Genomic DNA, 70917 nt, shown 5'->3' on the forward strand with positions numbered 1-70917 from the left:
GCAGCACAAGCTACGCAGCCGACGTTGGATCTCTGCCGGGGTTCTGTATGGATTCGTGAAGTTACATTGCAGTTGGAGACCTCCTGGGGGCGCTCGCCTGCTTTCGTGCATGTTGTCGTAGGGCTTAAAGCTGCGTTAGTGAACGAAGAAGTATTCGAAGTTTTACTTACCACCTCACAAGAAACGGTTTCAACTACTCCGAAGTCTCTGCTCTCGTCGTCCTAATTCCTAGCGACCCCAGCATTCAAACCCGGCGGCGAGTTCTACCTTGCTGTGCTGTCGGTGTTACAACTAGGCCAATGACACCTTGCCACAGTCGCATTCTATTAGATCGAAGACCACTTAATGTGAGCCATCTGGGTCTTGAATATTCTCGCAACGGGGATTTCGTGACTGCTGAGCTTTACATGGGCTACGGTGACAATAAAATAGCACGGCTGCAACGAAGGGAAGTAACGAGAAGCTTGTTCTGGGTTACGTCGAGCGCTTCCTGCTGCATGTACCTAGGATTCCTCGCACCGCGGTGAATGTTGATGTGGTCTCGAAGAACTTTAGGATTAAGGTATTCTTAAGGACATCGGTGTCTCGAACTTCAGACAGGCACATATAGAGAAGTTCTTAAAGACAGTGAAGTCCAAACCTACAGTAAACCACGTGGAACCCCATCCATAAATGACGCGGCCAAACGCTGACGAAGTACTGCAAGGCGCATGACCTCCTCCTCGAAGCGCACATGCCGTTAGTCAGAGCCCGCAAGATGGAAGACCGACGTTGCGTCAGATCGCGAACGACATCGGGGATGCTCCTTCTCAAACGGTGTGGCTTTCAGTCTGGCCAATGTAGTCATTTCACGTTGGTGGTCGCTAGAAGACCAAAACCAAATGTCGATAGCGTAGGTGTAGCTATTACCTTGTAAAAGAGTACAGTTAAGCATGTAACAAATTCTAGATATTGCAAGATAGGCTATTTTTGATGTCCACAAAATTCGATCTTGTTTCTAGTGCACCTATGTATTGTATTGCAAGAATAATGCAGCTCCAATGTCTATTTATGGATTTTTGGCGGTTAAAATTCGCCAATCCGTTTTGTTTTGCGAGAAGAAAAAAACAGATTTGATTACCGGCGCACGACCGAGGGAGTACTCCAAGCAAGGGCATTTTTTGCTTAAATCGCGGGAATTGCAATTGAGCGAAAGCAGCACTGCATGGTTGTACATACACTCAGCGGTTAAGTCATATGATGTGTGCTTTGAAGAGTAAGTCTGCTGCTCAGATTTGAGGTACGTATTGTATCAGTTATACTGAGGCATGAATCAGACAGTTGTATGAAAGGTTTTGAGACATAATAGGAGCTCGGGAAACCTTCTACATATAAATTAATTTAGGTTCATACTTCTTTCGTTATGATCAAGCTATCTCCTGGTGCGAGTGTAAGTCACAATAGGGTTCTACGACCCGAGACGGGTAGCATATTCGGCTGCACCGAAGCCTACATACCCGCTTAATTAGACCGATGACGGGGTTCCGACGAACTGGGACAAGAAGGCCTTGTACACATACAACTGATCCATGGAAGCCGTCTTTAGCGAGAACGGCAATATTAGCATTGCGGAGGATTCGCTGCTGTGAAGTACACCTACAACAGCAGTAGGCGAGGCGGGCAAGCCCAGATCACACGCAAGGTTGGTACGTCCATTCCTTCGGAAATTCTACGAGAAGAAGACCGTGCAGAAATCAGGGCGGCTTTAGTGGATCTGTTAAAAAAACGTATACAGCTAATGCAACCGTGAAACTCATCGATGCGTTTGGTGAATAGAATGTGGGGCTACATTCTCCCCCTGTACGATGTTGACTCGCGAAACACCCTCAGCGACGTCCGCCTATCCAAGGCGTTGATATAAAGGGCCTTTTTAAGCCCCCTAATTCGACTTACACGTTAGTGTACATGTATGAGGAAGCCTAAGTTGAATTTTACTTACATTGACTATACTTTCGTCCGAAAGTATTGATTTACTTAAATAGGAAAGCAAAGCCCATTTCCGGTAAAAGTGACAACTGTTTATTTGTTTGTTTGGCTTTTCCTCTTAATCTAATATTTAAATGAAAGGAACTTATGAACGAATGGTTGACAGAATCCTATTTTTCTAATTGGTTGAAAATATTGACTTTCGGCCAATGAATGCCTTGAATGCATGCAAACCAACGGTCTGCTAAATGTAGTCATTGGTGTATCTCACCCCAATGTGGAAACCTTTTTTCGTAACCAAGTGGCTTTGTGTAGCCACTTGCGTGTTACCCAGTTACTGTTGATGGACACTTCACCCCCCCCTCCCAACCCCGTTCCAAAGGACGGTAGTTCAGTAAGCGCATTGTTAAATCGCAACGTTGATGCCCAAACCCCTGCACAGACCCACGACCACGTTGCTTTCTCTAATCCATGGAGCACAACGCTTCATTCACCGCGTGACACTTCACCGGCGCGCTGCACCCCACTCATTAAAGCGATTCCAGATCCACAGCCGCGCCAAGCGCCAGCGCCAGGAGCTTCTTGAGTTCTCAGCAGAATACATCCGTGCTCTCTTCTAGTACCCTCCTGAGCACCATCGCCATACGATCCTCATACTACGGACAGCCAAGTTGCTCAGAGCAAGCCTTCCGTATGTCTTAGTGGTCGAGCACTCAACCTACACGCGGAAGCCCGGCGCTTCGAAACCACCTTCACAGGCACGACCCACGCTATCGGTGATCACAGCTCCAGAGACATGGGATGATCATCGTAGCTGCGTGATTGATCACTCGCTTCTTAAGCGGTAGGTCGGTGGTTCGATCCCACTCGGGCACAGCTCTCGCATACTATGGGCAGGGATCCGTAAACGGTCAAGCTTAAGAAGATCATCTTTAAATCGCAATGGTAGATCGCTGGCTTCGAAAGTGACATGTCAGTGGTTCAATCCCACTCGAGTCCACAAAGTATAACCACCGTACGCAGTGAGAGAGCTCACTGATAAAGCATTGGGTTTGGAGGCCAAAGGTATGCGGCTCGATCCCGGCTGGGACAAACCACATGCTCTGCTAGAGCGCCCCTTCTCCCGTTCTGAGCAAGTTTCTCCGAAACAAACACACGTTTATCGAGTCGCTTGGACCGTGCCCAGCAAAAGCAAAGCGTCAGCCTCCTGTGGGTTTACGTCCCCACCACCGCGAGCACCTACTGCCTCCTACTTCCACTGCGAGCACTGCTGGTCTCAGTCCGGCTGCTCCAGGCATTTACCAGAGTCGGATATCAGCAATCAACGTTTAGCCACCTTGCATTACTGACAACTTCACAAGCCATGATGACGAGTCGATAGTGGATGGCCAGGCCATATGCGTCAAAGACTTCAGGGCAATCCTCACGAAGGGTTTCTTCAACCCAAATAAGTTCTGTAAATGATGATAGCATCTCTACCTCACAAGGTGCTGAGCACGACTCTAACGGATATGCCGCACCAAAAACGCATTCCAGGTAATAGTGAAGCTCATTGAGTAGCGTTGGCGACGCCTAGACTTAGCTAATTACTCGCGCTACGCATCGCCATGCGCTGGAACACTGTCTCGACACATGAGTCCACGATGCGAATGTTCCCGTTCACCGCTAAGAGGCCGCTGTCGACGCGATACATCAGTGGGTAGACTCGCTCGAGTCCCCCCACACGTTTTACAATAACTTGCAGACCTGGAGCGTATCGTCACTCAGCTGCACATTCATTGATTTGTTTCTGCATTCCAAGCACTTTGTTCCGCAATATATGTGGCCCGGCCCCTTCAGTCCCGGGGCAAACGCCTCCGCACTTAGCCTAAACAGTGGCCTGTTGTGGCTAGAGCAAGGTCACATAGAAAACCTTTTTTTCGGAAGGTTGAGCGTGTACGCCAGCCCTTCTTGCTCACGACCACGAGGGTCGCTCATTACCACTGCCACGCGTACCATAGAAATTAAGTCGTGGCACGGTGTGGTTAAGAATAGAATCGCCCTGTCATTGTGCCATTATAAATATCTGCAGAGTATACCTTAATGGAGATATTAGCGTGGCGCATAGCAATTGCATTTTTGCCCTGGCACTTGCAGATGTCATCTGTGGCACTTCCTGTCAATTCATTCACTTCAAACTCCCCTAGCACTCGTTTATTCAATTATACCACAGCATTTCGTGGTTAGACCCTGGTTCAGGTGGAAGAATGTGGTCTGTGATAGAATTTATGGCATATTATTGGCTAACATAAAGTGAGTGGGGTGTTCATAGACAGTACTTTTGATTTGGTTTGTGTTCTGAATGACTTGTTACCATAATACCTACATAAGGTGCTCTTGGGGCAAAAAAAGAAAACACCCATGGTAATCACGAAAAATCTACCCAATCGCTGATTTTACTGCAATATTGTTTTACAAAGCATACTGCCAGGCCTTAAATATGACCCAGATCTTGTGTTAAATTGCTACAAAGCTTAATGAGAGAGAGGGTTAAAAATATCCAAAAACGGGTGTAGCAGTAGACTGTATTAAAAACTACTGTTCTTAGTACTTTCTGCTATTAATAAATGGGAAGAAGCTCTTTCCATTTTACTGTATTTTGTATTAATATTAATATTAATACAGCTGTACCATCTCCATTGTACCATGGTGGTCCTTGATGATTGGTGATGATTACAAAATACCAGGTCGTTCGTAATCAATTAACAGTAATCCCCGCCTATTTAATAATCCGGAAAGGTGGAACCATTGATTCGCACAGATACATGTACAATTGTATCACAACAGGAACAGGGATACAGTACAGTAATGTGCCTCAACAGCGAGCACCGCACATTCACTAAAAGGTAAAGGTATATTGGATACAATGGGTTCATACGTTTATAAGTACAGATCCGAGTTGACCACTTTCCTGAGCATATTAAATGTCGAGTGTTCGCTTTTGAGGCACATAACTGTATTACATTGGTTAAAAACGTGTTTCGAAGGTGGGGCAGAACTGTATTCACATAATAAAAGGTCCATCTTATTAAGGCGCGAATGGATGGCGTGCCACTGGCACTTCGTCCATTATTCGCCCTTTTGCGCTGCCACTTGTCCACTTCGACTTTTACCGTGGACGCAAGACCATCACCAAGCAACCTAGCGTGACCATGAGCAAGCTGTTCTACGCGTTTGCCGTGCTCGCAGTACATGTACTTACTAGTAGCCCGACAACTGCAGCATCTAACCTACCCGTTAATCTGGTAACCGGCCCTGCATTCACGACACCGGCTGGTGCTGCCCATAGAAGATTTCTTCGATCCATCCACGAGGGAGAGGACAGCTTGAAGCCATCAGCGTTTTCTGAAGAACGCACAGCACTGAGAGCAATGGCTTATCTCTTGAAACCGAAGCAGAAGAAGCTCGCTGCGGCTCTAAAAAAATCGACCTCGAAACACAAACTCAGTGTTGCTCCGGAGAAAATGAAATCAATTCAGGTTCTAGGAGATCCAAAGAATCCGGAAAGAGAGTGGTTCAAGCGGCTTTATAACAGCAAAAGGGGGGACCCACAAACGTTGAGGAAACTTGGACAGTTCAAGACCGAAGCGCAGCTTTCGCGGTATATCAAATTCTACGATGACATGTTAGCGAAAGCCAAGAATGTCCGAGTTCAGACGAAATAACTCGCCAACGAAGTATGGTTGCAGGAGGTCGTTGGTCGTTGTCTAGCTACGAATACAATTGTCGAGCAATAATCGCTAAATACATTCCGTATTAGTCGTTTCACCACCGTCATGTTCTGTCACACCAGCATTCGATGCTTAGGGCAGGCGATTGGATCTCAACACTCCACGGCCACTTACAGTAGCACTCACAATGGTATTAGAGGTCGTGGACTGTCACCAGAGGTCGGAAAATGCTTAAGTGGATCAGGGCCACATAATGCCGTTGTAAATACTCCAATATAAGCCATTCTTATAATAAATTTTGCCGCAATTTAAATATATTGAAACATTTTGAAACTAGCTATTGCTCTGCTAGCACCGGCAGTACTGGGAATCGGTGCGTCCATATTTTCGTAGGGTGAAGCAGCTTAAGCTGCTACCAATCTTCCGCAACTCTGGCTCGCTGGCGCAGAAAGTGAAGGAAATAGTCTAGCGCTTGCTTTGGTAATCTAGTGAGTCTTCGCGGCACAAAAACTGAATTGCGGATCTGCACCACGAACAGAGATCTACCTTGCCAAGCTCAAGAAACTTGAATACGTGTAGCACGCGTCCAAGTACCACGATATCACCCATTTTGCTACTTTTACCATCGAGCGACCAAGTTGCAATGGCAAATATTTGATTTTGTTTATAATAATAGCTGCCGCCCCCGAGGTAGAAACCAGAGACGTCTCAAAACTCCGCCTTAGCTGGATGTGCATTCCATGCAAGTCGGTAGGGGCCATACTCTACCATCAGTGGCGGCAATATGATGCTATCCGAGCTCGTAGCCAGTGAGTCGGTGTAGGCTATAAAATAAAAATCTGAAAAGTACTGATTTAATCTGTATGATTAATATTCGATAAATGCTTCATTGCTTTTAAAAAATGTTACGATAGATGTTTCATTGCTGTTCTCTAAAAATTTGTTTTTAGAGCTAAGATCCGAGTTAGCTCCCATTCTTCCCATCTTCGATACCCTGATTTAAGTATTTACCAATACGAGCATGTTCTGCAAGAAAAATACGGACGTCAGGAGCCCAAAAATGCCCATAATCTAGTACCCGTTGTCGCTTTATAAGGAATAAATGCTACCTGTGTCGTCGTCGTATCCGATACGTCCGCGGATTTTAGTGTAGAATGTTGCGCCAGTAATTCGTAAAATGTTATACCTGATTAAGGTGTTAAAAAGGAGTTGGATTGACGCGTCCAAGCAGTATCGTCATGAAAGCCTGCTACCGCAGAATCCTCGCTGGGATTGTGCTACAGATCATGATCGTGAGCAAGGCCTCCTAGATTTAAATATCACCGACAATTGAACAAATTGAACGACTATTGGTAAAGAAATCGCTTTCTATTTAGATTGACGAAGAAGATGGCAGCTGGCGTTCTGGGTGTTGCCTTCCACTTCTAAGCGCAAAATTACTAGCATGTGCATGACCGATAAGCCTCATCGGTTCGAGCACGGAGGCCTCGCAGAGAAGCAAATACACGTACGGAAGTGTACCCAATGGCTGCGTTTACTAACGCTGAAGTTGAAGAACATCGCGCTCGGAACGGCGCACTGCCCAGAGGCGGCAGTGCGAACACGCAGTTTTAGGTGGCCTTGCACAGGGGATTCCCGCTTCCATAGCGTCAATATGGAGGCGATCGACTAGATGCCGTTTCAAAAAGGTCTCGAAGCGCTGGCGAGCCGCGATAATACGCTCGCAGTAGCCTTTCGCATTAAGCAAATTGAACCGCCAGTGGTAAAAGAAATCGCTTTTTAGTTAGCCTAACGAAGAAGAGGTCAGCTCGCGTTTTGGGTGCTGCCTTCCATTGATAGGCGCACAACATCTCCCATGTTCATGCCCGATAAGCCTCATCGGTACGGGTCAAAAACTTTATAATCTGAGTGATTCAAGAAGCGCCTACTGCCACAGGCTCATTTGATTGTTTTGCTAATGTCGTAAATGACGGATTTGGAAATAAAATATGTCGTCACTTATTATATTTGAGATGTATGCTGGAAAACTCAACGCGGGAGAAGGCAGATACCCTTCCATTAATCACAAGATAGGAGCTGCAGCAATTGTCCGAAACATGAAGATGGTTCTGGAGTAAAACCAGCGTCACCCGTGACATCTAGTAATTGTGGGTCGGTTCCATTCTTCGATTCTACACGCCGCCGAGTTGCTGAGTATGAATGTTTACGTAATTGGGACTATTATGTCTGATAGATGTGGATTTGGCAAACAAGTCAGATCGCTACGGAAAAATAGACCGGCGGCTATTCCTCGAGGCTCCTTCCTGCTCGCCCGCTCGACGGCGGTTCCAAGTATGGCTGCGTTCTTTTGGTGGAAATTGCAAAGCGACGCACTACTTGTGCAACGGCCCCGCTATGACAATCTCCTCGATCCATAGAAATTTAAAGAGGGTTGGGCGGAAAACGGTCCATGTCCGGCAGCCGTCAATGATTATCAGCGCTGGATGGACGTCCATGACCACCTTCGCCTCCAGAGATTTGCATTGCAGACATATATGAGGTTCATTAGGTATTACAAGTGTTTGCTTTTGGGGTTTGTGGATTTAGCGCTAGTGAATGCGTATATATCGCACAAGGAAACGGCACGATTGGCTGACACAACTGCGATGTCTCGTAATGACTTGTTTTGTACCCTGCAGAACCAACTGCTTCAGTAGAAATCAGCAGACTTTATCGGTGTGGATGTGACAACGCCTGTCAACCCCAGAAGCACAGACGGATACCCGTTAGGATGTCACATGCACTCGAAAAACAAGAAGATTTGGTGATGGTTAGTGGAGTACAGAAGCGCCGCTAGTGATCCTGTAAGGTGTGCGCGCTGTTGCGAGGCAACGCGAAGAAGAAGTCGTATGCAACCACGTTTTACTGTCATCGCCGCTTTGTTGACTCGGTGAAATGCTGGCTCTGCAACAAAATCCGCCATAAATCAAAATGTGTCGCCGAAACGTGCTTCGCGATCTGACACGAAGACTTTAAGTGTGGTCAAAGCATTCCAGTAACATTGTGCAAAAACGATGTACTTCGCCGACCTGGAGAAGTGGCTGGAGAGCGGAAGAAAACGCGCCGAGAACTGGAGCTCCAAGAGGACGATGCAGAAGGTGAGGGATGCGAAACTGATGAGGTATAATTAGTGTGCGTGCGCATCTGTAATGGTGTAATGAGCATCGTCCAGAATGTCTGATTGCTCTATACAGGCCATAATGTATAGCTCTTGCATTGATGCGCATTCTTTGTTTGTATGGTAGGATGCATTGTACAGCTGTGTAGGTCTTTCTTTTCTTGATCGGGGGGGGGGCAAGTTACGACATTGAGAGCAGAAGAAGCTTATTTATGCTGCATAAGTGACGACATTGCTGAAAAACCTGTTGAAAACTTATACATCTTCATTATGAAAAGAAGTACAAAGCTTTGAAGTATGTTGCGACATTGAATTACCGTTTATAACGTGTTCGGTGTCCCGAAATTCGGGAGTGAAGGGGTAACCGACCGAAACGTGCCAGGGTATTACGGTTAAAAAGGTGGTTGTCGGCCGCTACGACATCGCACCCGTCGTCAGCCTCACGATCTTCCTTTTACGTGACTGAAACCAGAGTCAAGTTATCGGCCGCTACGACATCGCACCCGTCGTCAGCCTCACGATCTTCCTTTTACGTGACTGAAACCAGAGTCAAGTTATCGGCCGCTACGATATCTTACCCGTCGTCAGCCTCACGATCTTCCTTTTACGTGACTGAAACCAGAGTCAAGTCAATGCGATGCATGCTCCTCGTCGAGCCACTTACGCCTTATTTTTTACAGGATCATAGCCTTCGTAGGCCGCGCTAAGGGAAACAGAACGTCTTAGCTGCCTGGAAGCAGAATGTGACCAACTCCACGCTTATCCAGCCCTCTCAATCACAAATTTATGCTTTTTATATAGCAGAGCTTCTTCGTGCAAGGCACGATTTTGCTTCAAATATTAGATACGATAGATGTTTCACTGATGTTTTAAAAGCGAAGGACCATCTAAAGTTTCTATTATTAATCACAAAATCAACGTTCAAAAATATTTAAAAAAACATACCGCTACTTTATTGGTCGAAATAAAAAGTATAATATAAAGAACTGGGACGAGCTCGTTCAGTGCAGCCGTAGGAACCGATCGTCGACGGTATCCACTGAAGCACCGTCAGTTGTTATGGAAGAGCGAAGACATCAGCTATGCAACCCGAAGGCGATCGAAAAAAGCATGATAGACAGATACTTGCTTGACTGTCAAGGTCAAGCGACGCACAGCAATCAGCTGTGAGAGCGCGATCCACAATCTTTGGGTTCGCCCAAAGCTTTAGCACTCGTCCAGAGTTGTCAGCATTTTTATTCATTTTTTTAGATTTAAAGTAAGTACTTTATGGTGCTGTAAGCAGAAACGTCGGAAACGTTTTATCAGGACCGCGCGCTGAGAACTACGAATTCCTCAATAAATATACTTCCGATTTTTTGCTTCACAAAGATTGTCATCGTGTTAATGATCCCCCAACCAGTTAAATGCGTTCTTTTCAAGAAAATACCCTAGAGGATACGCCAGAGTAGATTATCATCAGTACAGTACGACACATATTTTTTTTGATCCACGCAAAATTGACATCTCTATTTTTAACAGAAACCCCCTTTTTTTACTGATTTGGCCTGCTTATTCTACTTTGGTATTTTTTCAAATTTCGATCATTAAACTAAATCAAGTGTTTCTTAAAGTTTTTTGTTGGTTCTTTTGTGGTGCACTTGCCATTGCAACTTGGTCGCTCGATGGTAAAAGTAGCAAAATGGGTGATATCGTGGTACTTGGACGCGTGCTACACGTATTCAAGTTTCTTGAGCTCGGCAAGGTAGATCTCTGTTCGTGGTGCAGATCCGCAATTCAGTTTTTGTGCCGCGAAGACTCACTAGATTACCAAAGCAAGCGCTAGACTATTTCCTTCACTTTCTGCGCCAGCGAGCCAGAGTTGCGGAAGATTGGTAGCAGCTTAAGCTGCTTCACCCTACGAAAATATGGACGCACCGATTCCCAGTACTGCCGGTGCTAGCAGAGCAATAGCTAGTTTCAAAATGTTTCAATATATTTAAATTACGGCAAAATTTATTATAAGAATGGCTTATATTGGAGTATTTACAACGGCATTATGTGGCCCTGATCCACTTTAGCATTTTCCGACCTCTGGTGACAGTCCACGACCTCTAATACCATTGTGAGTGCTACTGTAAGTGGCCGTGGAGTGTTGAGATCCAATCGCCTGCCCTAAGCATCGAATGCTGGTGTGACAGAACATGACGGTGGTGAAACGACTAATACGGAATGTATTTAGCGATTATTGCTCGACAATTGTATTCGTAGCTAGACAACGACCAACGACCTCCTGCAACCATACTTCGTTGGCGAGTTATTTCGTCTGAACTCGGACATTCTTGGCTTTCGCTAACATGTCATCGTAGAATTTGATATACCGCGAAAGCTGCGCTTCGGTCTTGAACTGTCCAAGTTTCCTCAACGTTTGTGGGTCCCCCCTTTTGCTGTTATAAAGCCGCTTGAACCACTCTCTTTCCGGATTCTTTGGATCTCCTAGAACCTGAATTGATTTCATTTTCTCCGGAGCAACACTGAGTTTGTGTTTCGAGGTCGATTTTTTTAGAGCCGCAGCGAGCTTCTTCTGCTTCGGTTTCAAGAGATAAGCCATTGCTCTCAGTGCTGTGCGTTCTTCAGAAAACGCTGATGGCTTCAAGCTGTCCTCTCCCTCGTGGATGGATCGAAGAAATCTTCTATGGGCAGCACCAGCCGGTGTCGTGAATGCAGGGCCGGTTACCAGATTAACGGGTAGGTTAGATGCTGCAGTTGTCGGGCTACTAGTAAGTACATGTACTGCGAGCACGGCAAACGCGTAGAACAGCTTGCTCATGGTCACGCTAGGTTGCTTGGTGATGGTCTTGCGTCCACGGTAAAAGTCGAAGTGGACAAGTGGCAGCGCAAAAGGGCGAATAAGGGACGAAGTGCCAGTGGCACGCCATCCATTCGCGCCTTAATAAGATGGACCTTTTATTATGTGAATACAGTTCTGCCCCCTGAATATGCACCTTCGAAACACGTTTTTAACCAATGTAATACAGTTATGTGCCTCAAAAGCGAACACTCGACATTTAATATGCTCAGGAAAGTGGTCAACTCGGATCTGTACTTATAAACGTATGAACCCATTGTATCCAATATACCTTTACCTTTTAGTGAATGTGCGGTGCTCGCTGTTGAGGCACATTACTGTACTGTATCCCTGTTCCTGTTGTGATACAATTGTACATGTATCTGTGCGAATCAATGGTTCCACCTTTCCGGATTATTAAATAGGCGGGGATTACTGTTAATTGATTACGAACGACCTGGTATTTTGTAATCATCACCAATCATCAAGGACCACCATGGGTACCACAGGTACATTGGAGATGGTACAGCTGTATTAATATTAATATTAATACAAAATACAGTAAAATGGAAAGAGCTTCTTCCCATTTATTAATAGCAGAAAGTACTAAGAACAGTAGATTTTAATACAGTCTACTGCTACACCCGTTTTTGGATATTTTTAACCCTCTCTCTCATTAAGCTTTGTAGCAATTTAACACAAGATCTGGGTCATATTTAAGGCCTGGCAGTATGCTTTGTAAAACAATATTGCAGTAAAATCAGCGATTGGGTAGATTTTTCGTGATTACCATGGGTGTTTTTTTTTTTTTGCCCCAAGAGCACCTCCTGTAGGTATTGTGGTAACAAGTCATTCAGAACACAAACCAAATCAAAAGTACTGTCTATGAACACCCCACTCACTTTATGTTGGCCAATAATATGCCATAAATTCTATCACAGACCACATTCTTCCACCTCAACCAGGGTCTAACCACGAAATGCTGTGGTTTAATTGAATAAACGAGTGCTAGGGGAGTTTGAAGTGAATGAATTGACAGGAAGTGCCACAGATGACATCTGCAAGTGCCAGGGCAAAAATGCAATTGCTATGCGCCACGCTAATATCTCCATTAAGGTATACTCTGCAGATATTTATAATGGCACAATGACAGGGCGATTCTATTCTTAACCACACCGTGCCACGACTTAATTTCTATGGTACGCGTGGCAGTGGTAATGAGCGACCCTCGTGGTCGTGAGCAAGAAGGGCTGGCGTACACGCTCAACCTTCCGGAAAAAAGGTTTTCTATGTGACCTTGCTCTAGCCACAACAGGCCACTGTTTAGGCTAAGTGCGGAGGCGTTTGCCCCGAGACTGAAGGGGCCGGGCCACATATATTGCGGAACAAAGTGCTCGGAATGCAGAAACAAATCAATGAATGTGCAGCTGAGTGACGATACGCTCCAGGTCTGCAAGTTATTGTAAAACGTGTGGGGGGACTCGAGCGAGTCTACCCACTGATGTATCGCGTCGACAGCGGCCTCTTAGCGGTGAACGGGAACATTCGCATCGTGGACTCATGTGTCGAGACAGTGTTCCAGCGCATGGCGATGCGTAGCGCGAGTAATTACCTAAGTCTAGGCGTCGCCAACGCTACTCATTAAGCTTCACTATTACCTGGAATGCGTTTTTGGTGCGGCATATCCGTTAGAGTCGTGCTCAGCACCTTGTGAGGTAGAGATGCTATCATCATTTACAGAACTTATTTGGGTTGAAGAAATTCTTCGTGAGGATTGCCCTGAAGTCTTTGTTGAGGTGGAACCAGCACGTATCGGTAAGCGTAGGGCTAAGCCAGGACCCTAGCCGAAACATAACGAATACAAGCGCGAACTGCTCTGACGTAGGAAGCTGAAAGAATCTAGCCTTTTCTTGCAGAAATTAAGCCACACTTGCATAACTTTCATCTAAAAATATGTCGGCTCACCCTGATTAAAAATGAGTCTGGATTGGTTTAATTTCACTTCATCTTTTCTAACTGTTTATTTGTAAAATAGAATGCACATTCACCGATTAGCATTTTTATATTAACGATGGATTTGTGGAGATGTATCTCCTTCTTCAGCGTTACGCTTTCACGTATCCTCAATCGGCTGCAGCTTGACAGCGTATCGGTCAAAAGAACTACTGGGTTAGAGTTTTTGTTATTTCTTAATATGAGCCTGCCGAAAAGGACAGAAACATTGTCCAATCTTCTGCTATAACATGTAATTTATAAAAGAAAATCGGAAAAGGAAAATGAGTGTTACCCGCTAATAAGAGGAAGAAACATGTCAGTAATATAAAGCGCAGGCTCGACGGCCGGATCCATAAGCTCGAATATTCGCTTAGGATACGGAACCATCCACGGACGCAGAGTGAAGATTTTCCACTGCTGCTCCACCCCATCCCCACGTCTCGCCAACTTTCTACCGGCTCACTATCAATCCCAACTTTACGAACCGCTCACCAAGCACCGAAGAAGACAGAAATTTGATCAATTTGATGCGCAGCGGCGGTGGCCTATTGCCAGTAACCGAGCAAGAAGAGGTAGAGAAGAACGATAGTTTGACGTCGAAAAGTGTACGCAAAACACTAGGTGAATGCTTTTAATTTGTTTCCTATCCAATCTGTTGACTGTCACGAACTCACCTGGAAACCTGCTCACAACCTCGCCTGGAAGCTGAAGGTGATTTTCAAAAAGGAGACTATCAACTTCGTCTGGCTGTATCAGTCTACCAGAGGACGAAACCGCCATACGCGAAAGAAGACAAATCCTAGTCGACGTAGCGCGCGGATTAACAGCCTTCAGCCGTAGATAGTGAATCTTAAGTTCGCAGCGCACTTAATATGTACTGCTAACAGTACTTAAATTTTATTTATTTTTACAGAACCTATGTACTGTATTATGGAAATTCTGCTGAGATTGCGACAATGTATTGTATGGATAGTTCTGCCGAGCTGAAGTTGTGAATGCGGGAAAGTGTCGCATCATTAAAAAAAATGGATGGGGTCTAGATTAATACAATACACTTCGCAATCACATTGTGATACAGTACTACACCCCGTTTTCGCGGGGTGGAACATATGGGATTTGCAAATAAATCAGATTTTAGCTGACAAACTAAAGTTCATTTGGAATCAGACTCCATTACATCCGAACGTTTATTAAATGTCTAAGGGCGCGAAAACGGGGTGCTGTACTGTACAGTTCATGTACCTGTGCAAATCATCCAACCTCGCAGGCCCCACCTTTCAGGATTAGACGGGGATTACTGTACAGGTACTAATCGATTACGAACTTCTGGTACAGTACTTTGTTATCATCACTGATCATCACGGTCCACCAGACAAAATTGCAAAAACACCGTTTGAAACGGTGTGCAGCACGCTCAAAAGCCCCATACATTTGGTGGCAGAACAAGGGGGCTCCCCGCGCGGGTTTGCGGGGAGCCCCCTTGTTCTGCCACCAAATGTATGCAGCATCCGCCAGCTCACCATTACCCATGAGTTGTTTAGCCAGATTTTTGGCATCTGCTTTATTCGTCAACGCAGCCACCTTAAACATCTCCTCACTAAAATTCGCCAAATTGAAATTGGGGCTCGCTCCTCAGATGTTTCTTTGTTCTCTCCGTTCTTGCGAAGAAGTCTTCTGCCGGCAGAATCGTGTATGTAGTGAGCTGGAGTCCCATACATTAGGACCTTGGTTTGGTCTATTGCACTGCAGGTTGCAAAAGAAATGGCGACAGCCGTAGCAGACAGAATAATTGCCAGACGCATGATGTGAATCCCTTAGGCCCTGGTCTAAGTTGAAATTCCGAAACTCGTTCCAAGAAATTCTGCTCGGTCATTGGCTGAAAATAGAAACAGATTTCGGAACGCGTTTTCAAATTATACCGTTCTGTATGGCGTTCTCAGAATACCTCCGCGACCTATTCCGAAGTGGGAACGAGTTTGGCGTCTCTGCCGATGTATACCCGTGCCGACTTTAGGAATAGCTCATTTTTCTGTTTGCCTCCGGTAGACCTCAGCACTAATCCCCTGTCAAGTCACGTCGCTTCGTAATGGGCACCAAAGCTAAACTCGCCGTTCTCTGCATGTTGCAGTGCGTTTGTACAGCCGTGTCCGCTCTGTGTAGCGATCGTCGTCGTCTCGGTGGAGAGACCCGTTCCAGTGTCAACACGTTTGCAGCTACAGCTTTTGATAGAGCAATGCAGACTAAGAAAACAAAATGGTTTCACTCGAAGATGCGTTGTGACAAGCGAACATTTCTTGCGGTTGTGGCTCTTGTCAGGATCAACTGGAGAGAGCGTATCCATCACAATGTCAAGTTTGACATCACCAAACGTGTTGCTGTGACGATCATTTATCTATCTACCGGTGGAACGATTGACAGTGCTGGTACTGTCATGGGGATGTCAAAAACCAGTGCTGTCGTATACATTTGCCAAGTGCTGTCGTATACATTTGCCAAGTGCTGTCGGTTTTGACGAAAATGGCAAAGGAAGAAATCACAATGCCCAACAAAATCAAGAAAGTTACCGATGGATTTGAGCGAATCGCAGGCTTTCCTGACGTCATTGGTGCAGTGGATGGCTGCTTGATGCGAATTAGCCGACCTGTGGAGCACGAAGGCTGGTATTGTAGAAAAAATTTCCTGCGGTGAATATGCAGACCGTAGTGGATCATGAGACTCGATTTCGTTCTTATTGTATTCGGGCTGGGTCTATCAACGATCAAGCTTTGTGGAATCAGTCGGGTCTGCGCAATAAAATTTCTGTGCCTAGTGGAATGCATCTTCTCGGCGATGCTGGATACAAGATATTTCGGCATCTTCTTACTCCTTTTGACGAAGAAGAGGCATCGTCCAGTGCCCTGAGCCGGCGCTACAGCTACAAGCTATCCCATACCCGAATTATGTCAAACGAGCATTTAGCATCATCAAGAATCGCTACCGCATACTTCTGGGCAAGATATCCCAAAAATCCCCAGCTCGTGTCACGAATGTTATTGTAAGCTGCTTAGTTTTACATAATTTGATGATTGGTCTTAAAGACAGCTACACGGTGGTAGGAGATGACCCCGATCGAGCTCCACCAAGTATGTTGTCCTCTCTTTCTGGAGAAGATGAAGTGAGCCATGAGCAGGGTCTAGCGAAACAGAAAAATATTATGGAGGATCTTGGTACTTTTTAGGAAGTATGCAATTTACAGTTACATTGCCAATGTCTATCCTCAATGACCCACTATCATTTAATGCAATGTAGAACGCTAGGCTGAAGCTAAAGCTATTCCTCGACTACAATTTAATTGGGTGGGGACATCTCGGAGACAAGATGTTCAAGCAGTGTCAACTGGCGCGCCTGTAAATCCGGGAGGCTTCTTGAGCGGCCCGGACATCACGGAGCACTTCAACGAGCTTATCGTCAGTCCCCATCGATGCGGCGATAGCTGTCATGCCGTCTTTCATGGCAGCAGCCAGACGTGCAATGGATGTAGCCGCTTTTTGGCGGCTGTCCGAGGATGAGAAAGACTTTTCTTTTTTCAACACAATCCGAATCGTTATCTGCGTCCGCCAGAGTTGCTCCACCAATTCCAGTACGACCAGCGAAAGCGCTGTTCAGAATACCCCAGATCTCACTCTCATCTTCATTTCCATTGTTGCCAGTGTCTGTTCTAGCCTCCTTTCCTTGTCTGTACTCGCACTTGAGTATTTTGTACTTGTTCGCAACCTAGAATTGCAAAAAATGTTAGGAACTGGAGAAAAAAAATAGTTTGTAAAGTACCTGATCACTTGAGAGCACCACCTCCAGTTTCTCCGATAATCGATTGGCAAAAAATTGCCATGCGAGAGCTTTTTTTCGGTTAGTATCGGCATTTTGGACACGAAGCCTAGCGTCATCGTCTTTGAAGCGCATGTCGAGGAGCTCTTCGATCATCTTATTCGTCCAGACGAAGCGCTTGGATGGCGTTGTTCCCTTTTTGGAGGAATTCTTCTTTTTTCCTTGTTGCCCAGCGCTGGATTTGGCGCCTGCTTTGCGTTTTCCGTTCACGGTAATATATACCGGAGTCGACGGGTTAGCTGTAGCTGTAGATACTGGAATTGTTTGAATCCATTCAGTAGAGTTCGGAGCGGAATCGGGTGTTGCAGACGGACGAGGTGGCTGGGCCAGTATGTAAAAGATGGCATCGCTGGATGTTACTCCCCGGCCAGATGCGATGGCAGCACCGGCAGCTGAACGATGCCGTCAAAGTACGGACGCTGGTAAATACTTGGTAGATCTGACCCATGAGCGTCCATTGTGTCCACTGGAGAAGGGTGATTGGAAAGAGAAAAGTGAATGCCTTCTTGTGCTGCACAACGATCTTCACCTTCCTCGGATTCTTACACGAAGCAAAACTCAGAGCGAGTTCTGACCTGGTTGTTGCATCAGAATGACTTCAGTATTGGTTTACTTGATGGTTTGGGAGATGTCTGGCCATTATGTCGTCGTCCAAGTGGTCACATGTTTCGTACCATATCCCAATTCCGACGCCCCCTGTTCAGAATTGTATTTCGGGTCTAAGGCTTGCTACCGAGTAGATTGTCTGTATCTTCAAGAGCCCCGCTCCCCTAAAATTTTGGATAGAGTAGGAACCAAGCTCGCATTTACAAATAGAGTTTGCTGATTGGCTACTTCAAGTGAGCCGATATTGGGCTCGGCTCATTCCGCGCGGGTCGAAGCTGTTCAGCCAATCACCACTACTGTTAGTCATGCTACAAGTGAACCACCTATCAGTTGTTGGGTCCGTTCTCGAACGGAAGTCTTCTTTCGCTGAATTAGTCATGGGATCACGCCTCACAGTTGTGACCCTCATCCTGCGGTACAAGCTTCCAACAAGCGCCCCGGGCGTCGTTGCGCAGATCTCCTTTATATAGATACATAAATGGCTCAAGCATGCACCTTCAAGGCCGTCGAAGTCCGAATATACTCTGCCAAGAGCGATCAGTGGACTGTTGCGAGACCTCTCCAATGCGAGCCTCGATATTCTCGATGACAGTTTAGTCTAGCTTTGCTACAAGCTGTACGTCGAGAAGATCACCCAGCGATAAAGTGGGTGGTGGCTCACTTTCCAGGACGCCTCCTGAGTTATCAAGTCTTGGAGGAAATTAAATTACGTGGTTGGCTTTGGTTGCTACCCCTTCTGGACACGAAATCGGTCGCTGGTCTCGTCCTTCCGAGTGACGGGTCTTGAACGAGACATTAAGACGTGGTCACTGGGATATGATCCATTGGTTATTTGCGATCTCAGCAATGCACAGAGCTGTTCCTCTAGTCTTGTGAAAAAACTGTTGAAACTAATAACCTGACAGAATTCGACCGGCTAATTGCCAGAGGCTACACGCTTTTTAGCAAGCTCCCAACCTGCAAAGAGGATGAATGGTCAGTTCGACAGGAGATATCCCGCTGCATATTGTCACAAACGAGCTGGAAGCGCGTTGTGTGAAGCAGCGCAACACAATGACGTTCAATTCGCAGAGTGGACGATAAATCCCTTCTTTATTAACCATTGCAGGCTTCTTTACAGTACACAGGCTGCTAGTGAGTATGGTGGTCTCGCTGCCTTGAAATGCCTACTGAAATACCTCTTAAGACTTGGCAAGTGCGATGATTAATCTCAAGTCCTGTTCATAGCGGCACTGAATGACAATCTAGAAGTAGTTAAATGGCTATTTCGTACGTACGCACACCCGTCATCTGTCGCTCTATTTCGAACCCAGTCGAACCAGTCTGCTGGTTTCTCGAATGCCATGGATGTAGCGGCAAGCCGAGGTCATCTTGACGTGCTCAAGTATCTGAACAAAGAATTGGTGCAACACCTACACCAGAACCGTCACTAAAGGCCAACTGTATGGCACCCTCCATGCACTCGTTGGGCAATGGATTCAGCGGCTCATGCGGGTCATTTAGCAGTAGTACAATGGCTACCTTTGAATCGGACTGAGAGTTGCACGACGTCTGGGATGGATAAAGCTGCCGCTTACGGGTATAAAGAAGTAGTGAAATGGCTACGTCCGCTTAGAGGGCTGCAGCTCCTGGGCGATAGATATGGTGGCTTTAAAAAGTAAACATGAGAAATGTGGGCATTCTGGGAGAGCTTAATGCTCACTAAAAACGACATCAAGTGTGTTCTACGCAAAGCAACTCGATATTCTTTAATGGATGCTTCGTGATAACGCAACAAGCTGTGTGAGTGCAGCAATGGATGGTGCGAGGAATCTGTTGATGCTAGAGTGGCTTCATGCCAATACAGAAGCAAGAAACACACAGAAGGCGATGGATAAAGCTGCGGAGAGGGGTGACCTCGACATCATCCAGGGCTGCTGGAACAGAAGAATCCCACCATTTCTACGAAAGGAACAGTGGACCTTGCAGCAGCGAACGGCCACGTAGAAGTGGGAGAATGGTTGATTGAGAATAGCCTAGTGTATTTTTCGACGGAAGCAATGGACAGAGCTGCAGCTAGCGGACACTTGGAAGTAGTCACGTGGTTGAGCCTGAATCGATCTGAAAGATGTACGAAAGCAGCGATGGATGGCGCTGCAGCTGGAGGTCACTTGGAGGAGGTGAAATGGTTCAGCGCTTACTGTGAAGCAGGTGGCAGCTTCGTTACAACCGAGAAGGTATCTATCAATGGCCATGTGGATGTTGTAAAGAGGTTTTAAAGAAACTAGCATACATTAATGTACATATATTGGCCCCATTATGTATAGGAGCTACTGTGATTTTGGACATGCATAATGTATGGCAAAACGTTTTACAAAAGCATTATTAATGCGTAAAAATAAGGATTGTAATTACCAAATCGGCACACTAATAGCTCTGGAGACTTGGTACCTGCTCTACCACCCAACTTGAAGACGTTGGCGTTGCAAAAGAATGGACTCAGCCAACTACCTAAAATCTTCGGGAGCGATACCGCCTCCACGGCTGCGTGGTCTCCTTCTTCCCTCGACCAACCGTTTTGCCCGTTAATCCTTTTCAATCCGAAGTCCCAGTTTCGAATTTGTCAGCCATGGCAGACGTCGCCCTTACAGATCCGCCCCCCGTATCTCACTTTTCGCTCAGTTTTTTTTTCACTTTTCGCCGTGTTTGGACAGCAACGGGGAAGTAACTGACTACTACAAGTGCAAAGTATGTCCTACACTCCACAAACAACCAAGTGGAAGAGGCACTACAAACGTGAATCAGCACATACGACTTAAGCACCCCAACTTTGAGGTAGAAACGCTGGCAGCTGGGCCAGGAAGGACGAACTCACTCTTGCCGTGAATCAGCAAGAAAGCGCAAAATCGATTTAATGGCTTGAGTGGACCATTTTCGGGAACCTGCCGTTCTCTTTCTGCGAGCAAAAGAGGACAAGGCGGCAATTAATAAATGCAGCTGAATTATATTGTAATTTGGGGCTAAATTTTTGTATGCTGCTGTATTTTTTATGTAGATACACGAATCTATCGGACATTTGCTTTGAAACACTAACGAGGGACATGCTCAAAGTGACCATTGCAGCTGAAGGGAACATAGCGGCGGAGATTTTAAAGTTCTTTGGCATCATATTCGACGGATGAATGCACGATTCTGAGCTTTTTATAGCTGTCTTTGCGTGCTACGATGCTGACGGGGTACCCTGTCGACCGCTACTTGCCATGGCACCCGTCCTGGAGCCACCAGAGGGCGGTGCTAATGACGCCATGATACAGCACAATGCTGAAGAAGCACACCGGGAGCCATGGTCCTCATACTACGCGTCATTGGTAAGAACATTAAGCAGGTGCCTTTTCTGGTTAGTGACAGCTGTCCTCTGAATAAGCACCTTGCCCGTCCACTGAAAGTACCGCTAATCGGATGTGCGAGTCACCGGCTGAACCTCGCGGCGTCACTTGTGACAGCAAGCTCGGAAAGTGTGCTAGCCAACATCCAAAAACGGATGGTCAGGCTTCATACTCTGATACAATCGGCCAAGCTACGGTAAACCTTTTTTTTTTAATATTTTTCAATATTTTTTTAAAAATATATATTGTTTTTGTCATAGATTCAAAACAAAACTCCGCCCGCCAAGACACCAGATGGGGGTTTACCTTCAAAATGTTGCACTGCTATTTCGAGGTACTCGAATTCGTCGACCGTGAAGATGAGAGCCTGGCTCAATTCGTCTCTTCAGCTACCGAAAACAAGAAGCTGAAGGAGTTGCTGGCAACGCTGGAGCGTTGTCAGTCGGTGTTTATGATGCTGCAGTCTGACGATGTGATGCTATGCGAGGCTCGCGTCTTGTTCAACGCATTACTCAATGAAAAGCCCGTCTTGAAGCGATACCTGGGTACGTTTCGCATTAAATTGTCCACCAATTATTTATACTAACTAGGATAACTGCTTAGGTTCAAGCGGATCTATCAATTCTGAGTCAGCTTGTGTCAGAATCTAGCGTGACAAGCAGCATCTCCATGAGCCGTCAAGAGATGAAGGCTGCCCAGCCTTTCCTCCAAGAGCCTGTGAGCGAAGTTATCCCGCGAGGTTCACAGAAAGAGACTTTTGCTGAGTCCGTGCTGAAGAAGGCCCGCCTGGCGTCCGTGGAGTGCTCGTACAGACCTAACCATACTATACCTCCGACATCCAATCTTGCAGAACGTGTTCAGCGTGGCTTGGGCAACCTATGGTATTGACAGGAACTCCTTTCTACCCATTTCGTTGGAAATTATTTTGCCTCTTAGTGTTAACGAGAGCTACTGCAATGCTGAAACAGTTCACCAGTGCATCGATTACAATGTATTAATGCGCCCATTAATTGCATTATTAGTCATAATGTACGGATCCCTTCTTGGGTTTGCCTCATGCAAAAAAATGTACGGACGACTCAAAAAATGACATGCGATTATTGCCATTATCGGGAGCCCTGAAAGTCATGGATGTTGCTGCCTCTCAAGGCGATACGCGGATGGTGCAATGGCTTCTTGAGAATCGATCTGGGTGGAATATCGGCGCTGCATTAGGCAAAGCAGCGAAATCCGGTCACTTGCGCGTGGCCCAGTGTCTAGCCCCTCGAGGGTCAGCGAATGATCTCATTGAAACGATACGTCAAGCCGCTTCACGCGAGCACTTTGAGATATCACTCTTTTTGTACGACACGTACGTGAAACATGGCAAGACCCTGCTGAACTTGAAGAGGAAACTGAGAGGAAATTCAAACAGAATCGACCCGGAGATACGTCAGTGGGTTTGGTATATTCCAACTTTGATTGCGTAAATCATCGCGCGAAGTACATCAATTACTTCAAAGTACTTAAATACGGGAGCTCGGAGTAGCAACAGGGCCTCCGAAATTAGCATTGTCAATAACATTATTTCCCGAAAATAACGATAAATTATTTATTTCAGCTGAGCGGGGTTCCGAATATGTTATTTTTATTGAGACTTGCAAAACATAAAAAAAAATATTTAAGTGCTTGGAACACCACGGGAGCAAAAATTAACCGAGCTTGATGGAGCCCTACGGACCAGCGACCCAGCTGAACCGCAATCTACAATCGATCTGCCGCGCTCTTGCCCTCTCATTTTGATGGTTTGTCGCTGACCCGACCCTACTGGAGCGCTGCCACGGTCCGGAAGGCTGTGCGTGGTGAGGCTCCCACCAACTAAGGAGAGAGCGCGGAATAAATTATTTGATTTTGAAATGGGAGCTCGAAAATAAATTATTTTAATGCAAAATAAAACAATTATATTTAATAAAAAGACCATTTTCGGAACCCCTGCACTAGATTAGTTATTTTGGGGGATTGGAGAAGTGCATAATGTATGAAAACAAACTGCAAGTATCATTTTTCATTTCAGAAATCACCTCGATATGGCTGCAACCCTGCATTTCTGGAGGTCTTGATCGTGGGTCACTTGAGGATTAGTTGCAATACTAAGCGGCAACAAGCAAGTTTTCTGTAATTTTATCAGAAACAATAATACTTTCTTAATTTTATTTGGATTTCGAGCTCTCCGTGTTGCAAATCAGATCGCAAAGGAAGATGCGAGGTATTCTTGTCACCCACAAGCGAGGCTTGACTTTGAAAATGCTAATTTTGGAGCGCTTGAATCTTCATAAATAAAAACTCTTAATGGCATAATTTATTTCGGCTGATGCCATTATTTATTTAACCACCTATTTACACTTCATCGGATAATTTAATGCACAGTTTTATTCTCATAAATAAAAAACGCCATCTTCGGAGGCCCTGAGTAGCACTTGCCTCAGCTCTCATGCACGCTGTATTTTTGCAAGTGTTTTAACTACCGTACGGTAAGATATATCTAGCGCTTCTTTAATTTTAACAAAGCACTGCAAAGATTTCGAATTTACTAAATTTAAATTATCTTACCTTTTTGTCATGCCACCACACGTCACATTTTAAAACGAGAGCCGACCCTGTGTACCAGAGTATGATCAGATCCTTCCTGTGAGTAAGGTATGGAGAAATCTTTTCGTAGCAATCACGATGTTTTTATTTTTATTGTGTACTTGAAGAAATTCACCCGCATAATTGCCTTGTCCCAAGGGCATTTTTTACCAGTAGTCATGGGCAGAGATTGATAGTAACTTGACTTATAGTAATAGTGAAGTAAATATTAATAACAAACTCTTATTAAACTAATATTAGAGCTATTAGTTTATTCTCAAAGGAAAACAAATGGTAATATCGTCTTATTAGTTTTAATTTTGATCAGATATTAATACCCTACTACTATCTGATTATAGAATGGCATTTCCTTATCGACCAACGCAGTCTGGTTCCTGGCGCTGGTGGCGGCAGTACTCCCCGCCTTACCCTCATGATCATACCCAGACACTTGTAGCACCATCTATCGAGCATGATGCGGTTCGTCGCACAGGACCGGTCTCGAATACAATGAAGGCGATCGGGAAGGTTTGTCGCTCAGGACCGACCTAAAGGACCTCATACACACTAATTTGCCTCATTTTTAATCTTTCCAGCAATCAAGAGCCCCTCCCCCTCGCTTTGCAGCCTGCCCTCCCCTCCTACGATCAAATGTGCCAACGCCGACTGCTCCTGTGAGGAGCTTACGACGACCACACCTTGTGTTGATTGTGGACGTGGTGTCCACCACATCTGCAGCAATGAGCTGTACGATAAAGGGACTCTAGCGGAGCGTTTTTGTAGTGCATCCTGCCTATACAAGTGGAAAACCGTGACCTCACCTCCTTCAGCATCCGAGATCGAAGCTCCAAATTTCACGTGTCCGATACCAGCTTCTCAGGAGTCAGTGCTGTCCGCTCACGAGTCAGCAGCGCCATGACGCGTATCGCGAAGTGTACTGCGCACAAAGCCAAGCTTCACGTGGGGCCATTCAAAGTGAAACCACCAATACGCTGCCAAATCTGAATCTCGTGCCAAGTGCTGAGGACGATACGACGATCTGCGGAGCTGCCGTCCCAATGACCAATGCTGGAGCCACGTCGCTATCAACACTACACGACCAAGCGGACAAGATCCTGGAGAAATGGCTGCAAGATTCTGTGGACTCGGTTTCCGTGGTGCTGCACCAAGCTCCTAAACCTACTACAACCATGGACAGTCTGACACCTATGCTGATGGCTCGACGCGAAGGGGTCTACTGCTGGAATGTCGAGGCTGTCTGTAAGCACGTCGATATCCTGCGCTGGTTTCAGGAGATTGGATCCACTCTGTTCCCATCTATTGCGGCTCTAGCGTGCGTCTGGCTGGAAAGATCGCCATCGATCGCGTTTCAAGATCGCGTTTTTTCTACTGGTGGCATCGTAATGAGCAGCCTGCGGACCCGAACGGACACTTAGATGCAGGTGCTCTTGAAGCACAATCGGGAGGAGATCCGCCGCATGGATGCTGGTTACACTTGCAGTACGCAAGTATTTAGCGCAGAGCGAGTAGCTATGTCACTGTTAGGTGACAGATAGAACGAAGCCTACGAGCGTTAGTGTAGTGAGGAAGGCTGCTCAGCAGAGCGTATATTCCAGAATGAAAATTTTCTGTGTTGCTACATTACCTGTCTCTCCTTCTCTCACCTTTCTCACACATGTTAGCAAAAACCCATTTGGGACAAAAGCCGGTGGCACAAAACCCATTCGGGACCAAAAAGCTAACCTCCCTAGAGAGCCTCAACTTGTGAACCAGTACATCGCAACAGCCCCACCTACTGGTTGGCATTGTTAGGCGCTCTTTCTTCAAATTCTTTGCGTGACATCAATCCCATCGCTGCTCTGTGCTTCTCGAACGCTGGGCGAGTAAGCGGTTTTGTGAAGGCATCTGCAATATTATCGGTGCTGGCCACACGCTCCACGTCAATATGCTTGAGCTCGATGCGTTCACGAACGAAATGATGACGAACGTCGATATGTTTCGATCTGCTGTGAAACTGGGGGTTCTTTGCCAGCTTCTTGGCACTCTCGTTGTCAACATATATTTGAGAGGGATTGCGCTGCTGCACTTTCAGTTCCTTGAGCATTTGTCGAAGGTGAACCACTTCTTGCACCAATAGGCTCAATGCCATATACTCTGCTTCAGTGGTATGAAGTGCGACTGTCTTTTCAGTTTGGCTGACCCATGATATTGTACTACCGCAAAACTTCGTTATGTAGCCTGCTACAGACTTGCGATCGTCAACACGATTGGCGAAGTCAGCATCAGCGTATGCATCTAGATGGTTGTCAAGTCTTTCACTTGCCCACTTAATACCACCCAGTCGCAAGCCCCAGTCAATCGTCTCTTTCAAATAGCGTAGTCCACGCTTTGCCGCTCTCCAGTGCATCAGGCCAGGATTGTCAAGAAACTGGCTACACTCACGAACCAAATACGCCAGATCCGGACGTGTGCCTAGCATTAGATACATTAGGCTTCCAATTACGGCACGATATGGTTTTGTCTTCATAAGATCGTTTTCATCAGTGTCGGTGGGACACATTGTCTTAGAGAGCTTCAGATCTGCAGTACTAGGAGTTTTACACCCATTGCACTCGCTCATCTGAAAGCGCTCCAGCACAGTCAACGTGTACTTACGCTGACTCACAAACACGGTACGATCCTGTCGATTACGGATAATCTCCCAGCCCAGGATGTAATGCAACTCTCCAAGATCCTTCATTTTGAACCGAACATCAAGCATATCTTTTAGCATCTGAATCATTACCAAATTTGGTGCGAAAAGAATCTGGTCATCAGCGTAAATTGTTATGAAGACCAGCCATCCATCGACGACTTTCACAGCAACACAAGGCTCGCAACTCAAAAGGCCAAATCCTTGTTCCTCTAAGTAAGATTTCAACAGGCGAAACCACACTCGTGGTGCCTGCTTTAAGCCATAGAGACTCTTTTTCAGGAAGCAAACCCAGTCTTCCTTCCCTTCAGCGACATAACCTGTGGGTTGCTCCATAAAAACCTCCACGTCAATGGCTCCATTGAGGAACGCAGCTGTCACATCCATCTGATGTGCCTCGTAATCCCATACTGCGGCAAGAGTCAACAGCGCACGCAAAGTATCTAGCCGAACCACCGGTGAGTATACTTCTAAGTAGTCAATGCCGTATATCTGCATAAATCCCTTGACAGCGAGCCTAGCCTTGAAACGCTCAATATCACCTTCTGAAGTATACTTTACACGAAATAACCATCGATTCTTTAGCACCTTCATGTGCTTTTCTCGAGGTACTAACACCCATGTGCAGTTCTCCATCAAGGCTCGATACTCTTCATCCGCAGCATCTTTCCATTGCACGGCATACTCGCTCAGTAGAGCATCGTCCAGTGTATGCGGCTCAGTAATTATACTTACAGCGAGACAGCAGTAATCCTGCCACCACGCCAACGCCTTCTCCTTTGCCATTGCCTGTTGAAGCTCTTCTCGAGCTTTGACCCATATAACAGACCCAGAGCACACTGCATCATCGTCTGGATTTGTGTTCGAGTAGGCAATGTAGACGTAGTCGCTAATCCATGACGGTGGTTTGCTAACACGTCCGCTCCGTGTTACCGGGCAGACCTCTGTGTTTGCACCTTCCAAAGCCACAAACTCTCGCAATCCTCGCTTCTTTGAGGTTGTTACACCCTCCTTTGACGAGTTCTCACGAGAACGTGACATCTCTGAGTCTGTGGTCGTCATTCCACGTGACGTCGGAGTATAAGCCCACTCACGGGTTGGCAACTCATCATTAAGCATTGTGTTACTTTTCTCATCAACATATTCCTGGTGTTGGACCTCTACAGTCGGTGCCTTGCGCCGCCCACTGTGCATTTTCTTCTTTGAGCGATGAGTTGGCATTGTGCCATGCTCATTGGACCCACCTCGCAGGTGGTCAACTTGCAAATGTTCACGGTCTCTAGCGCCGCACGCTACCGTTGTGCTTGAAGCACTTTGATTCATTTGCTTACAGGTCCGCTGTTTATTTCGACGAGATTCATTGTGCGGGACATCAACACATGATCGACCACGCTTTATGCTTCTTTGCATCTCGTCACGCACATCGCCACCTGAGCGTTCATCAGCTCGGGCCCAACCTGCTCGGGAGTCACTGACATGTGCATTATGTCCATCGGTCCCACTTGCATGATCATCCCTGCAGTGTGGCTCTACATCACCCAAGTGCTGATGCTCTTCATCTTCGGCCCCACCAATTCTGTCATTATGAGCTGCTTCTAATATTGATGGGATGTTCTCCATAACACCATCATCAACACCTAAGTACTCTGTTGTGGACGATTCTGGATGAATTTGTCCAGTAAACACGCGTCCAGGCTTGCTCTCATAGAATACAGCCGTATGACTGTAAAATGCTTGGTTTGTCTTGCTATCCAGCAAGCGGTTTAGCCACGCTTCTCGACTGTAGCCAACGAAAATCGCTTCACGAGCTTTAGGGTCCATCTTCTTCCTCTCAACTTTGTCGACATAAGCCAGAACAGCACACCCGAACGTTCTCAGCTGCGAGTACGCTGGTGTCTCTCGATGCCACACGGCAAACGGCACCTGCATACCTTTGGTGGCATTTGGTACAATATTAGCGTAGTATGCCGCCGTCACGGCTGCCTCTGCCCACAAATCCTGAGGTAGCTGAAAATGTGCCAGCAAACATCGCATTCGTTCAGTTACAGTCCTTATCATCCGCTCCGCTATGCCATTTTGCTCGGGTGTTTGCTTCACAGTAAGCGAACACTCCATTCCGTGCTTCTTTTCACACATTCTGCAAAGTGAAGTCAATTCGCGTGCGTTATCACACCGTAATTTCTTCATACGCACTTTGAGCTGAGTCTTCACATACTCATAGAGCAACTCAAACTTGGCATAGACCTCAGAGCGATTTTCCAGCAAAAATAGAGTCGAAAATCGACTTGCTTCGTCAACAAAGAAGACCGAAATATCGCTTACCCGAATAGGATGCGATGGCATACGGTCCCCATACGTCAATGTGCACAAATTCACCAACTAACCCACTCACGATCCGAAATGTTAACGGTGTGAAAGCTTTTTTGCGTTAGTTTTCCTTTCACACAAGACTCACAGTGAAACGTTTCATCAACACGCAAGCCCACATTAGCTAAAGGCCAATCTACGTGTCGGAACAGCGCGTTGAACACATTTCGTCCTGGGTGACCAAGTCTCACATGCCACAGGCTCGCACTCTGCTCTGATGTAGACGATACCACCATTACAACGTCAGGCGGACTCTCCAGCTCAAGGTGATAGAGATTGGTGTCGTCAATACGTGCTGCAGCTGACGCACTCTGCACCTTTACTATAGCACAGTCGTCGTCGTCGTCAAAATGAACACGAACACGTTGATTGGGAGGTAGCGTCTTCCGAGTCTGTCGTCGTACTGAGAACAGGCTACACTGGAGCTCTGGGACATAGCGTGTGTCATGTAACAGAAGGGTACATAGGCCACGGGATGTTCTCAACACCTTTTGGACAGTTCCAATGCCAGCCACATTAAGCCAATTCTCACCGCCGACTCTCACTCGTGCACTCAACGGCATGAACGTAATGAAGTCGCTCTTCTGGTTCGTGATGTGATTTGTGCAGCCAGAATCCAAATACCATCTTTTATGAGCTATGTTTTCCATTCTCCGTTGAAGGCAATCACCAGCAGCATAAGCATTATCACTTTCTTCACCAAAATAATTACCCTGAGAGCTACTGCTTTTCGCATTGCCACTCTTAGCTTGTTGGCCACCACCAGCTTTGCTGCGCTTTCCAGGCTGTTCCACTCCAGAACGCTCGCTTGGTGGCCGCTTGCCCAAGTATGGACAATCTCGAACTTGGTGGCCTTGCTCGTTGCAGTGATAGCAGCTTCCTAGGAGTTGCTGCTGGGTACCTCTGCCTTGTCCTCCTCGTCCACGTCCTCTTCCAGCACTTCCACCACGACCGCCTGAGCCACGTCCACCAAAACCACCACGTCGTCCAGGGCTACCGCGACCTCCTGGTCCACTACGTCCACGACCACGTCCGCGGCCTCGCCCCCGACCACGACCTCCACTAGACATATAAGCCTTATCTTCATCATCTACTTTGCCACTCTCCGTTTTACGACCTTGACGGCGATCATATGCGACCTCGAGAGCATGCTCCAACTGCTCATAATTTTGGGGTTCATTAATGTCTTGCGGTGTATGGCTAGTCAGAAACGTTTCTACCACGTTATCATACTCAGACGGTAGTGATCCAATAAGTAGTGCCGGTTTTTCATAGTCATCCAATGGTTTTCCGAGTACGGCAATATGTCCATTAGCCGGCGTACCTCCCCTAAGTGATCAGCCATATTGGCTTTTGGATCAAGACGTAGGCGGCGTAGATTAGTCATTTCCTCTGCGTACTTGAAGTACGTTTTTCCGACAAACCGCTTCTTTAAACGCTCCAAAACACGAAAGGGGGTGGGCTCGTACTTCACTGTTTTCATAATTTGATTTGTCATGCCATCGTACAGGATCTCCTTGGCCCGGCGAGTCTCCTTCTTCCACCTGGCATGCTCTTCAGACTCCTTACTCTCATCGGGCTCTAGCACCTCTGTCTCGCAGTAGCGCCACAGCTCCTTCCTCTCCAGCTTCAACGTGATCCTATCCAGCCAGACCTCAAAGTCGTTCCCATCGAACGGCAGGTGCTTGAGCTGTTTCTCCTCTCTTGGCTCCTTCTTGTCCTTGGTACTCATTATCTTGACGAACAACCCAGTTGTAATACTTGGGCTCATAACCACTTGCAGTACGCAAGTATTTAGCGCAGAGCGAGTAGCTATGTCACTGTTAGGTGACAGATAGAACGAAGCCTACGAGCGTTAGTGTAGTGAGGAAGGCTGCTCAGCAGAGCGTATATTCCAGAATGAAAATTTTCTGTGTTGCTACATTACCTGTCTCTCCTTCTCTCACCTTTCTCACACATGTTAGCAAAAACCCATTTGGGACAAAAGCCGGTGGCACAAAACCCATTCGGGACCAAAAGCTAACCGCCTCAACTTGTGAACCAGTACATCGCAACAGTTACCAACCTGGTAGCCTATGAGGACCTCTTGTGGCCCACACAGAATCCAAATAATATTGGTGGTCGACATATTAATACTTTGTTATTATTATCACTAATATTAGCTTGTTTTGGCGCCTTTTTCAAACTAATAGTCAGCTATTAGTTGAAATTTTGGTAATATCATCTAATATATTAGTTTAAAAAATCATTTTAATATCAATCCCTGGTCATGGGTACTAGGCACTAGTATTGGAAACTGTTTCGACCTTCATCATGAGCGGGTTCTTCATCCTGATAGTTACGCCGTTGCCGTATGTGACGTCCTGGCCGTTCACCTCTACCAGACGAAAGTAACTCACCAGACACGAGAGTACCAGTTTCAGCTCCAGCATTGCCAAGTTGCGACCAACACACACTCGAGATCCAGCACTGAAAGCCACGAATTCTGTTGATGACATTTTCAGCAATTCGCCCGTTTTCGGATCGAGAAATCGCTCAGGCACGAACGATGAGGCGTCAGGTCCCCATACACATTCAAGTCGAGCGGTGGAGTACGTCGACAGTAACACAGCGGAATCAGCGGGGATAAATGTGCCATCGGGGAACACCGTGTCATGATAGCAATGGTATGGAATGATTGGAACTGAGGGAACTAAGCGCAAAACTTCCCGAATTGTTGCCTCCAAATAGGGAAGATCCTGAACTTCGTCCATGGACGGTACGTAGTTCTGTAAATTTCCGAATTGAGGCAGCTTTGTCATTAGTTCTTCGCGCAGTTTTTTCAGTACACGTGGATGATGGTCAAGTTCATGCATTAACCAACTTAGAGCATCTGCAGTTGTGTCCCGACCAGCAATCATTCCAGCGAAGGCAATGTCCCGAATGTCAGAAGGAGTAATTGGTTGTCCGCTTTTCTCCATGGAGTCGAGAATAATGGACACAATGTCTTTATTTACTGATCGGCTGTGTCCTTGTTCACGTCGCTTCATCGCAGTAGAGATCGTTTCCATCAGATACTCATTGATTACCACCATAGAATCCCGAAGTAGACGTTCACTTCCCACATTTAACCAGCGTTTGAGTTTCCAAAGCCAAACTGGGTATGAAAATCTCTCGGTGCAAATGTAATGTGCTTCATCGAATGCGACTTCAAACGGGTGATCCTCGATGGATTTCAAATTCCCGAGCTGCTGTCCAAAGCCGATTTCAGTAAATGTCTCGAACGTGAATTTGTTCATCAGTCTGTAAATGTCAATTTCTTTTCCAGTGTCACTGGCATTTGACAAAATTTCCATTAGAACATGGACATTTTTCTGAACTACTGGAGTCATGAACTCGCGCATGGCTCGAGCACTGAAGAGATTCACAAGCACTTTTCTGTGGTATTTCCAGCGATCTCCATTGACGAGCAAGATGCCGTTTCCCATGAAGTCCGAGAAGACCACGTGCACGTCGATTCCTTTGCTAAAATTGCTAGATTGGGTTTTTAACACCTGTTCGAAATGTTCTGGTTTAGCCAAGTAGATGAGCTTGTTCTTCCCGACTAATCGAGCGCCGATCGGATTTCCGTTGCGTTCTTGGAATTGATCCGAGATCCAGTCCTGGATGCGTGGAATGTTGGCAACCATCTCGAGTGTGTTGCCAAGCAAAGGGATTCCTGGAAGAAAAGACACTGGGATAACACCATCAGGAGGTGGGCTCTTCTTGCATACCGAGAAGAATGTGACGACTGCGGTAGCCGTCGCTAGACCGAGACGGATCGGACCGAACTTGTCGTCGGCTCCTAGCACGGATGGCAGCAGCATTTCGACTGGGACGCGTCAAAGATCTCAAACTGGCAACAATTTTGATACTGGTTCAGTTCTGTCAGTTGACTGCCTGTCCGGATAAAACCTGAAAAGAAAAACGCAAAGAAACGACTGTTTTTCTTCTTTTTTTATTGCTGCAATTTGACACTGCTGTATACATGTGTATACAAAGAGTATGGGTTGAAGCGGATTAGCCAATCGCCCAGGGAAGATTTTTTCCAGTTTCGGAATCAGTTGGTAAGCGCAACGAGGTGTCCAACATCATGGTGCTACGTGCGTTCTGGAACATCGGCGCTGGGTTGGTGTATCGGCTGGCGAACAAGCAGTCGATGGGCAAAGGAGTCATGGGCGTGAGCTATCCGTCCGTGTGGAAGGGGAGAGCGGGACTGCTTGACTGCGATGTCAATCTCCACCTTAATAATGCGTCTTTCCTCTACAACATGGAGCTCGCGCGTTGGCACCTTACCGCGTACGGTTTCTTTCAGCTATCAAACATTAGTACGAGCGTTGACTGTGCTTGATTTGTGTTCGTACAGTGCCAATGGCATCTTGTGGCAGGCAATCAAGAACCGCCGCATGGTCCTCGTGGGCTCGCAGGCTGTTCGCTATCGCCATGCCATCCCTCCTTTCCACGCGTACGAGATCAAGACGCAGGTGATATACTGGGACGACGACTGGATCTACCTGTTGCATCGCTTCCAGGACCCCACGACTGGAAAGCAGTTCGCGGAAGGGCTCGTGCGTGGCGTCATAATGAAAGGCCGTCGTCGGGTATCTGCGAATAAGCTTTTTGCAGAAGTGAGTGACGGCGAGATGATTGAAGCACCGAACGAGATACCCGAAGTGGTGAAAAGCTTTTTACAGTGGGACAGTGCGTGCAATGTCAGTATGCGAGATGCTGGTCAGAAGGCCGAGCTGGAACTGGAGTCAAGCCCGCCTTCGCCCCCGCCCGAGAAGGTCAGCGCTCGCATCTGGCAGGAAATGAAGAGGTCCATGAACTTGCCGTAGACGTATGAAGGCCAGAAATTGGACGAAATATACTGAATTTGTCATTTTTTCACGTCGGAATTTTCTCGTCGTCCCAACAGTGAAAGACGGTGCCATAAGCTTAGGCATAACTTGTTCGCACACATGGTTGGGCGTATAATGTGGAATGTGGGTGCGGGTCTGGTGCATCGAGCGCTGAACAAATCGCGCATCCACCCAGGTATGGGCATCACGTATCCGTCAGTTTGGCGAGCGCGACCTGGCTTCCTGGACTGCGACATTAACCTGCATCTGAACAATGCGTCGTACCTCTCCAATATGGAGCTGGCGCGATGGCACTTTTGCGCGTGCGTTGGTCTAAACTGGCGACTATTTTCAGTTTTCAACGGCAAACACTGATGCACATTCTTATTTCAATTTTTCTTTTTTTGCTGTATTGGCGAGCAGGGTGACCGGAATTCTAGGCAACGTAGCTCGCCACCGCCGAGCGTTACAGGTAGCCTCGCAAGCCGTCCGCTTCCGACACCCGATTCCACCATTCCGACCGTACGAGATTCAGTCGCAACTCGTGTTCGCTGACGTCGAGTGGATGTATTTCTTGCACAAATTTCAATGCCCCACCACGGGAAAATTGTATGCCGAGGGCCTGTGTCGCGCCAGTTGCAGGCAGGATGAGGAGAAAGTGTCCGCAGCCAAGTTATACGCCGAGGTTTTCCGAGGCGATGTCGAGCTGAGCGAACTGCCTAAGGACATGCCTGAAGTGGTCGCGCAACTGCTAAAATGGGACTCCTCCCAACGCATCACGCTGGAAGCGAAACCAGAGGCGGTACAGCGCCAGAACGAGACGGTCATGCCGTCCGCCTTGGCGCTGACCTCGGGCGACAGCAATCTGTTCAAGAAATTGCTGGCACGTGCAACATCCTCTTGGAATTTGCCAGTGTAAAGTTCATAGTCAACTGCCCAGATCCGGATACGTACCGGTATGCAAAGCAACAGTTTTGTTGAGAAAAAGAACCAAATTTTGTTAACCTAGATTTTGTATCATCGCGGCAGAAGATAGGGGGATGCGCGCGCCACCTTCTCGACCATATCCTCGCCATCGCCTGTTTTAGCACACTGGACACAGTTTTTCTGTTGCTCGTTACACTCCCTATCGCTTTCTCCTGTCGCGCGCCGAGAAGTCTTACTCGATAAACCCACAAAAAAACACAGCTGAACAAGACCTTCGAATAAGAACAGATAATTGCAGAAATACTACTATACTTAAACTCCGTTATTAAGCTCGGTCCGCGCTGACCTGGAGCGTGCACTACGCTGAGAACGCGGCGGGACACGAGCTGGAGCGGCGGCAGCCACGCCAGCCTGCTATTTAGACTACAGTCGCCTTGCACCCCCAAAAAGCGTCAGGTCGTCACAACGGCCTCGAAGCGCATAGGGGCGGGGCGACCCTTTACTTCTTTCTATGAGTTGGGAAGATGTCGGGAAAAGTCGGACACTGAATCAGCATCAGCACCCATAGACCCACGAACTCAAATGTCCATGGATGACTGATACAGACGAAAAGGAAGATCTGGACTCTACCAGTGGCTTAGTTAATCCGAGCGACTTTGGAAGGTACCACGACGGGGTTCTCTTCTTCAAGCATGCGCTTACCCGCCGTTTTAAAGTTGAACGCACACTTGTGTTCCTCAGCGTACCGGTGCTTTCCACAGAACGTGTAGTCGCAGCGGCACTTGACAGCCGTCAGGCCTACCTTCACTTTACACTCCCAGCAGCGCCGGCGATTCTTCTGTACAGACTTTCTTTCTTCTTTCTTTTCTGCCTTGTCCTCCGTAATTATGGTTGTAGGCGTCTCGTCTTCACAGAACGTCGAAGGCGGCAGAACGGACGACTTTGAGCGCTTCAGGCAGCTTTTCCGATAAGTCAGCGACGCCTTCACGCTCTGAAGAACGGCGGGAGGAACACGCGTGAAGCGCTGGGCTGAAGCTGACGTGTCGGGAGACGCATCGACACTAGACGGGGAGGCCGCCCCGGAAGGAGGGGCCTTCAGACAGTCGCTAGCGGTCGCGGCCGGCGTTGTTGCCACGACAGTAGACGAAGCTGTTGCTGTGGACGTAGCGCTGGCTGACGATACGCTCGCAGGAGCGTCAGAAGCGGGAGCGCTGGAGGACGTAGATGTCTTGGTCACCATATTTTGCGGGTTGAACGGCGAGAGGAGCGTCGTTAAGACCGGAGACGAGTTGTGCGCCACCGAGCGAAAGCGGAAATGAGGTCCTGCGATGGAGGGAGGGGGGGAAGAAAAACCGCAGCACGGGCTTCTGGGACAGGGGCGCAAGGGGCATACAAAAACTGTGTGGAGAGCGAGCTGGGGAAAAAACTGGAGGAAGCCGGCATCTGTGTAACTTCCTTCGGATTGTGGCCAATCGGATCTCTTTCATTTGGAAAAATGCCCATCGACAATTCCGGATTCAAGAAAACAGCATGTATACGTTCAATATACACCGTCCGGAAATGATGGCAAGGGACAACCCTTGCGTCGAAAAGACGCTCGATTTATTTAGGCACTCGACCCCTCAGCAATAGTGCTCTGTTTGGTTAAAATACCAAGTTAAGGAAGAAGGCCGTTGGCAGTCCCATCATTAATACAGCAGATGGCCGCATTGCATCCGAGCTTGCTGCGTTTGCACTCTCTAACTTTATACCGGTTCTTCTGGTAGCACACCCATCTGGAAATTAGGCTCCCTTTTCTGCCTTTATTGCGTTACGAGCCGAACAACAGCAAGCATGGGCCGAGGAGAGGACGACGGCGGCCGGCTGCCTACGATCAGCCCCAGTTGATATTCTTCATTACTGCTACGATTTCCGTCCGAGGCCTGGGTCCTTTCCCATCTGCGTTGTCTGTCCTGGGAAAAGCAAGCATACCAAAAAAACCGGGTTTTTTGCTGCGCTCAGCCATCCCATCGAAGCACATATGTCCCCCTGTCATCGAGCATGACCATCACTCAATGTCACTATCCATTTCAATGACAGATTTGGCAACACCTATTGTGTTGCACCTCACCGAACACAAATCCGGTATTACAGTCAACGGAAGAGCAGCCATGCGGCTTGGCCTGACGTCTCCGTCGGCTTCGCAGGCATCTGACAGGCGCCATCCGCTTGCAGTGGCTAGCCGCTCGTCCGTCTTCTGTCCCATTGACGTGGACGGCGACTCTACTGACGATGCAAAGTCTCCGGCGTCACGCCACCACGACTTGTCCGCACTCTCTTCGCCCAAACGCGGGCCTTCAGTCCTGGATCTCTCCATCGATGCCGCCTACAATAACGGTACAAATCGACGCCAAACTAGAGCGCAGGAACTGGAGTACGACGACAGCGAGATGCAGCACAGCGAGCACAAGGATGACGTAGAGTGGCCGGGCAGCAGTGCCTCCCAGTCGCCTGGTAGAAAGGAAGAGAGAAAAAAGCCACCACTCAACTTTTTCTTCAACGTAGAAGAGCGATCCACGCCCAAGAAGCCGCGAAGAGAGGCTTTTGGCTCCAGTCGTCGTGAAAGTAGCAGCGCACGCAGCTCTCCAGCCCCGGACGAGCTCCACGAGGTCATCTCGGCAGCACGCACGAGCATCTGCGGCCAAATGTTTGACCGTTGTGAGCTCGAATTCGGGCAAGATCGAGTAGAGCTGACGATATGGAAAGACAACAAGGCGCGTTGGCAGGGGAGTGTCAAGTATGCGCACATGGTGCGCTTCTGGTACGTCATGAGGGTATGCTGGGGTGTATAAAACTCTTATCATTGTGTGCTTCTTGCCAGCTTCTCTCGAGTCAATCGCTCGCCGTACATCCTGCTGCTGGAGCTGGATAACTCCAGAGGAAGGTCGGAATTCGCGACCTTCTACGACCCCATATTCGCAAAAGTATGCGAAGAAAACGAGGCTAAGGGGAAGGCAACACCAAGTATGTGTCTCCTTTCTGACAGCAGTGTCCAATTATGCTAAATGGTGGGTTATTTTTGTGTATTTCCTGTTGATATAGAGGTGTACGGCGTCGTGTTTTACTTTGACGAAGAAATCGACTATATGCGCTGCCAGAGTATGGGCGACAACAATCCGAAATTGGCGCATCTCTTCAAGGAAAAATTGTCGTAAGCTTGCATGATGATTACGCACTAGCAAGCAGCTCTAACACGTCGTGATTTTGCTCCCAATTTGATGCAGGGAGACCGAAGTGCGGCAGTTTTTGAAGCTGGACATGCCTTTTAGGTCACGGTACCCGCGTCGTGTCGAGGTGAAACCCAGCTCGTCTTCAGGCGCCGGTCGTAGCTTGGCGTCGAGAGTGGGGTGCGGGGCTAGACAAGCGCTCGGCAGTGTGGCTAGCTTCTTTCGTCCAACGCCACAACCTTCTGTGTTGGAAGAGGATGAGAACCCGTCAGTTGTGCGAGACCGTGGCGGTTCAACGCGAGGCCGAACACTGAATTTGTCTCGTGATAGTGGTCGCATACCGCCGGACTTGGACGAGAAGAAAGCGCCGATCGCTGTCGATATAGACAGGCAGTATCGAGATTTAGGTGCAGACAGCGCTGTGGACAACGTGGTGGTTATTCAGAACACCCACCAAGACGAACAGGATACGAGAGACAACTCGGCAGCATCTTCTCCATCGCAGGAGGAGAAAACAAGCGACAAAACAGAGAGCAGGAAACGAGCAGCTACAAGTCGACGTGAGGACGAGAAGCTGAAACGCAGGAGGATTGAGAGTCGTCGCAACGAAGTGTTGCTCACATATCCGTACGATGGCTCGGACACGTCGGGACGGATCTCAGTGACGCTCGGCGACGTGGACCGCCTTGTTCCTGGGGAGTTTCTGAACGACAATATCATCGACTTCTATCTACGGTGCGTATCGCTACTAGACGGGAATTATGCTCGTGGTACTGACGTGTTTGAACCGTGTGTAGATTTCTCTGGCGCCATTTGCCTCCGTGGCAGCAGCAGCAGACGTATTTCTTCTCCTCGCACTTTTTCACGCAGCTGAATGGCACCAACGGAGCTCACGAGCTAACAAAGGCAGACCCAGACGAACGATTCGCGCGAGTTGCGCGCTGGACGCAGAAGGAGACGAACCTTTTCGACAAGCGCTTCTTATTTATTCCTATCAATGACAGGTACTGCTCTTTGTTTCTATCACGGCTGTGTATCTCTAACCGTAGTTATGACCTGCGGCACGTAGCTTCCACTGGAGTGTCGCTGTGTTTTGTAATCCAGGCTCAGCTATTATCAAAAAGCACCGGAAAGTTCGACGTCGGCGTCAAAAGCTCGCTACGGACAAGAAAGAAGTGGTGGACCTGGTGGATGGCGATGGAGAATCGCAACGGCCATCAGACGCAGAGGCTAACGGCGGTGACAGTGCGGAAGAAGAGGTTGAGGAAGAGGAAGTGCAGTCGTGTCAAGAAGATCGACTCGCTAATTCTCCCTGTCTGCTGTTCCTGGACTCTCTGCGCTGTCATCGAAAAAAGAAGTTTACAAAAATGCTACGCGACTATCTGGAATGCGAGTGGAAAGCTCGTTACGCTGCCAGTGCTGTCAGTGTGTCAAAAGATGAAGAAAAACTGGATCCGAACGAGTCGATTGTGACGGTGTTCGACTCGGAAAGCATCGGTCTCCTCGAGCCAAACGTACGCAGCACTCGTTTACTGACACGTGACGTCTGTTGCTAATTGACTTCCTCTTAGATCCCTTTGCAGAGCAACAGTTCGGACTGCGGCGTCTTTCTGCTCATGTACGCTGCGTCGATCGTCCACTGCTTCCCTGCCGGCGTGACGCGTGAAGATCTGGACAACAACTTGACGTCGTCACTGACCCCAACGATGTTCCGGGATGAGCATGTGCTGGAATTCCGTGAATATCTGCAGCAACTTCTCTTCAGTCTGCAATTTCTAGAGACTCACGGGATCTCGGAGGAGAAAGTCAAGGACGAAGAGCTCGAAATGTTCACGATCGACTAACCTTGGCAACTTAACGGAATGTACACTCCACGGATGCTTTATAAATATTAACAACACCCTGTCGGTAGGTATCCACCGATGTTATCTAACTTAACACTGTTGTTTTGTGGCTCGCCAAAAGATATAAACTACAGTGAGTGGCTGGGGAGCAGTCGTCGGAGGCCACGCACCACAAATTCGCGTTGACGCGGAGTCTCCACCACCAGATCGAGCGTTCGCCATGGACAAATGATGGACAGGCAGAGCTCGGAAGGTGGCGCAGACTTGAGCGATTGGAACGCCTCGGTAGAGTGACCCTCTCGGATCTCCATGATCTCACGAAGCTGGATGGTACGTCCACGCTTACCAGAAGTTTTGTTGGTCGACACTGCATTCTTCCTGGCAGTCCAAGTGACGCTTTCTTCCATGAAGTTGACGGTCAAAGAAGTGGAGTGTGGCGTTGTCGATGGCTTGTAGCCAAATTTGACAACTTGGAAGCCACGAGACAGCAACTCGGCGAATCCCAGAGCTTCGCAGTCTTCGATACGAACACGTTCCAGCTCTTGTGCGTTGCTGGCGTTAGCATTGACATGGTCAAACCACGGATGGCTCAGTAATTCTTCAGCAGAGATTCGCTCGGCGTCGTTTGTCTTCAGCATCTGCAGCAGAACGTCTTGTGCCAAGGGACTCACCGTCCGCCACTGCACATTCGAGAGACTCAAGCAGCTCATGTCTCGTACGTCTACACCGGTTGGGAAGTGATCCATACACTGCAACGCTGCTGCAGACTCCACACTGAACGGGAAGGCACCGAAGAGCAGCACATACAGCACGATACCAAGACTGAAGACGTCGGATTTCAAGCCATACGGCTGTCCACACAGCAGCTCTGGAGCAGCATATTCCAGCGTGCCACAGCTGCGCTTGAGCATCGTTGAAGAGCTCTCGAGCTGCTTGGCCAGCCCGAAATCTGCAATTTTCACCATGTTCCCGTGGATCAGGATATTCTCCGGTTTAATATCGCGATGAAGCACACAGCGACGATGCAAATACGCGAGTCCCTCGACTACCTGACGAATGATGCGTCGAGCTTCAGGTTCTGGAAGACGTTGGCGTTCAATGAGCTGATCGCACAAGTCGCCGTCTTTCAAATAGTCCATGACCACGTAATGGAGATTCGTGTCGCGCTCGTAAACACCTTCGAGACTGACGACGTTGGGGTGCGACAGAGTGCGTAGCAGTCGCTCCTCTTCTTCCAGCGCCTGCGAGATCTTGCAGCACTTTACTGCACATACCTGTCCAGTCATGCGGTTGACTGCACGATGAACGATCGAGAAAGAGCCTTCGCCGATCTCCTTCATCAACATATACCTTGCAGAAAAGGCGTCGAATGTCCCCACTTCTACTACGGTGCTGGTGAGATCCACAGAGCTCGACTGAACATGATCGTGTGACGTCTTCTCGTGGCGTTTTCGAGCTTCGAGCATGAACTGTATACACTCTGTCCATGCGGCGTGGTCGGTTTCGTCTTCTGCCTTTAGAAATACTGGCACGTCGACAGCTTTGGCAGGTGTTTGGTGTCCTGTGATCTCGACGTGCGTCAGTACAAGCGTCAACGATGAGCTGGATGAAGTCCACGTTCGTCGGCGCTTTTCCGATGTGTCACTGGCGTCTGCACATTGTTTGGGCGTATTTGGTGCTTGTTGTGTTTGATTTCTATCATGTTCCAGCACCGAGTTGCGTGTGAACTTCACCTCAAACAGCGATGTTGCGGCGTCTTGTGTCTTGTAGCATACGAGTCCATGCTCTCGAAGACGGAAATATTTCCGTTTCCAGCTCTTGAGTAAGCCAGCGGCTTTTGGGACGCGGTGCTGCAGATAACCACCGTGGTACCGTTTGCCACTCTGCTGGCGAGGACTCAGGACGCCTTGGTACGATAAAGACTGCGTGTTTTCCACTTTGTTGAGGTCGAGATGTGGCATCTCGGTGTGGCTTGTTGGCAATTGTTGCACCTGTGCGTCCTCCAGTTCGTCAAAGTCCGAGGAACCGGCGGAGCTAGCGCGACCGTCTAGCTGCAACGTGAATGTTGGGGCTGTCTCGAAGAGGAAGGAGGGTGATGCCATGCACGTGGAGACTTCTGACGCCGCCGTCGAAGAGCCCGCGTCACTCGTGCGGTGGCGCGGCTTTATGTCCGGTGTTAAGGGGGTTGACGGCTCAGGCTCGTGGCAAGGGCGGAGCTGAGATGCCGAAGGAACGGAAAGATTGAGGTCGGCCATCGGGCTGGAAATAGCCCAATTGTGATGGGACTTTTTCAATCAAACTGTCTGTTACCAACACGAAAGCGAAAATAGTGAGTGAAACGTGGCAAGGAGGCAACTGAGGCTAAAGTTGCCGTGGTAATCAACAGCCAAAACGCAAAAATCATACTGTTGTTGTCGACCGAGGAATTCTGAAAGTGATCCAGTTGCCAGAGTTAGCGGTGAATGCGTGCACAAGTGTCCCACTGTTTCACAGCCGACACACAGCCCCTAACTAGATTATACAGGCTATCGAAACTTGAAAAGGTAGAAAATGTCACCACATCCGATATGCGATTATGCAGGTAGGTTATTTCTACAACAACACTAAAACGGGGGTCGCCAAATTTATGACACATGGATTGAGGATGGACGCGCGTGACACCCACCGACGCTGCTCGCGAAGGAGCCATCGGCGGCGATCTTCAAGCAGCTCATGCGGTAGCTCGTCGTCTTCCGGCAACTCCGACCACTTCTCGCGTCGATATCGGCGCTCTACCCGTCGCAACTCACGAAGTCGCAGTCGGAGCCGGAGCCCACTCGAACGTCGTCACAGACGCCGAGATCGTCGCTCACGCCGAGACGCTGGTCATGCTCTTCTAGCGCCTCGTGTATGTCTCGTTCTGCAATTATTCTTTGAAAAAATTGTATTCTGATGCTTGGTGCACTGGTTCAGCGTGACAACCGACATCGAGAAGAAGGGAGAGAATCGCATAGAATTCGTCGCCTGGACAGCCCAAAAGAGTCGCGACGGGTTGCACCGAACGCGGCCGCGATAAAGTCAATTATGCTTGGCACTGCGCGGTCAAGAGACCGCATGGACGAACGTGAGCGAGCGCGAGCGACGAAGAAACTCGAGAGTCTTGACACTAAAAGCCAAAAATGAGCAAATTTGGGTTGATTATTTGCCAGAACTGGGTAGTTTTGTTATTAACCCCTTGGTTCCCAGGATTTGGACCTCGGAACCGTTAAGATAACGTCGTAACTTACAACCTTCGTTGTATCATGTCGTTTGTATAGTCGTGTACTATTCACATCGGGCTAGGTGCATAGGTTTTCACAGGTGAAATTTTGATTAAGTCGTAAGTTACACTGCTTCGTTTGTTGTTGAAAAGATGTAATGGTCGTAACTTTGTGCATTGCAGAAGACCCACAGCTGGGCACAGTTGGATTAGGAACCAGATCAGTCCAGAATTTGCTAGACAGAAGGTACGATGACTCAAGAAAGCTTGTTTTATAGCTACTCACAAGGGATTTGACCATTGCGTTTCTACAGATCAAACGCACTGTCGTCCTCACTACCATCGTCACTACGACGACGTTGCTCGTCGTCTGCTTCACACTCTTCTTCACGTAGCAGCTCTCTTCTGGTCTTCTTCCGCTCTCCGGTCTTCTTTCCAGGTCGCCTGAGGACAACGCGCTTGCCAAGCGAAGTCGGAATGGCGAGCCCACACTCGAAGTCCTCGTGCCAAATCTGAAAGCACGTTTTCATCACGCCCCTGTACTCACGCCTTGCCTTCGGACACAGGTAGCACTTTGCGTCGTCGATAGAGCACTGATCACAGTAGAAGGTGGTCTGAAACGACTTCTTTCGCTCTCCACGAAGCAGCGCGCATACCTTACAAGAACGTTGGCGTCGTTTCTGAATGCCCGAGACCGTTATCCAGTCGTCAACCTGTATGAGAGAGTGGCCAGCGCGTCTTCGCCTGCGTGTCTTGCCTCCAGGAGAAGGTGTAGACGCCACTCCAGCAAAATCCTGCTCCTTTAGCTGCAGCAACTGCTTGTGTAGTACGGCATACCATTCTCCACGCTTCAACGCCGGGGTATTCGTGAATTTGCACGCCTCTTTGTGCGATATATAAGCGATCACCATAACGAGATCCATAAGACCTAAAAATAGGCTCTTGTAATACTTGGCAAAACGAGCAGATGTCTGAATTGAGAAGGTTTGGAGGCGGAGTTGGTCGTGAACATTCACTACGCCCATCCACTCCTGGTAGTCGTTTACTGCCTGTGGACACGGCACTGTCGTCGGCCCTGCACCCTTTACGTTGCGGTTAATCGTTGACGCATTCATCACTGACCCTGTGCATAGGTAATGGACCGGTTTACGGTCCCACCAATGGAAGGCAATCAGACTTGGCACTGATAACGACCGCGAAAATGTGAACGACCCACGCGGTATGGTGCTTGGTCTGGTTTTCCGAGACTCCTCAACATTGCGATCATATCCAAGACGTCGTGTCATGATAGTGCCCACGACGTACACACTCATAGACAGCAACTCGATTGCCAACGGGATGGACGAATAAAAGCGGTCAATCGTGACAGCATGAAATGCTTGGCGTCCTGAGGCAAGTACAACCTTGAGGTTGCGGACCACCGCTGCAGCTCCAGTCTTATGGTCAAATGCGCTCGCCTGATCTTCACGAGTCTTCACCTTGCCCACGTAAATCTCGAATCTCCAAAGTTACGACAAAATATAACGCGGTCAATAGCAAAGGCGTAAGTTACGGCATTACGATTTGAAGAAAAAAAAGCACGGGCTCACCTGTGGCAATACGCAGTTCTGGCATCACACGTCATAAACATTTTGGACCCGTATCGGTGCGGCTTGTCCGGCATGAACATCCTCGTGGTGTTCCGCCTAGACGTCGCTGGAAGAACACCTTCGTCAAATGAGAACACAGTAGGTAGTGTCCACCCGGCAAATAAGCGCTTTTGCAATTTATCAACCACAGGACGAAGCTTTCGCAACTTGTCACGGGTAGGCTCACTTTCGTTATCCACAAAATGTAGATCTCTCAGGATATCCTGGCAGCGATTGCGGGGCATAAACCTGCCGAAGGTTCCAGCGGGGACCGCGCCGTCTTCTGTCATCGACCAGTGTTGAGCAAAGCGCCGTTGCTGCGGGCACAACATGTGTGCTACCAAGAGACCCAGCACATGAAGAATCTCATACGTGCCATACACTGGCTTCATTCGAAGGCGTCGTCGTATTTGTTTCAGCGTCTCGGTTGGCGCCCCACGCCGCTCAGTCTGCTTTGCACGCAATCGCTCGGCTCTTGGTAGGATCTGCTGATTGCGGTAGCGGTTGGTTTCTTCACAGATACAGACCCACAAAGACTTCGGAGCAAAGTAGAAGAATGTATCCAGTGGTGAATCGCATAGGTTCCGTAGTTCAACAACGGGATGTGCTTCTTCGGTAACGAGGCCAGGATATCCGTCAGACAATTCGAAATTGGACGATGGTTGAGTCCACTGCATGTCCGAAGCGTTTGCTGTCGCCTTTCCAGCGCCGGTCGGCTTAGTTGATCGTCGTCACCGATACTTAGTGAAGCGATAAACGCCTCATCCATCTGGACAGCATCCGTCTCCGAAATGACGTCGTCATCGTCGTCCAGGGCACGAAGCTCCACAAAGTCCTCCTCATTGTCTCTCAGTGCACCACTATCGCTATCTCCCGAGCTCAAGTGCTCGTAGTCGCTCGAGTTCTCGTTGGCCTCCACAAAGTTAACGTCGCGCTTGAATTCACGCCGTGGTTGAGCTCGCCTAGGGACAGGTGCATCGGGAATCCAAGCTTTCGACTCCAGAAGCCCCCGAGAGATGTTGTAATTGGGGCCGTTCCTTCAATTACATCCCGCTCTGAAATGCCATCCTGACCGTCGTCTTGCGGAAGGTCAAATGCGCGATTTACAGCTCCTTGCGACAGCTCCACTTCGCTTGGCGTAGGCGAACCGAATAGGTCTTGCATAGTGCCCTGCGACAACTGGACACTGGTGTCGATCTGGGACGCACGCACAATGACCTCCGCTTCGCTGCAATCTTCGCCGTCTTGCACATCAGCTTCATGGTTGACCTGGTCCTCAGCTTTGCGCTCCTCGTGCTCTACAGACGCCTCTCCCTGTATTCATGCGTTAGTATAGATGATATTTCTTGCATAAACGATAGCCTCACCTCGTTCTCGGTCCGTAGCAGTCCGGACTCAATGACATGAGCCACTACAGCTGCCTGGCCGAGAAAAACGTCGACGCCCATATCGCCGTTAGCAGGCGCTCCTGGCTTGACGTATGTCCAGTGTGTCTCTAGGCCTTTGGGACGTCTGGAGCGCCAGCCAGCCTCTCGTAGCTGTCGCTACAAGTGCCGGAAGTCGACGTCGTCCGGAAGCGTGTCAGGTTTCGCGCGTCCAGTCGATCGAATACGCGCCATCAGGAAAATTTTCAAATGAGGGCTGCGCAACCTGCAACACAGCTTTACAGACCCTATCCCTGTCTAGGTTTTGCATTTTCCTGTGTGACCTTCATGAGCTTATATTTATCTCGAGTGGAAAATAACTTGATTAAAGAATTGATTTTTGCCTCCGAGCCAATTTCTATTGTTCAAAGATTTTCGTCGTAAGTTACGACAAACAATCCCGTTACGTCGTAACTTATGACGTTAGGAACCAAGGGGTTAATACCGTAAATGGAAATACTCTGCTAGTTCAGACAAAGCCGTTACACGGCATGATCCTTGATGGGGTCCCAGCAAGTAACCAGATACTCGTCCAATGCTGCAAGATTTGCAATCTGAGCATCCGTCAGCTTGATCGTAGCAGCTTCCAAGTTGGATTTCTGACGTTCTTCGTGAACAGACTTGGGCAATGTAATAAACCCATTGGCCAAGCTGAAGGCGACAAGCACTTGAGCTGGAGTGGCACCCACCTCCTTTGCAATCCCAACTAGTGTGGGATTGTCCATTTTCTGAGCTCTGGCCAATGGCGAGTACGCCTCAAGCAAAATGTCCTGCTCTTGGCAATACTTCACCAACGTCGGACGCATGAGCCAAGGATGCAGCTCCACCTGGTTCACTGCAGGCTTCACTTTGGCCGTCTTCAGCAACTTCTCAAGATGAGCTTCGCCAAAGTTGGAGACTTCAATATCTTTCAGAATCCCTTGTCCATGTAGTTCCTCAAGTGCACGCCAACTTTCATCGCGCGTAGCAACGTCGCCCGGGGCATGGAGTAGATACAGACCTTCGTCCTATCGACACGGCAAAACTGTCCTTGATCTACCATATAAATGCATGCAGATCTTGGAGAGAAATAGATAAACATTTTGCACAAGTATCTAGCCTCTTGAAGTACAGTACCGGTAACATTACTGTATAACCATTTGCATCATTCAACACATTAAAAGGGTTGAGCTACAGTACCACATCGTTTTCTTTATGAGACCAGAAAAATTGCATTGATAAAAGATTAAATTTCGAAAAAGGTTTCATTTAGACAGCATGGTCCTTGATGGGGTCCCAGCCCGTGACCAAGTACTCGTCCAGTGCGACGAGCTTGGCGATCTGCGCAGGTGTCAGCTTGACGTTCGCAGCTTCCAAATTGGCCTTCTGGCGCTCAGGGTTCACGGACTTTGGCAACGTGATGAAGTCGTTCGCCAGACTGAAAGCCACTAGCACTTGAGCGGGAGTTGCATCCACCTCGGTGGCGATCTCAAGTAGCGTTGGGTTCGTGAGCTTAATAGCCTTAGCAAAGCGGTGAGTACGCCTCAAGCAGGATGTCGTGCTCCTTGCAATATTTCACCAACGTGGGACGCATGAGCCCGGATGCAGCTCCACCTGGTTCACTGCGGGCTTCACTTTGGCAGTTTTCAAGAGTTTTTCGAGATGAGCTTCACCAAAGTTGGACACGCCAATGTCCTTTAGAACTCCCTGTTCATGCAGCTCCTTAAGTGCACGCCAAGTCTCTTCGCGTGTCGCTGCGTCGCCTGGGGCGTGAAGTAGATACAGGTCGATGTATCCGAGCCCGAGCTTCTCGTTACTGGCCCTCGTGGTCTCCAGAGCCTTTTCATATCCCCAATTCAGTATGAATAGCTTGCTGGTGACAAAGATCTCCTCACGAGGGATACCCGAGTCCTTAACGGCACGGCCGACATCGGCTTCGTTCTCATAGTATTGCGCAGTGTCGATGTGGCGGTATCCTAACTTAAGAGCCGAGAGCACGGCGTTGTAAGTTTCGGCACCGGGTTCGGACTGGTACACGCTGTGAGATGCTATCCTGCTACTGTGAGATGCTACTTGCTACGGTCTGCCAGTGTCCAGTGCCAGACGTCATTGCCACAGCCCAAGACACTGGCAATACCAGTACTACCGATCCAACCTACAATCCTACGCGTGTCTATGCATGTACTGCATCCCGGCGTACCGGTCTGCAACGCGCTCACGTGCGAGCGGCGTGCGGAAGATACCAAGGACTGTATGAAGGACGACATTGGTGGCGGTGAGCAGCTGCAACTGCGTTGCAGGTGATGGTGAACTACTTAGCTTTCTATAGACTATCTTAGACTGAGTATGTGCTAATCTAACTTTGCGGAACATGGAGGTTCAGGTGCTGGCAGCTCTCACTCTCACAACTGCTTTTGCTGTGCTGCGTGCACAACGAGTGAGAGACAGCAAGCACCAGAACTCCGTGGTCCTGTCGTGGTACTTTGCCCGGCACTCACGTGTCTTACATTCTATTCCTACTTGCTCTACACCTACTGCCCTACAAGTCTGTGCTTATGGCACCTACGTTACGTAGTGATAGAAGGTCGGAGAGCCCGGTGACGCGCCATGCGTCATCTCAGGTTATGAGCCCAATCAGGGCGCAGCGATCGACTGACGTGGACTCTGGTGTTGAAAACACACAAGAAGAAGTTTTGACGAATCAAGGAGAAGATTCCCCGGGATTGGTCGAAAGACTGAATGGCCCGGATGATGCGACATTATCGCAATCTGATGCTGAGCGACTAATTCGCTCATTGGTCGGAATTACTGGTGGGCGACCGTTGCTTCGAGTGTTACTCGAAGGTACGCAGAATTCGAACACAATCGAAGAAACGGGATCAGTTGAAAATCCGCCCCCTCCGCCTCCACCACCGTCGAGCCAAGGATCGGTTGGCAGTGGACGAAGCTACACGAGCCGAGGAGAGAGCAGCCTGGACAACATGAACCCCGGTGGTCGGTACGACGACAAGGAGCTGTCCGACCACACCAAGGCGTTGCGCAACTCCGCAAGCATTGTGTTGCCTAAGCTTCACAAGAAAGAAGACTACAAAGCGTGGCGAAGCGAGGTGCCGTTGCACTTCGAGACGCGCTCGCTAGGCGACATTACGTATGGAGGAGAGCGATATGACGAAGAGGAAGGTCACGTCGCCCTAAGTATCATGAGTGGTATGCGACGCGAAAGAACAAGGCGTTCTCCGCGTTGGCCCTATCTCTATCTGTGGACTTACGCATTACGTTCAAGATTGATGAGATAAGAGACAACATGGATGCGGCAGCAATGCTGTATTCAACGATTACAAAACACTTTGAGGCCTGAGACGGCATCAACCCTGACTACTTGCTACAGGACTTGGTGACTCGCCGATTACAACCGAACGAGTCCGTTACTGCGTACGTGGAGGTCATCGGACGAAATATGACACTCCTGCGTCAAGGAAATGGTGAATTTGAAGAATGGCAACATGCAAGCCTACTTCTATCAAACTGCGTGTTGGTATTTCGAGATCTCGCGCGTGAACACGCAGACTGGATCAACCAGCACGACCGACGTGGCCTAAAGCTGTCCGAGGCATTGCAGCGCCTGCGTTCTGCTGAACATCAGCGTGATCAGCTGCAACAGCAGACGAACCGGCCTACAACGCGGACGATGCAAGTCGTGCAGGTTGGTACTGGCCAAGGACAAGGACGAGGACAAGGTCAAGGCTACGGACATGGACACAACAGTGGAAGTGGACGTGAGTCTGGAAAGAAACGTGGGAAGAACCAGCGCAAGAAGGCAAAGGTTGCAGCTGAGAAGAAGCAGCACACAGCCTGCGCTAACTGCAATGGAGATGGTCACTGGTATGCAGAATGCACTGCGCAGACTGGCATGCAACTGAGACCAGACCTGGTCAAGAGACTTAAGAACAAGTTGAAGTACAAGAAGTCGCCAGCTTCCCTCATCAACTCGGTGAGACGAGTCGAAGTTGCCCAGTCTGACAGTGAGCAACGAGCCCTATTCTCGGGTCTCTCGTTGTGTGCGACGACACGACTGGCGAATAGCGATGGAAACAACGATGGTGTGGCGACGGCTGCACACATGTCTCCCGTGTATTCGGTGACAACACCTGCGAGCAGTGAGGCTGAAGATGAGAATCTGGCTGAAGAGGTGAAGACGTCGGCAGTCGGACTCGAGTCCAAGTGTACACCTGCAGTACACCCGAACGTGCCAACGACACCGCAACAACTGCAACTGAAAGTTCCTGCTAACCATATGCAAGGTAGAGAACAAGAACAAAAGGATGGACAAGTGCATACAGGACACCAAGAGGTGCAATTTGCTGTACCAGCGGCGATATAAAGCCAGTGGGAGAGTGGCCAATCGCTTGGTCCACCTCCTGCTTTGGGAACTGCACTATATTATCTGTGTCAAGGACTGATGCAGAGCTCGCAAGGACCTGGATCTGAGCTATGGTACACCAAAGGTGGACCACCAGTGGGTTCACCCTGTGCCCGGGGATGTATCATTGTGGACCTAATGTTTAGCGACGCGGACGCCAAGGACCCGAGCAAGATTACCGGCGAGGATATCAGTCCAACATGAGTCCTTATGAGCTAGGACGCAGTGGATTTATACCAGGACGTGCTGACTCACTACGACTACAAGGATGGAACTACTCACCTCCGCGGAACTTTCAAAGAGGAAGATCACCGCAACGTGGAAGGAGCCGCTCACCTCCGCGGAACTTCCAAAGAGGAAGATCACCGCAACGTGGAAGGAGCCGCTCTCCTCCGCGGAACTTCCAAAGAGGAAGATTACCGCAACGCGGAAGGAGCCGCTCACCTCCTCGGGACTTCCAACGAGGAAGGTCGCCGCAACGTAGATGGAGTCATTCACCGCCCCGAAACCTGCAACAAGGAAGACCACCGCAGTCTGGAAGAAGTCGTTCACCGAGAGGAGATCACTGCAGCGTGGGCGTTCGCCATTGCGTTGGCATTCGCCACCTCGTGGTCGTAATTGGTCTGCTCGTCGTGAGCCACGAGTGAACAACCAGCCGCCAAGTCATTACGGACCCCAGCCGCAAGAGCCGTGGCGTAGTGGACCATCACCCGCGCGTGGACCACTACTGAATGATTGCATTCGTCGAAATGATCTTCAACGTCGGAACTTGTCGCCAAGTCGTCGTGGAAACTCGCCTAGACACTGCAAAAACCGTGGGAATGTTGGTATCGGTGGAATTCGACAGGTGAATGCGATTGGTCGAAACCAAGGAAAGCAGTCTGATGACTCAGATTGGGTGGAGTGGATTTTGGACTCTGGCTCTCAGGCGAATGTCTGTGGAGACTTGTCTCTATTTACTACCATTCGAGAAGATCGCACCAGTCGGCTTGACTTTGCCAACGGAACATCGGAACATGCAACTATGTGTGGTTCTGTCTTGCTACGCATTGTAAACCAAACAACTGGTGAACAAGAAGATCGCCTCCTTGAGGACGTGGTCTACACTCCTAATGCAAAGGTGAACATTATCAGCCTCGGTCGCTTGCAGACGGCTGGGAAGTACAAGCTGCTGTGCTCAGATGATCAGCAGTCAGCTTGGCTCTCAAAGCCAGGTACTTCGTTGAAGTTTATCATGCGAGACAATATCTACCGATTGAAGGCAGAGCGAGTGTCAGGAGTGATGGTGATGGCAGCACGCAAACAAGACACGGACAGCAGAAAGACGATGGAGTTACTGCACCAACGGTTCGCTCACTTGAGTATGGACACTGTGAGAGAGCTGTCGAGTAAGCTCGATGTCGGAGTAAAGATTAATGCACAAGGTCTGAGCTCCTACGAGTGTGTTGCGTGTGCTGCTAGCAAGACTAAACGGATGACTTATGCAAGGATTCCTGAACGGAAGTCTGAACCGCTCGAGATGTTGATGATGGACATATGCACGATGAATGAACCGACGGAAGGTGGTGCAACTATGTTCCTGCTAATCATTGATGAAGCTACTCGCTTCAAGTGGGCGTATCTACTCGAACGAAAGAGTGCGGCTACACTGTACGTCAAGATTTTGCTACATCAACTTCGGACTCAGTTTCCCAAGCTCACTGTTCGGAGACTGCACTCTGATCAGGGTGGTGAATTCACCAGTAATGCGCTGAGAGATTACTGCAATGAGCATGGGATTGTGCAGCAGCTCACTAATGCTTACTCTCCTCAGGAGAATGATGTGGTGGAGCGAGCGAATGGCACTGTACTGCCCTCGCACCCGTGCTATGCTAACCGCTACACATCTTCCTAACATGCTATGGGGAGAAGCACTTCTACACATTGTTACGACACTGAATTGGCTACCAACTAAACCGCTAGGACTGGTCTCGCCATACAAGAAGCTGTACAGTGTGACACCCGATGTGGATGAGCTTCGGACTTGGGGATGTGTGGCACACGTGCGTGTCCCTCCTGCGTCCAGACAAAAGAAGGAAAAATTGGAGCCGAGAGCACGAATATCTCTATTACTTGGTTATAGTCATGATACCAAGGGCTACAAATTTCTGGATTTGAAGACAGCTCAAGTCGTGACTGCACGTGGACGAAACACGCGATTTCACGAGGAGTTAACAAGTGACGGCACTTACGTAAAGCAACTCCTAGAGAAAGCATATCACGATGGTGATCATCAGCTGCCCGATAGTGTTCCGGTGGCACGCATCAAGACTAGTATGGAGACGTACCTGCCTGGTTGGAGCTCTGAGTCTTCGAATGTGACGAAGCAGCTCGAGATGGTGCCGATAGCTGATGACCTGCAGGACAAAGAGCATGAGTCCAGTGGGAGTGCGAAAGACGACTTACCTAAGGAGCAGAGAGTAGAGTCGCCAGCCGGTGCAGATGCACCAGTTGAAGTTGCTGCGAACGATGAGACGAAGGAGCCGCCTGCGGCACCCAAGTCTGGCAAGCGACGAAAATGAAAGACGCGAAAGAAACTTGAACCAGAAAAGAAGGAGACGAAAACTTCTGAGATTCGCGATCCAGCTGTTCAACCCTGTCTCAAGCGACCTCGAAGGACGCAGAAGCCAAGCGTGCGGCTTCTTGACTATGTGGTGGGCAACGTGATGTCTATCAATATGGACATTGAGATACCGACGACCTACAAGCAGGCACGTCGGAGCAAGCATTGGCTTCAGTGGAAGGCTGCTATGCTTGCTGAACTACAGTCACTGAAACGACACAAGACATGGAAATTGGTGCCACGCGCGGCAGCCAAAGGCGTCAAGGTTATTACGTGCAGATGGGTGTTCGCTGTTAAGCGTGACGAACGAGGGCGTGTGAAAAGATTTAAAGCTTGTCTCGTGATTCATGGCTTCAAATAACAACTGGGCGTGAACTACAGTGAGACCTACGCACCAGTAATCCGGTTTGAGATGATCCGTGTTGCCATCTACTTCGCCGTTCAACGAGGATGGGAAGTTCTTCAGTACGATGTAAAGACCGCGTTTTTTTACGGGGACCTCGATGAGTTTATCTTCATGGAGCAACCACCAGGCTTTCAAACAGATGGGACAGCGTTTGTCTGTAAGCTCTTGAAGAGCCTCTATGGACTTAAACAACAAGCACCGAACGTATGGAACCGAACTCTACATGCCAAGTTGCTGACACTTGGGCTTGAAAGACTGGAGTCGGACTACGGCTTGTACGCGCTGAAGAAGGATGGAAAAGTGACTATGCTCCTAACTGTATACGTGGACGACCTATTACTAATGGGTCCACGTGAGTTGTGTGCTCAAATTGCAGCCGCGCTGCAAGAAACGTTTGAGCTCACGACCATGGGAGCCGTGAAGTACTTACTAGGTGTGGAGATCTTGATCAACCGACCCAGTCGACAGATTATCTACTGCCAGAAACAGTATGTACTCGAAGTACTCAAACGATTTCACATGGAGACGTGCAATGGGTGTACTACGCCTGAGGCTTTGACACCCTCAAAGGCGGTTGTTCCTGCTACGACCGAGTACCTGCCCTATCGAGAGCTGGTTGGTGCGCTTCAGTATCTTGTAAGTGCCTCAAAACCTGACATCGCACACGCAACCAGACATCTCGGGAAATACCTAGCCAGCTACGACCATACTCACTATGCGCAAGCCAAGCGGGTATTGCGCTACCTGCAGGCTACACGTGACTTTGGTCTGGTGATGGATGTTGCGTCAGCGAGTGACCTATGTGTGGGTTGCTATTCGGATGCTGACTATGCTAATGATCCAGTTGACCGCCGCAGCATCAGTGGATACGTGACGACAATGGACAACAATGTTGTCTCCTATGCATCGAGGAAACAAGAAATCAATGCTCAGAGCACATGTGAAGCTGAGTACGTTGCAATGGCTGAAGCTACAAAGGACTTGCTGTGGCTTGCAGGGCTCTGCCGAGAACTAGTGTGGAAACATGCACTACCTGTACTACTCGGAGATAATCAGGGAGCCATCTCTCTAACGACTAAATCCGGCAAGCACAGCAAGCAAAAACACATTGACAACAAATACCACATGGTGCGGCGGAACGTGGAACTAAAACGGATCATTACGCAACACATCGGGACGGAGGACATGGTGGTGAACATCATGACCAAACCACTTGCGGTGGTCAAGCTCTCCCGATTCCGAAAGATGCTGAAGGTACTGCCTATCGTGGCAGACAGTGACATGGCCGCCACTGTAAATGAAAAGGCTACATCTGCGTCAACTGCGATGCATGACACCTTGACTGCGTCACCTGCGATGCGGTCAAGAACGACGGATTAGACATTACTGACGACGATGACATGTAGTGTGCCTGTGTGCCGACTGGAAGAACCAGTTTTTTGTGGCTGTACCACAACACTAGCATGCAATCAACTGCGCTGGACTACGGACATGTGCGATTCGAGTGGGAGACTATGCAGCTAGCAAATTACGGTGGTGGTGGCTATCGTACGACTATTCTCAGTGGTGTGTGTACGGATGAAGCGATGTGATCGCGTCGATTCGGCACTGCATCGCCGAGATCAAGTGGGAGTGTGAGATGCTATCCTGCTACTGTGAGATGCTACTTGCTACGGTCTGCCAGTGTCCAGTGCCAGACATCATTGCCACAGCCCAAGACACTGGCAATACCAGTACTACCGATCCAACCTACAATCCTACGCGTGTCTATGCATGTACTGCATCCCGGCGTACCGGTCTGCAACGCGCTCACGTGCGAGCGGCGTGCGGAAGATACCAAGGACTGTATGAAGGACGACATTGGTGGCGGTGAGCAACTGCAACTGCGTTGCAGGTGATGGTGAACTACTTAGCTTTTTATAGACTATCTTAGACTGAGTATGTGCTAATCTAACTTTGCGGAACATGGAGGTTCAGGTGCTGGCAGCTCTCACTCTCACAACTGCTTTTGCTGTGCTGCGTGCACAACGAGTGAGAGGCAGCAAGCACCAGAACTCCGTGGTCCTGTCGTGGTACTTTGCCCGGAACTCACGTGTCTTACATTCTATTCCTACTTGCTCTACACCTACTGCCCTACAAGTCTGTGCTTATGGCACCTACTTTACGTAGTGATAGAAGGTCGGATAGCCCGGTGACGCGCCATGCGTCATCTCACACGCCGAGTCCGACAGCAGGAATCTTGGCCCCACTGGGCAGCGTCTTCGTCGTAATGGCACTCATTGACTCTAGAGGTAGTGGTGCCTAGTTAGCAACTGGGGTGTTGGGAAATTGGGAAAAGCCACGTAGGAGAAGAAAATCTCAGTTGGATTATGTAAACACTGATTCGCATCGATTTCGAGAGGGCTGGCCAGGGATTAATGGTAACCTAATATCATTTGATTTTTTGATATTAATAGTACCATTTTTAATATTAAGTATCAATAGTAGCTCATTTTTTTAAAAGCTAGCATACTATTTTGATATTAACTAAGAAAACTGAAGCATATTAGATACTATTTGATATTTTATGATATTTCCCGCTTAAGTACGTTTCTTTCTGGATCATAACCAAAGAACTACAGTCGTGCACCTCCAATTCGGCACCGGTATCAGTCGATACCCTGCCAGATTTTATGATTACGCGAATCGGATGCGCAATTACCTTTGCCCATCACCACCCTAGCAATTAACCTCAACGGTTTTCCCCTCCTCGCCGAGGGATGACACGCCGCATCGATCTGATTTTAAATTTTGGATCGGACGTCTTCATACAAACACATACTCTGATTTTTACCGCCAAAGACAATGGGACATCGCCATTCCTCCTACATGTCAAACAAAAGCAGTCTTTGTGCGAGAAGCACAAGTCAGATCCTGCATGCTCTCTTGCTCGTTGGGCAACGGAGCGCTTTAAGACCCCCCAACTTGGGGGCCCAAAACAGTAAAGCGCACTACCGTCCAGAGTATTCTTAAGCGGTCCGCGGAAGTTGCCGCCTTGCCGGACGCCTATCGCGACCGGAAGCGCTGTTGCGCGCCCGCGATTCGCGCGTCTGACGCCAAGATTATGCAGAAGATTGGCGTATATTTGGTACTGAATTAATAAAAAAAATATCAGTGCACTGGATTTGCGTTTGTTTTTTGCTTTATGTTGTGCACTTATGCCCTGGCACTGTTGATATGGTCCGCCCTGCCGAATTGGAGGTGCACGACTGTATCTCGGTCAGGTTCTAGAACAGCAGTACCGTAAAACACGGATCCAATGGTACACTGGTAAAAAGTTCAATTCTAGTATAAATTGCATAGGGGCGTGCGCACTTCTTACACCCGTAAAAACTTGTGCTCACTGCGCACCAGCAATCTCACTTCCGCGCCAAAATGACACCCGCCCCCATTGTGCAAATGACACGGCGCCCGAAGAACAAAAACAAAGCCAAGCTGCGAGGGCTTTTACGCCTCGGAGAGGCCAGCTCAGTCGTCGCCTTGGCTGCTGAGCTAGACGTTCACCGAACGACAATGTACCGGTGGATGCGGCAAAAAAATACCCTTGCCAGTGCCGCACCAAACAAGTACCTCGCCTCAGTACCAAGCTGCCAAAACCTCTACGTTAAACACCCGAATCTCGAGCAAAGGTATTTTTATTTATGCATTAAATTCCGAATACTAGTAATTGTTCTAAAATTGTATGATTAAGACTGTTGTCGTGGGTTACAGAAATGCGCAAAAATCGATCTCTCTGCGTTTCGATGCAATGTCTGCTTCTAATGCATTCTAGGTTCGATGGAGAGCTCTTTGCGAGTCGTTCCCGCGGAGCAAATATCGAGTTTTTGCGCCGCTTTCTCAAACGTAACAGGCTTTCTATCAGACGCATTACTCATAAAGGCCGCAAGATAAGATCCGACATGGAGGCAATGCTAGTAATACTGTTTAATATTTAGTTTCTATTTTTTGTGTTTCAGCTTGTTGCTTCAAAGTTTAGCCACTCAATTGAGTACGCAATTGAAGAGTGTGGAGCTCTTCATATACCACGGGCCCGTCCAAATACGGCTCTGTGTTCAACATGGATCAAACTGCAATTTACACTGACATGAATGGCAAGACAACAATCGATTTCGCTGGAACGCCAACTGTGGACGTCAGACAAGGTAATTTTTTTAATTTACTAAAAAAAAATTTATTAATATGTTTTTTCTAACGGTGCGTATTGTAGGAAGTGAGGTGAATGGGTTTCGCTGTTCTGTATTTCTAGCTGCATCAGCCACGGGAGTTAAATTGCCTCACCTCGTTGTTTTTGCGGGCATTCCTGGTGGCCCGGTGTCACAGGACGTTTGGAATCCGTCCTTTGGACACTCATCATGCGAACACACTGTCCAAAAGAAAGCGTTTTGCAACGAAGCTGCGATGCCAGAATGGATTCAACGCATACGAACAATATCGGTTTATTTTATTGTAATTATGAGTTTCTAAATTGTTATGGTGTTAGATCTGGAAACCCTCAGTAGATTGCTGTAGGTGACTCCTGTTGGACAGCTTAAAAGTCCACAAGATGAATTCTGCTCGTACCGTGCTCGAAGAAGACTGCTGCACGCAGGTTGAGTTTGTTTTGCCGGGGATGACAGGGCTGGCGCAGCCGATGGACGTTGCTGTGATGAAGCCATTCAAGGACTATGTGCGGTAAGTTTTCGTTTTGCTTTATTATAAATCTTTTCTAATTGAAATTAAAATGAAGAAATAGCTTCTTGGCTTACCACATTAATCATGAGTTCCCAAAGACCCCACAAGAGAAGCGTCAACTTATTTCGCGCTTTGTAGCAGAAGGGTGGGCTTCGATCGCGCCGGCGACGATTTGAAAGGGCTTCGCCAAGAGCGAGATACTACCTACTGGACCTCGAGATGTAGAAGACCGCTTCAGAGTACCAACTTGCAGAAGAAGAAGCAGGTAGATCAAGAACAATAAAATGGATACACCGAATAGGAGGGGTAAAGCCTTTAAAGATTCGCCTTTTTTGTTTTGCACATCATGTGATCTGCATTTTTACTCTTTGTTGCAATCGATCCGTGTGTAGCATTGGATCCGTGTTTTACGGTATGTACGGGTGTATATACAGCAAAGGAAATAACCAACCCCTTCTGGTACGGACTCTTACACGTCCCATCCTACTCCGTTCCCCTAGGGTACACTGAAATTCATATAAACGTATCCAGCGTAGGTTAAAAAAAGCCAACAAAAATCCTCCGGGTTGAAGGGGTTAAGACCCTTGATGATAAAATGCAGTACATGTATGAGATGTCAATGATGACATGTACCAGTTCAACGGAAGCTAGACGGCATGTGATACTCGTCGAGAGCTGCGAGCTTCTCGAATACCCAAAATAGATACATATCTTTTGTTAGCCATTTCCAAGTAAAATATTTATTTTAGGACTTGTCCTACTCACAACCGTCATTCGTGTTTACATTTCGTAAAAATAGGAAATCTATTTCACAGGGTTCCGAGCTCCAACCAGATTTTAGAATTTGCCAGGACCATTAATCTAGTTCTCGTGCCGCAGCTCAGTCTGATTAACTCACTTGTAAACCAGCATTCAGCAAAACAAGCAACTTATTCCTTCTCCAACGATGAAGGGGAGTCTACGGGCTACTACTCGTGTAAGACCTGCGGTAAGTGCCGAAAGCACACACCCAAGATCGGGTACACCAATTTGGTGTCCCATGTCCGGACCAAGCATACTTACTACGAGAGCGACATGCGTGGCGCTTGCGTTGCTGCAAGCAGAGCGCTGTTGCCGTGGATAAGCCAAAAAGTGTCGAGCCGCGCTGGTGCGGTGGGTAATGACATGCAGCCTACCGCTCTCCTTTTGTGAGTCAAGCAAAATCTGCCAGTACGTAATTTCGCGACTTTTTTCGTATCTGAACCCGTTACTAATTCATGTACCTGGTGTTCAGATACACCAAGTTGAACCCAATTTCTGTGACCTTTTTGACATCCCTAATGGAGTCTTTGGCAAGGCTGTTGAGACGAAGATTGGCAAAGAGATATTGTCCTCATCATCGACGGGTGGACGCACGGTACATTGCACTACTTGACCGTCTGTGGCTGCTACAAGGGTCGTGAAGGGTCGTCCCAAGTATCCACTTCTGTCACTAGCCCCGGTGAGGCACATGCCAGATGATTATCTCAAGGATGGCGGCCATATGACGGCATCTCGCGTTCTCCCGTTCTTTGGGAAGTCAATAGAATGTGGTCAGGTTTTGTTTGGCGGTAGCTGCGCCGTCAATAAGGGGCTAATAAACCTGCTTCTGTCCCGCACATCGGCTGCGCGAGTCACCGCCTATACCTGACCGTGCGTGAGTATCTTCCAGAATGGCTAGCATAATTTGTTTACTCGGATGACTTTACTAGGAGGTATGTAGCGAAGCTAGATGTCCAACAGGAATTATTCTGAAGTCAGCTCAGTAACGTTTGTGCAGCAATCATATGCATGCTTCCTTAATTTCGAAGTTAGCGGCTTATTCCGAATGAAATCCCGCTCTCCAAATATAAATCTCGATTACAATCTCGTAAATGAAAGTAAGCTTTTCCTGCATATCAAATATTGATACACATCAATTTCTCTTGAAACTCTGCTCGGATGATCTTTTTAATTTTTCAGTATTAGAAGAAAGACAAAACGAGCCACTATCAGCACCAATGTGTGAAAAGCAAAATTAACGTGCATTTGTCGTCGTGCGCCTTGACAGCACGTTTTTGAACAAAGCAAAAACGGAAGCTACTGCGCGGAGCATTTCAACGAAGTCTTACGTGTGCTTGGTATCTCAGAAATGCCAGCGAGCGACGAGACAGAAACAGCGCGCCATACGCCTTCACTATCACGAGTCTCGAATATCTTATTTAAGAAAAGATTCGAAGTGGGTAGTCCTAAACCCTTTTGCTTCCTATCGTAGGTCAAGTAAAATGCACTCCATACACAAAAGCTAGCATTTTCGTAAAATAAAACAATGTGCTGGGTTTTTTGACCTGGCGTCTATCACTTTGAATGGGAATTACAATGGGTCACTAGCCATATTAACACTTCCTGCGTGTTTAACGTCGTTTTGTGCTATGCTCGTGGGCCATCAAGCCATCCACGACTCAGGAATTCCTCGAAAGGTAGCGTATGTGATTTCCAAGCCTTACATTTACAGCTGAGGCTATGAAAGAGCACTGACAGAGTAGCGAGAAGCTTGGTCTGGGCTACATCGACATTTTTCTGCTGCATGCACCTGGGGATTCCTCGCTACACGATAGGAACTAGCGTGCTCTCGAAGAGCTTCAGGAACAAGGTATCTTCAAGGACATTGGTGTCTCAAACTTCAGTCAGGTGCATCTATAGAAATTTTTAAGAACAGCGAGAGTTATATCTGCAGTGTGCCTTGTGGAACTCCATCATTGGATGCGACCATCGCTGGTGATGTAACGGGGCTAGAGCAACCGCTGCTGGGTTACACTATTAATATGAGGAAGCTCGCAGTGCTGGACTTAAGCCCTTTTAATAAGATAAATTCAACTCTGAATAAGATCAGGGTCAGGGTGGAGGCCGTGGCTTTTTTTTAACCGCTCAAGAGTGTGTCAATCCATAATAGGCTGAAAAGACTCCACTTCTCAGCCAATCAGATAAAGACCTCACAGCACGCGCTATCCGCGTGCTTTTGCACCTAATCTTGTATACGAAACTGTGTAACGCTACCTTCATATGTAACTTGAATGTTGCCCGTCACAGGTGAAGTACCACAGGGAGCATGACATTCTCTTCGGAGCGTGTTTGCCGCTAGTCGGGTCCCGCAAGACGGAAAACCCGACGTTGCGCAAGATCGCGAATGACGTTTGAGCCACCCCTTCTTAAGGTTTGGTGGCTTTCAACTTGGACAATGATTTTATCACACTACCCAAGTCCATGGACGCTGGAGGACAACAAAGTAACTCTCGATAGCTTGGATGTCAAGCTCACTTCTGAGCAGGGATGACCTAAATACGATAAAGTTAAATTGCGAAGGTAAGAGAAGAAATGCATAACGCGTGATAGCCCTTCCACACAGAAAAGTAGCTGAGTAAAAGCTTCTTCATCCTCGTTTTATCATCGCTGTTATCATCACCCTGCTTCTCGATATAAGCCAATGCAATATCGCACTTAATATCTTCATGCGCTGCTACTCCCTGCTCGTCTCCACGAGCTTTGCCACGCCAGCAGGAAAGAATCGGCCCCAGTAGCGCATTTATAACTAAGATGAAAGCAGCTCACACTAAATTGGCTAGCTCAGTAATATCAAAGACGAAGTTAGGCTAATAAATATCACGCGCATCGGTTCTGGAGCTCTTCTGCAAGTCAAATACAGCGTCAATCGCCAGAAATTCTCGTGAAGTCTAATCACAAGTATAGAGAATAGATGCAGTCCTCGCCCTACCATGATTCATTTTTTCGCTGTTATCGATGAGGTCTCGCTCCTTCGGTTTCGTCACACTAAGTGGTGGTACCAGCAAACGCGATGGCCTCGATGGTGTCACTCTAAGTCCCTCTTTGCGCTCACATTGAAGTGCATCTGAGAGCGCAGTATCATTTAATTTATTCCCGTCATTGGTAAGCGCAACACCTGGTGTGTGCTCCTTCTTCGTCTGGCTCGGCTCCCTAAAAATGATGTACATTACCTGACTTTGTATATATTGAGGTTTGTATGCTGAATGTTAAGGAGGTAAAGATTGTGAAGTACACCTTACCTTAACCTATAGGAGGTTGAATGATCGTAAAATATTAATATGGTTGACAGCTCTACTTGAAACCTGCCGCTTTCAAGATTGTACTCGCAAAGCATCCAAAATATGGCTGTACTTACAAACAATCCCATTTGTACTCGAGGATAAGTTTTTCCCAGATGGGTCAACCAACGTCGGCTTCGTTCTCGTAGACTTAGGCTGTGTCAATGTGTCGATAGCCTAGTTTCAACGCCGACAGCACGGCGATATAGGTCTCGCAACCAGGTTTAGATAAATACACGCCCAGTCCTACCATCGAAATCTTGGCTCCACTTGTCGGCGTCTTGGTGGAGACGTCCACGGTCATTGTTGGGCATTATTTATGTGAGGAAGCTTTGGTTTTGCTTAGTAGCTTGAGCGTTGAGGGGTGGTCAGCTCTACCATTATCAGGGTCATACGTGGCGGGACGACATGTTTATTAATGGCCGGTCGGCCAGAGAAGAATTTGTCTCGTCTAAATAGAATGAAGGCTAACTGGCTGTGAAAATGGCGTCACTGCAATATCTACTCGAAATCGCTAATGATGAAATATTATCCTTCCGCTTTATCGACGCCCATCAGTATGAACTGGAGGAATCAAACAGTTTCACATTCTGGCTCACGGACGCGGTTCTGAGTCTTTTGTCTCGGTTTTTGGGACAGTATATCTCGGGTTCCAGCATGTGATAGCAGTAATACGGCAAAAAAACTCGCCCTGTGTAAATTTATTCGCAGCCTGATAAGCCTTAAGAGAGTTAGCGTGGAATTCTGGAAGCTCGAGTTGGAACGTGATAGAGGTTCAAGCGGAACCTCGCAGGCAACTTTAATCAGAGTCAATTTTAAGCAAGCAAGGGAACATATCGACCAGCCACTGGGTGAATGTACCTGGTACACCGGAAGTTCACCTTCATAGCATAGCATTGCCGTTTTGAGGAGTAAACTAATCCGATAAACACCTTATATCCGGCATTCAATGATGATAATAAAGATCAACATACCCATCTTTTTTGTAGAGCAGTCAAGCACCTGTTCGCCATAATAAGGCCACCACTCAATATATGTCACCTTAATTCGTATAATTGGCCACAAGGTCAAACGGTTTACCCAGAATACACACCAAATATTCGCTTAGTGGGACCGAAATGTCCGGAGTTAACCAGTCACGGTCGATCGTTATGCTCTGCCTCAAGGCATTGTCATCATACCCCAACTTGACAAACCACCACTCTGAGTAGCTCGTGACAATACCAAACGCACCTCTTGAAATATATGTGCTTTGCCGTTCCCATCGCTAATACAACCTGAGCCAATGCTGTCTCCATTCTACAAAATTCCAGCTGGCTATCCGTTTCGCTCTCATTGTCCTCATCATCGTCGCTATCACTTTCAGAATTGGTGTTTTCGGGCTCTTTGGCTTCCATGGCACCATAGACATGGCATCGATATCCTCCGAAAGCTTGTCCTGCTGTTTCATAGCCATATTATTTGTGACAGGTAAACCCCCTAGCGAATAGTCCCACATGTCAATTGGTCCATAAGGTGTCCCCATGCAAATCTCGTCAGACAATCCTATTTTTTTCGTTTCAGCTCCGAACGTAAAGCACTCAATCCATCCCAGTGTCGTGGGCGTTGATCCAGTACAGTTAATGTCAATTTACAAGGAGTATATCCTGTAGCTGTCACTAGAAGGTGCAGGTTGCATGTTTCGTCATCTGGGGCATCTACAAGAGTGAACGGATCCGTGATTTTATTCTCGATTTGCAACATATATTCTATGTTGTCCATAGTTTGGCTCATACCAAGTGCCCGTGAGGCATTCGCCTCACCGAATCCATATCAAACCCACTTGTCGTCTTGTCCAACTGGTAAAAAGGCCTGAATACTTTCCTCACACGCTCAATTCAGAATGTTGACATGATCAATTTATCTGAATTGCCTCAAACAAGCTCAAGGGCGGGATTAGCGGCGGGTGTTAGCTGGATGCAATTTGCAAAGTGACTTTTAGCGATCGAAGGGCTCAATCTTGCCTAACAATAGTAATATATGCATATGGATCCTACCGCCTATCGGAAAAACGATCCTACCCAACGGATTGGTCCCCATTTTCTCGCGCGCTCAGACCAGACTCTTGACAGGATAAATTCGTCTGTATTACCCCGAACAAGCTTGAGGACGTGGTTAGCGGCCCTAAGTTTATGCTGGTGGTTTGTTGAGGTTTCACCATCCGCCGCATAGATCTGACGTCGATTCGGCTGACTGAAGCGGACACCCCTCGAAACGCATTGTCAAGTATTGTAATCGAGAGGATGTCAATTTTCTCAGTAGGTAGTGAATGACGTGGCACCGCTAATTTGTAGTGAGTGCGCTGTGTGATCTGACGCGGGTATACCTGCACATCTTGCTGCTTTTCTTTAGCCCAGTGGACAATTCTTCCGTCGTAATATTAGCGTCCAAATACTGCTGATTAGACATGTCGAGCTCACGAAGTAGGTGCTGTAGGGTTCGTACTGGACAAAGTGATGTATCACCAGATCGGTGCATGGTTTGCCATGCGCCACGATCGTGTTGATCGTTCTTCGCCCCGTCCAAACCGAAGTCACTTTCGTGGCGACGCTGGCCCGTACTGGTCCGCCCTTAGAGTCCGTGAAGGCCACATTCTTTGCCTTTAAGCAGTAGAAATCTCTGTCGGCCCATGACGAGATACTCGGACCTCCTTGACAGAAAAAAGTACTCGAAGAGTGCGCTGCCTCACAGAAGCCGGCCTCAAAGTCTTGCCAGATCAAATGATCGGCGAAGAGTGGGTAATAGTGCTGGCGTGACGGGTGGCTTTTATTTGGTTGGATTGGAAACGCGCTCGATTCCTTGTTGAAGAACCTTGAGAAGGGGTAAACGGGAGAAATTGAGATCGAGGAAATGGAGGTGGTGCCAGAAAAAGGTAAGTGGCTTCGATTGTATTGTTGAATATTGGTTGCCCGTGCCCAGACAAGTTCCAGCTGTGTTTCCATATGTAGATTGCGAAATAAACGACCTTGTCGGAGCTCGCGTGTCCAAGCTTCTTCGGCCATGGTGACCAGCACATAAACTTGACGATGCGCTCCCACTGGCGCCAGTGCAAGTGATACTTGTTTTATGTGGTCCGTGACAAGGCAGCTGCGCACAAAACCGTTCCCAATAGCCAGAGAGATCGTCGAAGAGTGGTTGCACGCTCACCTGTGACCATGACGAGAATAAGCTGGCCCATGTTCGCCACAAAGACTGCGTCTTGTACCAGTCACGTGACCCTGCATCGGCTAGCGTGCTGAGCTTCCCAGCAATATATGCAGCGGAGAACGACAAGTTGAATTCGAGCTCAGCAAGCGACTATAGTCGTTGTATAGCTGCACGATTGGGTGGCGGCTCAGACGGTTGGATGCTCATGCCACCGCACTGGTGTTGTCTATGTGAAAACACACATATACCGGATGGGCAACCGATCCGTCTTGCCAATATAAAAAATGTAGCGCCGCTACGACTGCACTGCCTAGCTCTCGACGTTGATGAAGTTCTCGTTGAAATCAGGTAGAGAATCGAGGGCTCGGCTGACGTGTAGCGTACTTCAGTAAACTCCTTCTAATGAGGCTCGAGAGCACAAAGGCCAGATCTCCACGCGTCGATATAAACATGTACAGCGGGCGAATATGCGAACTGCGCTACCAGAATGTCATGGAATGGTCCATGGGATCGATAACTGCTTGGAACCAGCGCAAATCTTCGACAGCGTCCGCTCCCAACGACATTCGACCAAACGGAGGACTGATGCACACCGCAACATGGACTCACTGATAGAAGACACGCGCCGGTGGGAAGCACATTGTCACGTGTCAAGTGACACCCAGTAGCTGGTCCAGCTCACACTTGGTAGTTCACCTGTCACAAATAATCCTTTCAATAAGCCGGGTCGCCTTCTTGATCTTGTCTGCTGAAATTGACACTATACCCTTCAAGATATTCCACAGCATCCCTATAGCCTTGTTTAGCGTCTTCCACGGCGTAAATTGCTCGTTGTTAATAGCCGCCGGGCCTAGTACTGGAGTCATGGTATGACGAAGAGAGGTATTGGCGGCCTTGCAGCAACCTCCAAGATTAACCTCAACCCAAGTGGGGTAGCCACACCAGACATAACCATGTAAATGCCCAAGAGCACTCTTCTGGTCGTGGGATACGCTGTTGATTCGTATAGATCGTTAAGGACGGAGCCGGCGAGCGCGTAGAAAGCGGGAGAACCGCACCACCCGAGCCCACTAGCGAGGTCAATGAAGACGTAGCCATCATACAAGAAAGTTAACATGTGAACAGCATCCTTGTGTACCGGCACGTGCCGGAATGACCCCGAAACGTCTCTCAGCATCAACATCACCTTAGCGTCAGGGTGGTTAGTGCGTAACTCGTGAATGCGTCGTGCATTATCGCGTGAAGGGCTGTACGATATGTGGTAGGGAAAATATCGGGGCTGGTGAATTCGTTTACCGAAGCCCTTCGTGACCGTGATGGCCAAAAATACATTGCGGGGCATTGTAAAAACATTAAGCGCAAACAATATCTACGGCAACTACCCCCCTTGTCTCCAGTAAGTATTGCAATACTCGGCGAGTTTGCAGTACTATTGCAGTACTAATCCTGCGTACCAGCCTTGCTGCTGCTGCCACCGGCATCCTTCATCGCCTGAGCTACCATGGTGGCGTTCCAAAGAAAACGATTATGCTTGAGGAACAAGATTTACGTAATCTGCACCAACGCAGCTCGTTAAATGCTTCCGTAAGTTCGAGTATCCGGACTTCCAAGCCTGTTTTGGTCTGGCGGGGCACTTTCGGCACTGGTACGAGACCTCGCCGTCGACGACCGATATGTCGTATTGTAGCGGCAGAAAATGAAGGGGCTAGTAATCAAATCCCCATGGGGTGCTCAATTTTGATAAAACCAGATATGACATTTAGATATGTGATAAAACCGCCCATTTTGAGTATGATTTTGGTGCTAAAACCGGCTAATTCGCAGCAGTTTTGTCGCTACAGGCTCCCCAAAAAGGTCCTTTAAACGGGGAAACAGTTGCTATAATGCTGATATTCTATTGGTCAAGAGTGTGGAAAGGGCAAAACAGTTGTACAAACATGCGTTAAAAATAAAACGTCCAAATTTAAAAAGAAGGATTTGTATAAATTTAAAGAGTAATTACTCATCATCTTCCTCATTAGCTTCTTGCGACCTCGTGCTGAATGGTACATTCTACTAGCGAAAGCATTAAATTATAAGATTTTCATATGATATCACGACAGAGCGGTTTTAACCCTACATAGGCCAAAATGACAAGCGCACCTCGGCGAAATTGGTGTCTGGGTCGAGGTTCCATGCCCAGAGCACCAGAAAAGCTGGGCGTTTTTTCAAGGCGCGTCGCCTCTTTAGTTCGATCGCGCGAGTCCCGCCCTCCACTTCTGCCTGCTTTGGCCTCGGCGACGAAATAATCATATACATTGCAAACTAGGGTTTTCTCGTCCGGACTGAGCTGGTGTCTGCGTTGCATTGCACTTCCTGAAATGAAAGAGATGAAGAGTCTTAATTTATGGAAGAAGGAACTACGAAACCTCAGCTTTCTATCATCGCCCTTTGCACTTAATTTAAGGCTATTTTGGTGAAGTTATCGCCGATTATCCAAAGATAATAATTTATTTTGGATTAGCTAGCCCCATCATTTTCTGCCGCTATAATAGTAGAAGCGGACGTCTGCGGGAATGCGGTCGATAGAAAGCTGGCTGGACTGGAGGGCCATGGCGTCTGCAGGGAAGGCTGCAAAAAGCAGAATGAGAGCTGGCTGGTGGTGGAGCGGTCAAATTCGCGCCCATTTTGAAGGCGCGAACGCTGCTGGCCACTCGATGGGCATCTGAGCTCGCGCCAAAAGACTTGACGCGCAAACACTGCGACCTTTGGGAACCGACTTTAAAGGGATCGCCGAAATCGCTGGAAAATATGTACCGCAGCTCCCAGCGTTGCCGCAATATGTATTGCAATACCCCAGAGCGCTTGCAATAAAGTATTTCTCAGTATTGCAAACCGTACCAATACCTGCAATGTATTTTTGGCCATCACTGCTTCGTGAGTATGAAAATCGCTGATCATGCGGGTACCGTGCTCACCTTTCGCCACAACATCAATTGGATTGACTAATAGCTCGGACCAGAGTCGTAGCACGTGTTCGTCGAGCACTAAATATTGACCTTGGCAGTGGACTTTCCGAATATGCGGCGTATGGCAGCTGCGTGATTGATGGGGTTCTTGTGGTTGGGAGGTCGGTGCAACTGAGCACGAGACTTGGAGCTAGTCCATCGTGACCGGACAGCGTCTCGAGCGATGTCATTCCACTCCACGAACACGTCGTGGCTTGACGAACCAGGCTGTACTGGAAGCTCGTAAAGTGCTCTTTTTTTGGTCTTCCGTCGTCGTCGGATTAACCACGAAAGAGGCGCAAAAATACTGGGAATGCCAATTGAGACTAAATAGCGAGGTCAGACATAAATATGACCAAATTGGTGTCGATTGCGACGTCACCGTCGTTGAAAGGCGGCATTTTGAGACCAAACGCCGCTGCAAACTCGCATAAGCTGCGGAGATGATCAATTTCTGATACGTCCCCGAGGCATTCGAGCAAGTTTAGTGGAGCTGGCAACGATGAAGAGCTAAAATGCTTACACGTGCTGGTGGCCGTACCGGCGAAAACACAACCTCGGGCCGTGTTCGTTGAGCACATAATACGTATTATCTAGCCCATAATACGTATTTTGGCGAACGAACGCGACCATTCATAATACGTATTATCTCCGCTTAATATGCGTTTTTTCAGAATAGCTGTTTTGGTAATCTAAAGAAGACATACTATGATTATGTGCTGAAGGGTCGCTCTTGTGTTGAAGGGTCGCTGTGGCCTGCTCTTTCGGTATCGGTTTCCTACTAGGGGTGCCTCTTGAATGTCCGTTACTATGATCATTCACTCTCAGAACACTTACATCAATCGAACACGCATCAACTGAACTGAAACTATGTTCGAACCATATCTGACTCTCGGCTACTCGGCTATATACCTTCTTCGTTCCACCAGGGGCCTTCTCCAATCCAAACGCCACTCTTAACTTCTTCTTCCATTGCCAGAGCTCAGCGCCGCCACGGGTCAGACTCCAGTCGGACAGGATGAGGCTGTTTGGTCGGCTGTTGCACCGATAGCCCATCGCCTTCAGCAGCAACACAGTTTGCCGACCCCCAGATCACCTGTCTCATCTCAGCAAAGGACTCGGCTACGACTGCGTGGAACTGCTAAGGCGATCTACGGTCTCAAGCAAGCTTCTCGAGTATGGAACGAGACCTTCGACGAGTATGTCAGTATGCGTTTTACAATAATATGCATTATCGGCGAACACGGCCTTGGACATCTCGAGCGTCATTCGCCCTTCATGTGAAATAGGCTCTTGTAACGTTAGGGAGCTCTTGATGCTTAAAGAGAACTCGCTAGTTATCGAAAACACCCGCCTTGACCATTGCCTGTACAACTCATGACCGATATTGATTTCATACACAGCTGATGGGCGAAACCCCACGCGGCCGGGCTCATCGTCACTTTTGCCGTCGTGGTCGCAGTCGAACTGGTTCAATCTTGGGTGTGAAAGCTGCTGAGCATCACCACTGGAGCGGTTTCGTTTCCCCAGAGCTCAATTCAGCCGTCTAATCTTCTGAACGTCATCACCTACGGATATACTAAACAGACTGAGTAGATCACCCACCCGCCTTGACGCCGTCTCGACATCTCCTTGTAGTGAAGGCTGAGGGTCATAATAAAGATGAAATGTATTCTTCTTGTGCTTTCCCCTCCTCCATATCGTCCAGGATGTGCTGCCGGCGGACAGACACCATTGTCAGGTCGTGGGGATGCAGTGGTCAACTCGTTTTCCACAAATGGTACGGATGGTGTTGCTTTGGTCGACGCCATTACGTCACCTCTGCGCTTGCGGCAAGATTTATCGCACTGTTTTGCTGGAGCAATACTTCGTTTGAATTTCGAATCATGTCGAAAGTAGTCGCGTCGATCTGAAGAGCGTACGATACAAGGATGGCCTTGATGACACGCGCAGGTTCCGAAAAAGGTGGCACAGATACGGTATATCCGGCAGCTAGCACACTTAGTCATGTTCCGTCCAAGCTGACTTCATAATGCAAGACGACTCCATAGGCCCACTGACCAGCACAGGGTCCAGTTTGTGAAAAAAAGTGCTACTACATGAGCTATGTTGCTTCCTGGCCATATGCGGGCTTCAGCTGCGTCCACAGCATGGATATACATTTTGGAGACTGGCATCACCAGTTGGTGAAAAATGCTACCACATGAGCTATGTTGCTTCCTGGCCAT

The 70917-nt window shown here is 48.2% G+C and overlaps 11 protein-coding genes across 11 annotated transcripts; 5 read left to right on the forward strand and 6 right to left on the reverse strand.

Moving 5' to 3' along the window:
- Window positions 1-5156: 5156 nt before the first annotated feature.
- PITG_23014 (secreted RxLR effector peptide protein, putative) lies at window positions 5157-5669 on the forward strand (the record flags this gene model as incomplete). Its single annotated transcript, XM_002898808.2, has 1 exon — window positions 5157-5669. One exon carries the CDS (start codon window positions 5157-5159, stop codon window positions 5667-5669), a length of 513 nt encoding a protein of 170 aa, XP_002898854.1.
- A 5459-nt stretch (window positions 5670-11128) lies between these two features.
- PITG_23015 (secreted RxLR effector peptide protein, putative) lies at window positions 11129-11641 on the reverse strand (the record flags this gene model as incomplete). Its single annotated transcript, XM_002898809.2, has 1 exon — window positions 11129-11641. The coding sequence occupies one exon, from the start codon at window positions 11639-11641 to the stop codon at window positions 11129-11131; it is 513 nt and encodes a 170-aa protein (XP_002898855.1).
- Window positions 11642-15222: 3581 nt separating this feature from the next.
- Window positions 15223-15456, reverse strand: PITG_23016 (secreted RxLR effector peptide protein, putative; the record flags this gene model as incomplete). The annotated part of the gene is made up of 1 exon (XM_002898810.1): window positions 15223-15456. The coding sequence occupies one exon, from the start codon at window positions 15454-15456 to the stop codon at window positions 15223-15225; it is 234 nt and encodes a 77-aa protein (XP_002898856.1).
- A 7193-nt stretch (window positions 15457-22649) lies between these two features.
- PITG_14386 (uncharacterized protein) lies at window positions 22650-23350 on the forward strand (the record flags this gene model as incomplete). The annotated part of the gene is made up of 2 exons (XM_002898811.1): window positions 22650-22840; window positions 23302-23350. The coding sequence occupies 2 exons, from the start codon at window positions 22650-22652 to the stop codon at window positions 23348-23350; spliced, it is 240 nt and encodes a 79-aa protein (XP_002898857.1).
- An 8081-nt stretch (window positions 23351-31431) lies between these two features.
- Window positions 31432-33012, reverse strand: PITG_14388 (cytochrome P450, putative; the record flags this gene model as incomplete). Its single annotated transcript, XM_002898812.1, has 2 exons — window positions 31432-31923; window positions 32152-33012. The coding sequence occupies 2 exons, from the start codon at window positions 32998-33000 to the stop codon at window positions 31432-31434; spliced, it is 1341 nt and encodes a 446-aa protein (XP_002898858.1).
- Window positions 33013-33244: 232 nt separating this feature from the next.
- PITG_14389 (uncharacterized protein) lies at window positions 33245-34011 on the forward strand (the record flags this gene model as incomplete). Its single annotated transcript, XM_002898813.1, has 2 exons — window positions 33245-33472; window positions 33540-34011. 2 exons carry the CDS (start codon window positions 33267-33269, stop codon window positions 34009-34011), a joined length of 678 nt encoding a protein of 225 aa, XP_002898859.1.
- Window positions 34012-34134: 123 nt separating this feature from the next.
- On the forward strand, window positions 34135-34933 carry PITG_14390 (uncharacterized protein; the record flags this gene model as incomplete). Its single annotated transcript, XM_002898814.1, has 2 exons — window positions 34135-34337; window positions 34438-34933. 2 exons carry the CDS (start codon window positions 34135-34137, stop codon window positions 34931-34933), a joined length of 699 nt encoding a protein of 232 aa, XP_002898860.1.
- Window positions 34934-35393: 460 nt separating this feature from the next.
- Window positions 35394-36247, reverse strand: PITG_14391 (uncharacterized protein; the record flags this gene model as incomplete). Its single annotated transcript, XM_002898815.1, has 2 exons — window positions 35394-35450; window positions 35609-36247. 2 exons carry the CDS (start codon window positions 36179-36181, stop codon window positions 35394-35396), a joined length of 630 nt encoding a protein of 209 aa, XP_002898861.1.
- Window positions 36248-37013: 766 nt separating this feature from the next.
- PITG_14392 (uncharacterized protein) lies at window positions 37014-39703 on the forward strand (the record flags this gene model as incomplete). Its single annotated transcript, XM_002898816.1, has 6 exons — window positions 37014-37741; window positions 37802-37944; window positions 38023-38131; window positions 38205-38882; window positions 38945-39151; window positions 39217-39703. 6 exons carry the CDS (start codon window positions 37014-37016, stop codon window positions 39701-39703), a joined length of 2352 nt encoding a protein of 783 aa, XP_002898862.1.
- Window positions 39704-40119: 416 nt separating this feature from the next.
- PITG_14393 (calcium/calmodulin-dependent protein kinase, putative) lies at window positions 40120-42246 on the reverse strand (the record flags this gene model as incomplete). The annotated part of the gene is made up of 1 exon (XM_002898817.1): window positions 40120-42246. One exon carries the CDS (start codon window positions 42244-42246, stop codon window positions 40120-40122), a length of 2127 nt encoding a protein of 708 aa, XP_002898863.1.
- A 5283-nt stretch (window positions 42247-47529) lies between these two features.
- PITG_14394 (uncharacterized protein) lies at window positions 47530-48191 on the reverse strand (the record flags this gene model as incomplete). The annotated part of the gene is made up of 3 exons (XM_002898818.1): window positions 47530-47781; window positions 47875-48133; window positions 48178-48191. 3 exons carry the CDS (start codon window positions 48189-48191, stop codon window positions 47530-47532), a joined length of 525 nt encoding a protein of 174 aa, XP_002898864.1.
- Between the last annotated feature and the right edge of the window lie 22726 nt (window positions 48192-70917).

This window comes from Phytophthora infestans, genomic scaffold, assembly GCF_000142945.1.
Source record: "Phytophthora infestans T30-4 supercont1.34 genomic scaffold, whole genome shotgun sequence".
In the NCBI taxonomy this organism is placed as follows: domain Eukaryota; phylum Oomycota; class Peronosporomycetes; order Peronosporales; family Peronosporaceae; genus Phytophthora; species Phytophthora infestans.